This window comes from Podarcis bocagei (assembly GCF_964188305.1).
Source record: "Podarcis bocagei genome assembly, chromosome: W".
Classification (NCBI taxonomy): domain Eukaryota; kingdom Metazoa; phylum Chordata; class Lepidosauria; order Squamata; family Lacertidae; genus Podarcis; species Podarcis bocagei.
In genome coordinates this window covers 36,406,614-36,469,984 of record NC_138131.1, presented here as the reverse complement: position 1 = coordinate 36,469,984, position 63,371 = coordinate 36,406,614, and the positions used below count along the sequence as shown (strand labels likewise).

Here is a 63,371-nt window from a genome sequence, read left to right as displayed (position 1 = left end):
CAAGAAAGAAGATTCCACCTAAACATTAGGAAGAACTTCCTGACAGTAAGAGCTGTTTGACAGTGGAATTTGCTGCCAAGGAGTGTGGTGGAGTCTCCTACTTTGGAGGTCTTTAAGCAGAGGCTTGACAACCATATGTCAGGAGTGCTCTGATGGTGTTTCCTGCTTGGCAGGGGGTTGGACTCGATGGCCCTTGTGGTCTATTCCAGCTGTATGATTCTATGATTCTACTTTAAATTTAACCATTACAGGTGGGTTTTTTTAAAAAAATTAATCCTGCTAATGTATTAACCTGTGTGCACTGCTTTTGTCAATATGCAATAAACGTTTCCCATTCTTTTTTATATTAAAACCGGAGGCATTTTTTCAGCTGCAATGGGCCTCCGGTGTCCTGTTAGTACCATTAGTTGGTACCATTTCTCGTACAGTTGATATTCCTTGCATAGATAGATTAGATAGATGATAGATAGTTAGATTAGATTAGATTAGATAGATAGATTAGGTAGGTAGATTAGATAGATACATATATAAGAAAGGTTGGTAGATGGATAGATAGATTAGTTAGATTGATTGATTGAGTAGGTAGATAGATTCAGGCATGGCCAAACCTGGCCCTCCAGCTGTTTTGGGACTACAACTCACATTGTCCCTGACCACTGGTCCTGTTAGGTAGGGATGATGGGGGTTGGAGGGCCAAGTTGGGCCACACCTGGATTAGATGGTAGGTAGGTAGATAGATTTGATAGATAGGGTAGGTAGATAGATAGATAAGATAGGTAGGCAAGTAGATAGATAATAAGATAAAGTCGGTAGATCGATAAGGTAGGAAGGTAGGTAGGAGGCAGCCTAGGTCAAAGTTGACCCACTTATTTAAAAGTAACCATGCTGTTATACAGTGGTACCTCTGGATGCGAACGGGATCCGTTCCGGGGCCCCGTTCGCATCCTGAAGCGAACATGCTCCAAGAGTATTAAAAGAACTGGCAGATGTGATCTCAGAACCACTGGCAGTCATCTTTGAGAATTCCTGGAGAACAGGCGAAGTCCCGGCAGACTGGAGGAGGGCAAATGTTGTCCCTATTTTCAAAAAGGGGAAAAGAGAGGACCCAAATAATTACCGCCCAGTCAGTCTGACATCAATAGCAGGGAAGATTCTGGAGCAGATCATTAAGCAAACAGTCTGTGAGCACCTAGAAAGGAATGCTGTGATCACCAATAGTCAGCATGGATTTCTGAAAAATAAGTCATGTCAGACTAACCTGATCTCGTTTTTTGACAGAATTACAAGCCTGGTAGATGAAGGGAACGCAGTGGATGTAGCCTACCTTGATTTCAGCAAGGCATTTGACAAGGTGCCCCATGATATTCTTGTAAAGAAGCTGGTAAAATGCGGTCTTGACTATGCTACCACTCAGTGGATTTGTAACTGGCTGACTGACCGAACCCAAAGGGTGCTCATCAATGGTTCCTCTTCATCCTGGAGAAGAGTGACTAGTGGGGTGCCACAGGGTTCTGTCTTGGGCCCGGTCTTATTCAACATCTTTATCAACGACTTGGATGATGGACTCAAGGGCATCCTGATCAAATTTGCAGATGACACCAAACTGGGAGGGGTGGCTAACACCCCAGAGGACAGGATCACACTTCAAAACGACCTTGATAGATTAGAGAACTGGGCAAAAACAAAGAAGATGAATTTTAACAGGGAGAAATGTAAAGTATTGCACTTGGGCAAAAAAAATGAGAGGCACAAATACAAGATGGGTGACACCTGGCTTGAGAGCAGTACATGCGAAAAGGATCTAGGAGTCTTGGTTGACCACAAACTTGACATGAGCCAACAGTGTGACACGGCAGCTAAAAAAGCCAATGCAATTCTGGGCTGCATCAATAGGAGTATAGCATCTAGATCAAGGGAAGTAATAGCGCCACTGTATTCTGCTCTGGTCAGACCACACCTGGAGTACTGTGTCCAGTTCTGGGCACCACAATTCAAGAAGGACACTGACAAACTGGAACGTGTCCAGAGGAGGGCAACCAAAATGGTCAAGGGCCTGGAAACGATGCCTTATGAGGAACGGCTAAGGGAGCTGGGCATGTTTAGCCTGGAGAAGAGGAGGTTAAGGGGTGATATGATAGCCATGTTCAAATATATAAAAGGATGTCACATAGAGGAGGGAGAAAGGTTGTTTTCTGCTGCTCCGGAGAAGCGGACACGGAGCAATGGATCCAAACTACAAGAAAGAAGATTCCACCTAAACATTAGGAAGAACTTCCTGACAGTAAGAGCTGTTCGACAGTGGAATTTGCTGCCAAGGAGTGTGGTGGAGTCTCCTACTTTGGAGGTCTTTAAGCAGAGGCTTGACAACCATATGTCAGGAGTGCTCTGATGGTGTTTCCTGCTTGGCAGGGGGTTGGACTCGATGGCCCTTGTGGTCTCTTCCAACTCTATGATTCTATGATTCTATTCTATGATTCTATGCTCGGGTCACAATTTGCTGCTTCCGTAGATGCGTGTGGCATCATTTTGAGTGTCTGCACGTGCGCAAGCTGCAGAACCCGGAAGTAACGGGCTCTGTTACTTCTAGGTCGCCACGGAGCACAACCCGAAAATGCTTAACCCGCAGCTACTTCAACCTGAGGTATGACTGTATTAGTAACAAAAATCTATTATCTTAAATATTTTCAGGCGGTGACCCTGGACCCCAACTTCCTGGATGCTTACATTAATCTGGGGAACGTCTTGAAGGAGGCGCGTATATTTGACAGGTAAGCAAATAGGCATAGAGCTTATATTCTCTTTTTTATATAAATGTTTTTTATTGGTTTTGCGTATAATCACATTACGTCTTATATTCTCAGTTTAGTGGTTGCACCCATACCCAAACTAACTCCCATTGTTGCCTAGAGGGTTGATTTTATTTAAAGCAAATTGATTTAAATCCCAAATCCATAAGACTTGATTTAAATCCCCCTTTTACCGGAAGGTTCAGCCTTGCTGGCATCCTCTTAATATTGACAATCGGAGGCAGGTTTCCTTTTTGGAATCCTAACTTCAGAGTCTTTTCTACAGTTATATCAAAATGATTTGGTTCTGCTATATACAGCCCGATTGTGACGAAATGATGGTGAGTTTTAATAAGTGAACACTTTTTATTTGAACAACTTTTCTGCTGTACTTGATTGGAAGGAGAAAAGAAACATTTGCGTGGACAGGCGGAGTCCCCAGATCCTGCACGGTCCCCCCGTCATGTGAATAACGACTCAAGACAACGTGCTATGGGATTAAATTGGCCACAACTTTATTAAATTTCAAATGTGGGTAGACCTTGGCTCAGGCATTGGGCGTTCTCCCTCCCCGGTCCCCAGCCGGGGACCTAGGGAGCATCAGGGTTATCCAGTGTGTGGGGGGGGATGGGCCGGCTCTGGAGAACATATGTTCAAGCAGAGATGGCCGCCCCCGTAACGCCGCCGCAGGAGGGAGCAATGACGACCTTTCGGTGTACGGCCAAAGCCTCCCTCCAGAAAACCCCTTTAACGGGGAACCCTGGTATCGCCGCCGCAAGAGGAAGATGGACAAAAGGATTCCGCCCAAGGCCTGATACCGCCAAAGTTGTGACGTTTTGCTACGGGAAAGGCGAAACCTGCCAATGCAGGGAAATTCCTTTCCGGCCCTTTAACAGCGACCTTAACGTAGCAGCGCCCGCATACCTGTGAAGAAAAGTTAACCTGCAAAACCTGTGAAGAAAAGTTAACCTGCAAAATAAGACCTTAACTGAGGGTGGGTAGGGTGGGAGAAGCTCTGGAGCCAAGTGTGGATTCCTAGGTAAGATCCTCCCTCTATTGTGTGGGCAGGTAATCCCTCCCCTACCTGGCCTGGTCTCCTTGGCAACGCTTCCCCCAGGTGGGATTGGACAACTGACTGAGGTAGGTGGAGACCTCCAGGTATCTCACCTGAGGGAAGGCAAAGCCAAGCCTATGCTGTTGGAGCCGCTCCAGATCTAGGGGCTGCACGTGTCCACGCAAAGGGCGCCCCCCATTTTAAGCGGGGAGCGGTCATTCCTTCATAACAATTTAAGCAATTTATTTCACTAAAACAGTAACATGGTAGCATATGTATCCATGTTGCTTAACTGATGTGCTGAAACATTTTTTCCCCAAGAAAAACTTGGACTGAGTTTTCGCACACATGAAAAACTTAAAACAAATAATTCTTCCCCGAATTATTTATTTATTTATTTATTTCTACCCCGCTCTCACTGGCCAGGGCCGGGCTCAGGGCGGCTAACACCAAATATAAATTACAATAAAATAGAATAGAAAAAAACCCCAGTTAATTAAAATACAGCTTAAAATGCAGCCTCATCAAGACTACAAAGGGAGGAAACATCAGCTATTCACCCAAGCCAGCTATCCATGCTGGTGCTACATGGGCCAGCAAAAAAAGCCACGGGAAAATTTATATACCAAATCCCATATAGGGTGTCAGAGTGAGTCTAAGCATAGAGCGAGTTAAAATAATCAAGCCTGGAGGTGACCATCGCATGGATCACTGGCCAGATCAGGGCGAGAAAGGTAAGGAACCAATTCCTTAATACGGCGGAGGTGGAAAAATGCCACCTTTGCTGTGGCTGCAACCTGTGCCTCCATGGAAAGAGAGGCATCGAAGGTTACACCCAAGCTCTTGACAGAAGGCTCTGGCACTAATTGCGCCCCCACAAGAGATGGGAGTTGGCCCCCCAACCCCATGTTGTCCTGACCCAGCCAGAGGACCTCTGTCTTCGAAGGATTTAACTTCAACTGGCTCCCACGCAGCCACCCAGCCACGGCTTCCAAGCATCTGGTCAGTGTGTCTGGGGCCGAGTCCATTGACAGATAAAGTTGGGTGTCATCAGCATATTGACGACAACTCAGCCCTAAACTCCAGACAATCTGGGCAAGGGGGCGCATAAAGATATTGAAAAGCATCTGGGAAAGGATTGTGCCCTGCGGCACTCCACACAACAAGGAGTGCCGCAGCGACAACTCCCTCCCTAGCGCCACCCTCTGTCCCCGACCTGAGATAAAGGAGCACAGCCATTGTCTGACTGTGCCCTGAATCCCCACGTTGGCAAGGCGGTGGTCCAAAAGTTTGTGATCGACCATGTCGAAGGCCGCTAACAAATCTAAAAGAATCAGCAGTCCCGGCCCGCCTCGATCCTCTTAATCGTCCTCCCAAAGCATTTTATTTTTTAAAAAACAGATTTTTATCCACCCTGGTGACAATGAAACTGAACCAGTCCTTGATCTCATTTCAGAGCCGTTGCAGCCTACCTACGGGCCCTGAGCCTGAGTCCCAACCACGCTGTTGTCCACGGCAACCTGGCATGTGTGTATTACGAACAGGGGCTGATCGATCTGGCAATCGATACCTACAAGAGGGCCATTGAGCTCCAGCCCCACTTCCCTGACGCCTACTGCAACCTGGCCAACGCGCTGAAAGAGAAAGGCAGCGTAAGAAACTGGTCCCTTTTGCCTTGGGGTGGGGGGAACATCTATATAAAAGATGTTTTATAGATGGTACTTAACACCTGCCAAAATAGCTAAAATGTATAAAACAAAAAAACTGTGCTGGAGGTGCAGTAAAGAAGAAGGGACACTTATACATTTCTGGTGGGCCTGTGAAAAAAAAATACAGAAACTTTCCTATTAGGCAGTGGTGTCCAAACTTTTTTCAAAGAGGGCCAGATTTGATGAAGTGAAGGGCCATAAGGGCCGACCAAAGTTGTTTACTTTTTTTAAGGATTGAAGTTGTTGAGCTCTTTTCTTAGGGTTTAAATTGTTGAACTTTTTTTAGGATTGAAGTTGTTTAGCTTTTTCTTAGGCTTTTACACCATGCTGAATTGGCCAGATTAACAGAGACAATTAGGGCACAACCCAGACAAGAATTCCAAAAGGAATGGGGAAAATGCAGAGAATACTTTACCAAACAGTGCCCCAAAATATACACTTGGACTTGTTTCAATTAATTTCTACAGGAGACTTTGTGGTTTAAGTCATAATTAGGAAAAATTGTAATAATCCCATACAAAAGAAATAGTATACAAGAGGTAAATAAGGCGGCCATTTAACAGAATAAAGTCTTTTATTTTTATGTTATGTTTTCTTTGTGTAAGGGGATAGGAGTTTAATTTTGATAATTAGTCAATGGTGGTGGGTCTGTTTGTATGTATGAGTTGTTGTGGACTATGTTATAAATAAAATAAAAATTAAAAAAAGAAAATGAAACCGGTCCCTTTTGCTTTCTGTATGTCAGAGGGTTTGCTGAAAAAAGCCTTCCGGATGATGGTGACCTCGAAATTGGGCTCTTTGGGGGGGGGGGATTTGGGGTACAGAACCTAGAAGAAGTCCTCTTTTATTTTTTCCTTTGTCATATCGTCACATACAACTTTGCTCATACCAAGCGTCGACTCCCCTCCCCCCTCCCCCGCTCCCACTCCCTGGCTTTCTTAAGCAGTCACGATCCTCTTAGCATTTCTATATCACCCTTTAAAAATTGTCCAGTAGCACCTGATGATGATGATGATGATAATAATAATAATAATAATAATAATAATAATAATAATAATAATATTTATACCCCGCCTATCTGGCTGGGTTTCCCCAGCCACTCTTGGCGACAAAATATTAAAATACAATAGTCCGTCAAACATTAAAAGCTTCCCTAAACAGGGCTTGCTAAACTTGGCTTCTTCTTGGTATAATTTTTTGTATGCAGGTCCACTTCTTCAGATACAAAAGCTTCTACCAAGACCAAACTGAGTTGGTCTGCAATGTGCTACTGGACAATTTATATATTTTTTATATATTTCAACTGCGTTAGACCACCACAGCTGCCTACCTGAACATATATCGCCCTATTTACCTTCTTACTCTACTTAAAACAATTTACTTTAGCATTTGTAAATCACTTTCAAAAATTAGCCTCTGGTTTTTTTAATAACAGTATATTTAAAGATCTTTTTCAATTCTTTGTAAATCATATCCCAGTAGACTTTGACTTTAGTGCACATCCACCACCTATGGACGAAATTCCCTTCCTTCTCCTTGCATTTCTAGCGTGCCTTATCTTGAGTTATATATATTTTAGCAAGTTTAGTCGGCGTCAAATACCACCTATACGTCACCTTCATTAAATTTTTAATTAGTGCTGTACATTCAATAAATTGTTTTTGCCCATAATCTTTCCCACTTATCTAATTCAATGTTATGACCAAAATCTTGAGCCCATTTAATCATAACCGACTTAACTTCTTCATCCTTTGTATGCCATTCTTATACGTTTTTGGCAATGATTTTCTTTTACTATCTAGCAACTCTGTCTCTTAATTTTGATTTAGTATGACCAAAACCATTTCCCTTACTGTCTTCCTTAAATACATCTTGCAAAAGACGGTAAGTGTGCGGGAAAGAGAGTTTGAATCGGATTAGTCTGCTCTTGTATTTATGATCCCCTAAACCAAGCATGTCCAAAGTCCACTTTGGGGGCCTTCCACCCATCTCTCCTAGATCTCAAAATGCATTGGTTTTGTCATATTTCCTGCTATCCTGCCAAAGAATTTAAATTTTCCCAATGTTCTTTTAGACCAGGCATGTCCAAAGTCCAGTTCAGGGGCCTAATCTGGCCCTCTGGTCGATTTAATCCGGCCCTCGTGGCGGTTTATTTACTAGGGCAAAACTTCCCCCCAAAAAGCTCAAGAACTTTAATCCTAAAAAAAGGTCAGCACCTCTGGGGTCAAATCCTTAAAAAAGGCTCAACAATTGTGGGGTTTTACTGTTAATATGCTTCTTCTTAATTGCATTTCACTATTAATATACTTCTTAATTGTATTTCAGTTCAACAATGACTTTGATAAAATACATCTTTTGTGACGTGCAGAAGGCTTGAGTTACCTATGAGGTGCAACAGTTACCATATAGCATATATTCAATATAAAAAACAGCAACAATTGGTTGTTGACAAAGGACAGCTGGCATATATATATAAAAGATATTAACTGATATGCATGCCATTCCAGATATAGCTATATAATCTCTACTGTTGGTAAGAGAAGAACTTTGGAGCAGGCATTTTCAAAAAAAGAGTTTTTTATGAACCGCTCTAATACCAAGTTACCGTCAGGAGCTGAGGGGCCGTATCAAACCTCAATCCAGCCATCACATCACAGAGCAGCCTTTTGGGCTCCTGTGAAAGACATACTAATATTCGTGTAAAAACTCTGTTTTGTGTTTCGAAGGTTGCCGAAGCCGAGGAATGCTACAATACAGCTCTCCGTTTATGTCCGACTCACGCGGATTCTCTTAATAACCTGGCGAACATCAAGCGAGAACAAGGGAATATCGAGAAGGCTGTCCGCCTCTACCGGAAAGCTCTTGAGGTACGTGCGTGGAGAATTACAACAATTAAATTGACATATAAGGGTTAGGCATGCGTACCCTGGACTCCTAGTCTGGGTCTTTTTAAAAATCGCCGATCAAATTTTTCTTGATCAATAACGGAAATAATGGTGAAGAAGTGAAAGTGAAGTAGCATTTTGAGGCTCGACAAAGCATGGTCCGATAAGTCCCTTTTGGAAGGAAGAGGGTCTGTCCCCCTTTTTATATTCCTAGGCCTCCTGGAATGACCAAAAATCTGCTTTTTCATCAGAAGAACAATGCAAGGTGTTAAGGAACGGTACAGAAATTGAAATAAAAGCTGGGCACATGCTGTTCTCTGTGTCGGCTGAGCTTGACCCCTGACAGTCTTATTTTCTAACAGTATTTCCTATGCGTACGAAAAAGGCAGTTCATAGGCCCATTATTATTATTATTATTATTATTATTATTATTATTATTATTATTATTATTATTATTATTATCATTACCACAAATCATTCCAAACGGTGATTTATTTTGCAGCCAGCCCCTGCCACATTTGAGCATCAAAGAGGGGCTCTTTAAAATACGGCATTGGTCATTTGACAGTCTGATCTCCCAACAGTATTTCCTATGCATGCTAAAAAGGCAGTCCATAGGTTCCTCCTCCTCCTTAATTTTTGCAAGTCAATCCAAATGAGGATTTATTTCACGCCCACAACCTTTGAGCCTCAAAGAGCGGCCTCCGTCTCTTTAGAATGCTTCTCAGGGAAACTAAGAGTGAGCTTCTTCCCCGCAGGTCTTCCCGGAGTTTGCAGCTGCGCATTCAAATTTAGCCAGTGTTTTGCAACAGCAGGGGAAGCTCCAGGAGGCCCTCATGCACTACAAGGAGGCCATCAGGTGAGCTTCCAAAGCCATGGGGAAAATAGATTGAAAGAGCTCCTCCTTACTGTATTTTAATCTTTTGCTGGAAGCCGCCCAGAGTGGCTGGGTATAAATAATAAATTATTGTTGTTGTTAATAATAATTATTATTACTCCTCATGCGCTGGTCTGGTGCCTGTGGGAAAGCTCTCCTCTTGTGGATAAAGCACTTTCTCTTTTTCTTTTAGGTTTTTTATTTTTTATTTTTATTTTTATTTTATTTTTTGTCCCTTGAAGGACAGCCAAATTTAAATAACAATTCGACACACAGCTGCGAGGCATTTGCGAGCTTTTTTGCGGAGAAGGTCTTGTTGCTCCGCCATGACCTCCCTGCCAATTTGGATACAATAAAGGAACTGGAGGCCCCTCGACTGTCCTCGGGTCCAGTATTGGACCACTTTGACCGGATATCCCCAGCCGATGTGGACAGACTCCTCCGAGCTGGAAAGCCCACCACCTGTCCTCTTGACCCGTGCCCGTCCTGGCTGATTAGAGCGTGTCCAGACGAGGTGCGGGCCCCCCTGGGGGATATCATCAATTTGTCCCTTGGCACTGGGATATTCCCAGGGGAACTGAAGGAGGCAGTGGTGTGTCTGCTCTTAAAGAAAACATCATTAGATCCTTTAGATCTATCCAATTACCGCCCGGTTTCGAATCTTCCATTCCTGGGTAAGGTGATTGAGAGAGCGGTTGCTGAACAGCTTGGTAGGTTTCTGGATGAAACATCTGCTCTCGATCCATTCCAGTCCGGCTTCCGCGCTGGTCATGGGACCGAGACGGCTCTGGTCGCCCTAACAGATGATCTCCGCAGGCAGCTGGATCGAGGCGGGTCGGGGCTGCTGATTCTTCTAGACCTGTCAGCAGCCTTCGACATGGTCGATCACGAACTTCTGGACCACCGCCTTGCCGACGTGGGGATCCAGGGCACAGTCCTTCAATGGCTGCGCTCGTTTCTCTCCGGTCGGGGACAGAGGGTGGCGCTTGGGGGGGAATTGTCATCGCGCCACTCCTTGGTGTGTGGAGTGCCTCAGAGTGCGATACTCTCCCCGATGCTTTTTAACATCTTTATGCGCCCCCTCGCCCAGCTTGTCCGGAGTTTTGGGCTGGGTTGCCATCAGTATGCCGATGACACCCAACTCTATCTGTTGATGGATGGCCATCCTTACTCGGCCCCAGATACACTGACCAGATGTCTGGAAGCTGTGGCTGGATGGTTACGCGGGAGCCGGTTGAAGTTAAATCCTTCGAAGACAGAGGTCCTCTGGCTGGGACGGAGCGATATGGGATTGAGGGGGCAACTCCCATCTCTTGCATGGGTGCAATTAGTGCCAGCATCGTCCGTTAAGAGTTTGGGTGTAATCTTCGACACCTCCCTTTCCATGGAGGCGCAGATTACAGCTATAACAAAGGCGGCATTTTTTCATCTCCGCCAAGCTAAGCAGTTGGCTCCTTATCTCTCTCACCCTGACCTAGCCACTGTGATCCACGCGACGGTCACCTCCAGACTGGATTATTGTAACTCGCTCTACGTGGGGCTGCCCTTGAGACTGACCCAGAAACTCCAGCAGGTGCAGAATGCCGCGGCGAGACTCCTTACGGGGTCTTCGCTGCGAGATCATATCCATCCGGTGCTGTACCAGCTGCACTGGCTCCCGGTGGAGTACAGGATCAGGTTTAAGGTGCTGGTTTTAACCTTTAAAGCCCTATACGGCCTAGGACCCTCGTACCTATGGGACTGCCTCTCCTGGTATGTCCCACAGAGAAATTTACGGTCTGCAAATAAAAACACCCTAAAGATCCCAGGTCACAGAGAGGTTAGGTTGGCCTCAACTAGAGCCAGGGCCTTCTCGGCTGCGGCTCCAATCTGGTGGAACGCTCTGTCACAAGAGACTAGGGCCCTGTGGGACCTGACATCCTTCCGTAGGGCCTGCAAGACAGAGCTGTTCCACCAGGCCTTTGGTCAGGGCGCAGACTGACTCCCTCCTCTGGCAACCTGCACAGAATTTTGCTTGATGGTTGCCATTAATTTGATTTTAATTTGATTTAATTAATTTTATAATGAATGTTTTAAAATGTTGGACTATTTTGATTGTTGTTAGCCGCCCTGAGCCCGGCTTCGGCTGGGGAGGGCAGGATATAAATAAAATTTATTATTATTATTATTATTATTATTATTATTATTATTATTATTATTATTATTCAGTTTTTTATTTTATCATTTTATTTCCATACACTCCAAACATTTTCAATATATACAATACTGGGATTATACAAACCCCTTGGACTCTCCCCCACCCCCCGTTTCCATATTTTGCCATCTTTTCTTGCATGTAATTACAATGATTCGTTCTATTCCATTTCCTTATTTGCTACTTTGGCTTCATCAATGTTATATCAATCCTGCCTGTGGAAAACCATCTAATTCGATTTTAATTTGATCCCGATTTGTTTTTAGGAGGTAATTTAATTATTGTTTGATTTTATACTAATGTTATATATTTGATGTTAGCTGCCCTAAGACCGGTTTCGGCCAGGGAGGGCGGGATACAATTATTATTATTATTATTATTATTATTATTATTATTATTATTTCTAAATATGTATCTTTAAGGTATTCAATAAATTTTTCCCATTCTTGTTTAATTTTTTTTATATATATAAATAGTTTTTATTAAGTTTTAGCATTTTATATTCAACACAAACATCATTCTTGCAGACAGCATAGATGAATCCCAATCTCCCCCAGCTTCCCTCTTCTGGTTTTTTAAATATTTACTTCTCCTGCCTATCTCATTCTCCCTTAATTTTGCCATCTTTGAACTAACGATGGTTATATCCTTAAGGTTTTTGCACCATGCTTTTTCACATTTCATCTTCATTATTTTCCCCATTTTGTCCTTTTAACTTTTTTCTTTGCTTAAATTTCCTATCATCTTGATGTCTGATCTTCACAGTCATTTTGATAATCCACTCTTCTTTTGTTGGGACCTTCTCTTCCTTCCACATCCGGGCTAAGAACATTCTGGCATAAATAGAATACAATGTCTTTTTAGGTCTCTTGGTATTTCTTCACCCGTTAAACCTATTAGAAAGGCTTCTGGTTTTTACACAAATGTTCTCTCCCCCCCCCCAGTTAATTATACAGTGGTACCTTGGTTCTCAAACTGAATGTGTTCCAAAACCAAGGTGCACTTTCCCATAGAAAGTCATGCAAAACGGATTAATCCGTACCAGACTTTGAAAAACAATCCCTAAAACAGCCATTTAACATGAATTTTACTATCTAACGAGACCACTGATCCCTAAAATGAAAGCAGTCATCCATGTACTGTACTCTAAAATAAATACAACAGTCTTGTAAATGATAAAAATGAAAATTATTTTTTTTCCTCACCTGCACTGATGATAGTCATTGTTCGGATGGGGACCGGGGCTTCTATCCGTTTCTGCAATCACTCAATCAATCAATCAATCAATCAATCAATCAGTAACTAAACTGGGATCCGCACAGTCGCAAAAACAAATGAACCAAAAAAGCCTCCGAAACAAAAACACCACATAAATTGCAAAAACCAAAGCACCAAACTTAATCTGTTCCCGAAGTCTGTTTGATTGGTGCAGGCGCCCCAGAAAGAATAGCTGACAGCCAAATTTGATGTTTGGCTTCCGAAAAACGCCTGGAAACTGGAACACTTTTTCTGGGTTTTCGGCATTTGGGAACCAAAGCGTTTGAGTAGTAGTAATAATAATAATAATAATTTGTTTTTGTTTGTATCCCACCCTCGCCGGCCAAGGCTGGGCTCAGAGCAGCTAACATCATAAAAACAACACAACGAGCCTAAAAGCAGACATCAAGTAATTCAAATAAAAATTAATTCAGACAAGTTAAAATCCGGGCAGGTGGCAATTATTAGGGTGGAATTGAGAGTGATTAATAATTGCCAGAATTGAGGAGCATGGAATTTCCCAAAAGGAAAGTGCTGCTTGTCCGTATGAAGAGGATGCCACAATGCTGAACCTTTCTGTATAAAAAACCTTCTGTATAAAGAAACCTGTATAAAAAACATTTGAGAACCAAGGTCTCACTGTCTCACATGACCACTAGGGTGGTTCATAAAAAACACTTTTTTGAAGATGCCTGCTCCCAAGGTCTTATCTTACTACACTAGGGATTATATAGCTATATCTGAAATTTTGTGCATATCAGTTAATATCTCAACCCTCCATGAAAATAGCTGTTTTCTTGGACGTTTTCCTATTTTGTGAAGGCTTTGGAGAAGGCATTTTTTAAAAAAGTTTTTTTTTAATGAACTGCCCTAAAGACCACCGTATAGGATAGAAAGAGCCTTCTTGACCCTTACATTTCCAGCGTAACTTCAGAGTATTTTTGTACCAAAATGGCACTTTTTCTCTCGCCCTCCATGTCAGAATCAGCCCCACTTTTGCAGACGCCTATTCCAACATGGGGAACACCTTGAAGGAAATGCAAGACGTCCAGGGAGCTCTGCAATGCTACACAAGAGCAATCCAGATAAATCCTGCGTTTGCCGATGCCCACAGCAACCTCGCTTCCATCCATAAGGTAAGCTTTGTGTCTCTGCTAAATCTATTTTTTAAAAAAAACTGGGGGGGGGGCAGCAGGGGAATCTTAGTTTTTACAAAAGGAAAACAACTGGCAAAAGCCGTCCCAAACCGAGATGGGGCACAAAAAGAAAAAGGGGAGAATTGGAATTTATGCTGGAAGTGTGAGGAGGCAGAGGGCACGCCGATACGTTTATGGTGGGGCTACAGAAACGTTAAAAAAATTCATGAGGAAATAAAAAAGATGATCAGAATTAATTTAGAGGGGAAAACCAGAGGCATATTTACTGAGTATAAGAGGTAAAGAAATACCACAAGATGGGAAGATATTATTCTTATACGCGACAGCTGCAGCAAGGCTACTCCTTGCACAAAACTGGAACAGGAAATATATACCCACAAAGGATGACTGGATAAAGAAACTAATTGAATTTATAGAACTGGCAAGGTCAAGTGCAGTAATAAGGTACCAATCAAACTGGAAAATAAAAATATAATGGAAATGGTTTGAAGATTATGTGTTCAAGTACTGTTCAAAAACTAACATGTTGATATGTTTGGTTTAATGTTTGTAAATCTGGTTTATAATAATAATAAATAGTAAGTTAAAAGAGTTAAGAAATATAAATTTAGATAAAAATTGCAATGTGAATGTGAGTGAAGGAAGTCACGTGGGTATTTGGGTAAATGCTGAGTTGTGTATAGGGTTAGATGTGGGGAATCCATATATGTAATGTATAGTGTTGAAAATGTACGGCAACTAGCATGTAAAATGAAATCAAAAATAAATAAATAAATAAATAGGGGGGAAATAAAAATGGCAATGTGAAATATTATATAGGAGGGTGAGGGGCGGTGGAGGGAAGCCACAAGGGTGGTTTTAATGTCTGAAATTTTGGGTGGTAGGGTAATACGAATTTTGTTTTGTGTCTATGTGTTTGTTTGTAAATAATTTTTTTAAAAGGAAAATGAAAAAATTGCTATTTTTACTTTGAAATAAAAATGTGGGGGGGGGGAGGTCTTATATGGGTGATTGGGTGGGTGAATGGCTCATTTTCTTAAATTTGAGCCCCCCCAAATAGAGGGTGGCTTATATAGACGGAAAGTATGGTGGAGTTCCACACCCAAAAATCTCATTGTGACTTCCAATCACCCCTACGTCACATTTCCGATGGCGCCCTTTTGCTCGTCTCTCCTAGATCTCAAAATGCATTGGTTTTGTCATATTTCCTGCTGTCCTTTGTCAATCCACACCTGCCAAAGAATTTAAATTTTCCCAACATTTTTTTTTAGACCACACATGTCCAGCGTGTGGCCAGGGAGCGTAACCTGGTTTACTTACTGGGGCAACCCCCCCCCCAAATGCTCAACAACTTCAATCCTAAAAAGAGCTCAACAACCTTGGGGTTAAATCCTAAAACAGCTCAACAAATTTGCCCCGCCCTCATGTCAAATCTGGCCCTCTTTGGGAAAATTTGGGCACCCCTGTAAATTTAGACAATACAGTCCTATCTCGGGTTAAATATGCTTCAGGATGAATATTTTTGGGTTGCGCTCCGCAGTGACCCAGAAGTAACGGAGCACGTTACTTGCGGGTTTCGCCGCATGCACAGACCCTCAAAATGATGTCATGCGCAGAAGCGGCGAATTGCGACGTGCAGATGCGGGTTGCATTCGCTTCAGGATGCGAACGGGGCTCCGGAACGGATCCCATTCACATCCAGAGGTACCACTGTACTCTGCAAGTGTCCTGTTCTCTATGAAATGTTTCTTCCAAAACCTCTCGTAATTCTGCCTGTATTATAATCTTGCTAATTCTGCGTATTTTAGCCTTTTTGCTAGCTACGCCAACTTAGTAGGGATGGGATTCTCCTTTCCATCCTTTGTCTGTTAAGATTCTCGCTGCGGCTATTGTAGACACTGTGACTTGCCATTGTTTTATAACCATTTATTGTAACATTTATTCTATGATCAATTACAATAATCATTCATTGTAATATTCATTTATTGTACGATTAATTACAATTTATTGTAATTGTTAAGAGTAGGTTTCTATTGAATTTTTACATGCTGATACTCAATATTATTCTATAGCATGGGGAGGCAAACTACGGCCCCATGGCCTTCTCAATCTAGCCGGGAGTCGGCATGTTTTGACACGAGTATAATGTGTCCTTTTATTTAAAATGCACCTCTGGGTTATTTGTGGGACATAGGAATGCGTTCCTTTTTCCCCCTCCCCAAAATCTAGTCTGGCCCCCACAAGGTCTAAGGGACAGTGGACGGCCCCCTGCTGAAAAAGTTTGCCGACCCCTGTTCTATTCCAATGATTGTTGAATGTTACTTTATAAGTCTACCAGGTGTGGATCATCGTGCCTTCTGTCTGTTCTTCATCTTTGGTTTTGATGGTTGAGAAAAAAAGCTAGTGGCAATTGCTGAAATATCCCTCCCTTTCTAGGATTCCGGAAACATCCCAGAGGCAATTGCTTCGTATCGCACCGCCTTGAAACTGAAGCCGGATTTTCCTGACGCTTACTGCAACCTGGCGCACTGTTTGCAGGTGAGGCAGAGTTTTAAGGGCCAACACTCCCAGGGTTTCCGGCATTTGGGAACCGAGGCGTTTGAGTCCCAAGGTACCACGGTAATGGTAAAAGCGTCACCTAATTCAGGAATTGTCCAATGTCACTTTAGAGACCAACTCAGTTTGTTCTGTGTCTAAGCTTTCATGTGCAGGCAGACTTATTCAGATACACTGAAGCGGAAGTCCCCACACCCTGATATTTAGAGGGAGGGTGGGGCGGGGTATTTCTCTGAACGGTAGTAGGACTCAATCGGTATGGTCAACCTGTGGACGACTGTGTCTCATTACATATCCTAAAACTATTTCAGGTCATCTGTGTACCATCCCTTGTTTTTTCAGTCATTCACAGTTGCCAGCAGGTGGACCATACCCATTGACTCCTACTACCCTTCGGAGAAAAACCCCAACTCACCCTCCCACTATATATCAGGGTCTGGGGGCTTCTCCTTACTCTTATATAGCAGGGTCTGGGGACTTCTCCCTCTGTATATCAGGGTCTGGGGACTTCCGCTTCAGTGTATCTGAAGAAGTGTGCATGCACACAAAAGCTTATATCAGGCACCCCCAACCTGCGCCCCCCCCCCCCGATGTTTTGGCCTACAACTCCCATGATCCCTAGCTAACAGGACCAGTGGTCGGGGATGATGGGAATTGTAGTCTAAAACATCTGCATAACAGCATGCTGTATCCACTGTCTCACGGCTTCCGAAAGGCTATTGCCGAGAGACATGGGAACCTTTGCCTGGACAAGGTGGGTCTATGCTGTGAAGAGGTGTGCGCCGCTCCGTTCCGTCAGAGTTTGAATGCTTTCATGTTGGCTTTGGATATATAATAATATATAATAATTTATTATTTCTACCCTGCCCATCTGTCTGGGTATCCTCAGCCACTCTGGGTGGCTGCCAACCAAATATTAAAAACACAAGACAGCATTAAATATTTAAAAACTTCCCTAAACAGGGCTGCCTTCAGATGTCTTTTAAAAGTGAGATAATTGCTTATTTCTTTGACATCTGATGGAAGGGCGTTCCACAGGGCGGCCGTCACCACGAGAAGGCCCTCTGCCTGCTTCCCTGTAACTTGGCTTCTTGCAGGGAGGGAAGCGCCAGAAGGCCCTCGGGAGAGGGACCCCGGTGTCCGGGGTGGAGATGCTCCTTCAGGTCTACTGGGCCGAGGCCATTGAGGGCTTTCAAGGTCAGCACCGACACTATGAATTGTGCTTGGAAACGTACTGGGAGCCAAAGCAGATCTCTTGGGACCGGTGGTATGTGGTCTCAGTCAGACTGGATTTAAATCCTTTATTTTACAGAAAGGTTTGATCTTGCTGGCATCCTCTTAATATTGACAACCAGAGGAAAGTTTCATCTGCTGGGCTGTTTAGGGCTTTCAAGGTCAGCACCAACACTTTGAATTGTGCCCGGAAACGTACTGGGAGTCAATGCGGGTCTTTCAAGACTGGTGTTATGTGGTCTCTGCGGCTGTTCACGGCCCCCAGTCTGGCTACCACATTCTGGATTAATTGCAGTAAGGTAGCCCCACATAGAGCGCATTGCAGTCGTCCAAGCTGGAGATAACAAGAGCATGCGCCACTCTGGCAAGAGAGTCCGTGGGCAGGGAGGGTCTTATCCTGCATCCCAAATAGAGCTGCCCTGGACACAGAACAGACCTGTGCCTCCATGGGTCCAAAATGACCCCCAGACTGTGCAGCTGGTCCTTCAGGGGCACAGTTGCCCCGTTCAGGACCAGGGAGTCCCCCCCACCCGCCCACACACCACAGAACTTCAGTCTTGTCAGGATTCAACCTCAACCAGTTAGCTGCCATCCATCCTCCAACCGCCTCGAGGCATCCGCGCAGGAACTCCACCGCCTTTGCCGGCTCTGATTTGAAAGAGAGGTAGAGCTCTCTATCAGGCTTCCTCAACCTTGGCCCTCCTGATGCTTTTGGCCTACAGCTCCATGGTCCCTAGCTAGCAGGTCTAGTGGTCAGGGATGATGGGCACTGTAGTTTGAAAACTGCTGGAGGGCCAAGGTTTAGGAAGCCTGCTCTGTATTGGCGCCAATGGCTGTTAAGCGAAAAAATTCCAGGGTGAGTGACTCCTTGACAGCCTAGCTCACCGGGGCACTTGTCCCCCATGGGTCCATGCTGTCAGTAAAAGGAGGAAGTCCCAGCCCGGTAATTTGGAGCAAAACAGTGGTCAGTAGACCATGATTCTTACTGTTGCACCACAGGTCTGCCCAGGAGTAAGAACCCCGAGCATGGGGCAATGTCAACTTTTAAAACTTCCTTCTTCCCCCCAGAATACACTTCAAGCAGCATCGTTGATACATCATCACTACATCACTAGCACATCACAAATGAGGAGGGGTATACAAGGGTTATGCATTCACTATGAGGTCCCTTTATCAGACCCCTTAAATCTCCATCACTGAAAGAACAATAAAACTCTTGACACGTCCTTTCCCACTGGACTTGTCTGGAGATGGGCATTCAGAACACCTGCCTTGCTAAACTGCCTTGGCAGATGTCTATGGTTGCCCCCTTGGTCCCTCCCTCGGTGGGGTGCCATGTATGTGCTCTCAGGCTTGGGGAATTCTGGCGGGATGCCCTGTTCCTGCTGCCTACATGACTTCCTGCTTCTTGGCTCATGGAGGGAGGTGGAGCCCAAATTCGTTCAAATGGCGGAATGAGGAGAGTCGGTTAAAGCATAGATTTTCTGCGTGTCTTTCTTGGGCTGTCAAGTCAAAGGTATGTATATTTGTAACATTGGAACAACTTCAAAGATGTGGCCTCATGTCCCCCACCCCCATGTCATTTCCGTAACCCGGCTTTCTTGAATCCCCTTGCTAGATCAACGTGCTCCACAAGCCGCCTTACGAGCACCCCAAGGACCTGAAAGGCAGTGAGGGCCGGCTCCGCGTTGACTACCTGAGCTCTGACTTTGGGAACCACCCCACCTCCCATCTCATGCAGTGAATCCCAGGCATGCACAATTCGGACAAATTTGAGGTGAGGTGCACAAGAGGGCAGCTGTGTGAGTAGCTCAGGCGGCAGAGCGCTGAGACTCTGAATCTTGGGGTCATGGGTACGAGCCCCACGTTGGGCCAAACGAATGAATACAGCCTAGGACCGCCTCTCCATGGAGGATCTAACAGTCTGCAAATAAAAAAATGTTAGAGGTCCTGGGCTTCAGGGAGATTAGGCTGGCCTCGACCAGGGCCAGGGCCTTTTCAGCCTTGGCCCCGGCCTGGTGGAACTCTCTGCCACAAGAGATCAGGACCCTGTGGGATCTGACATCTTTCTGCAGGGCCTGTAAGATGGAGTTGTTCCGCCGGGCCTTTGGTTCAACCTGACTCCCCTTCTCTTTTTGTGTAAGGACTAGTATGAAAGAGGCCTCCCAGTGTTCTCACAGGCCCATATAAGAGTTGGGCCTGATGAGCGTTTACTGTTCCCAACCCTAATCCTGCGGAAAGCCATCTAATTGGATTTGAATTTGATCCTGGCTTGTTTTCAGGAGGTAATTTCGTTATTGCTTGATTTTATACCAGTGTTACATATTTGGTGTTAGCCTCCCTGAGCCCGGTTTCGGACGGGGAGGGCAGGATACAAATAAAAGTTTATTATTATTATTATTATTATTATTATTATTATTATTATTATTATTATTATTATTATTATCATTATCCTCTTAATTTGCATCAGCCCTTGGTTGTAGCAATAAAACAACGAGATGATCTGCAAGGAATAGAAATGAAAAATCAATGATATCAAATACATTTGAGGGTTTTGAATCGAGAGTGGACCTTATTCTGACTGCCCCAGCTCAAAACCCGGCCGCCTTTGCCGTCACCTGCTCCTCTTGATCTGCCAAGAGAGGACTCTGGGGTAGTGGTTGGGCAACCCGGAACAGGCAATAAAGGAGGGGTAATCATCTCACGACAAACCTAGACAGCATCTTAAAAAGCAGAGACACCACCTTGCCAACAAGGTCAGTATAGTAAAAGCTATGTTTTCCCAGTAGTGATGTATGGAAGTGAGAGCTGGACCATAAAGAAGGCTGATCGCCGAAGAATTGATGCTTTTGAATTATGATGCTGGAGGAGACTCTTGAGAGTCCCATGGACTGCAAGAAGATCAAACCTATCCATTCTGAAGGAAATCAGCCCAGAGTGCTCACTGGAAGGACACATCCTGAAGCTGAGGCTCCAAGACTTTGGCCACCTCATGAGAAGAGAATCATAGAATCATAGAGTTGGAATAGACCACAAGGGCCATCGAGTCCAACCCCCTGCCAAGCAGGAAACACCATCAGAGCACTCCTGACATATGGTTGTCAAGCCTCTGCTTAAAGACCTCCAAAGTAGGAGACTCCACCACACTCCTTGGCAGCAAATTCCACTGTCAAACAGCTCTTACTGTCAGGAAGTTCTTCCTAATGTTTAGGTGGAATCTTCTTTCTTGTAGTTTGGATCCATTGCTCCATGTCCGCTTCTCTGGAGCAGCAGAAAACAACCTTTCTCCCTCCTCTATGTGACATCCTTTTATATATTTGAACATGGCTATCATATCACCCCTTAACCTCCTCTTCTCCAGGCTAAACATGCCCAGCTCCCTTAGCCGTTCCTCATAAGGCATCGTTTCCAGGCCTTTGACCATTTTGGTTGCCCTCCTCTGGACACGTTCCAGTTTGTCAGTGTCCTTCTTGAATTGTGGTGCCCAGAACTGGACACAATACTCTAGGTGAGGTCTGACCAGAGCAGAATACAGTGGCACTATTACTTCCCTTGATCTAGATGCTATACTCCTATTGATGCAGCCCAGAATTGCATTGGCTTTTTTAGCTGCTGCGTCACACTGTTGGCTCATGTCAAGTATATGGTCAACCAAGACTCCTAGATCCTTTTCACATGTACTGCTCTCAAGCCAGGTGTCCCCCATCTTGTTTTTGTGCCTCTCATTTTTTTTGCCCAAGTGTAATACTTTACATTTCTCCCTGTTAAAATTCATCTTGTTTGTTTTTGCCCAGTTCTCTAATCTGTCAAGGTCGTTTTGAAGTGTGATCCTGTCCTCTGGGGTGTTAGCCACCCCTCCCACTTTGGTGTCATCTGCAAATTTGATCAGGATGCCCTTGAATCCATCATCCAAGTCGTTGATAAAGATGTTGAATAAGACCGGGCCCAAGACAGAACCCTGTGGCACCCCACTAGTCGCTCTTCTCCAGGATGAAGAGGAACCATTGATGAGAACCCTTTGGGTTCGGTCAGTCAGCCAGTTACAAATCCACTGAGTGGTAGCATAGTCAAGACCGCATTTTACCAGCTTCTTTACAAGAATATCATGGGGCACCTTGTCAAATGCCTTGCTGAAATCAAGGTAGGCTACATCCACTGCGTTCCCTTCATCTACCAGGCTTGTAATTCTGTCAAAAAAGGAGATCAGGTTAGTCTGACATGACTTATTTTTCAGAAATCCATGCTGACTATTGGTATCACAGCATTCCTTTCTAGGTGCTCACAGACTGTTTGCTTAATGATCTGCTCCAGAATCTTCCCTGGTATTGATGTCAGACTGACTGGGCGATAATTATTTGGGTCCTCTCTTTTCCCCTTTTTGAAAATGGGGACAACATTTGCCCTCCTCCAGTCTGCCGGGACTTTGCCTGTTCTCCAGGAATTCTCAAAGATGACTGCCAGTGGTTCTGAGATCACATCTGCCAGTTCTTTTAATACTCTTGGATGCAGTTCATCTGGCCCTGGAGACTTGAATACATCTAAACTAGCCAAGTATTCTTGTACTATCTCCTTAGTTATTCTGGGCTGTGTTTCCTCTGCTGAATCATTTGCTCCAAATTCTTCAGGTCGGGCATTGTTTTCTTTATCGGAGAAGACTGAGGCAAAGAAGGCATTGAGGAGTTCAGCCCTTTCTGTGTCCCCTGTTTGCATTTCACCATCTTCTCCTCTGAGTGACCCCACTGTTTCTTTGTTCTTCCTTTTGCTACGAACATACCCATAAAAGCCTTTTTTGTTGCTTTTAACCTCTCTAGCCAGCCTGAGTTCATTCTGTGCTTTAGCTTTTCTGACTTTGTGTCTACACGTGCTGGCTATTTGTTTGAATTCCTCTTTGGTGGTTTCCCCCCTTTTCCAGTTTTTGTACACATCCTTTTTTAATCTTAACTCAGTTAAAAGTTCTTTAGATAGCCACCCTGGCTTCTTTAGGCACCTTCCATGTTTCCGTCTCATTGGTATTGCCTGACGTTGTGCTTTTACTATCTCCCTCTTAACAAACTCCCAGCCATCATGAACTCCCTTTCCTTTTAGTATTACTGTCCATGGGATCTCACCCAGCATTTCCTGGATTTCCTGGAAAAGACCCTGGTGTTGGGAAAGATGGAGGGCACAAGGAGAAGGGGACAACAGAGGACGAGATGGTGGGAAAGTGTTCTCGAAGCTACCAGCATGAGTTGGACCAAACTGCGGGAGGCAGTGGAAGACAGAAGTGCCTGGCATGCTCTGGTCCAGGGGGTCACGAAGAGTTGGACACGACTAAACAACAACACAATCATCTCCTCAAGGCTTTTTATAAAGCACATGCACTACTGATTTGGTGCTACATGGGACATGAGCGTTTCCCATGTGGAATATGTCGGAATCGTCCCTCGAGTCCAGTCCAGGGCGAGACATTTGATCTTGCAAGGTTCAAAGCTGTCGGCATTTTGGGATTGCTTGGTGATGCAGATCAGGTGCTGGAGAGTCGAAATGGGACGGTGGGAAATTTCCTGATGGCAGTCAAGTTGTTCTGACACTTGAGATCATTTAGGCACTGACAGATTAGACCAGGCATCCCCAGCCGTCGGCCCTTCAGATGTTTTGGACTACAATTCCCATCATCCCTGACCACTGGTCCTGTGAGGTAGGGATCATGGGAGTTGTAGGACAAAAACATCTGGAGGGCCGCAGGTTGGGAATGCCTGGATTAGACTGTTTGCTTGACTAAAACCCAAAGTCAGTATCTGTTGTGGGGATAAGCCACAAGAGGGAAGCTCTTTGGCAAAGATTCCCACATTGCAGGGGGTAAGCCTAGATGAGCCTCGTGGCCCTTTCAAACTCCCTAGTTCTATGATTATATATTAGCAATTGCTTCATCATTGAGGAAAGCTGTGATGGTTCATGCGCTTCGTAAATTCTGGCCTTTTCCTGCGATGTTTGGGAAAGATGGGCTTTGTCTACTGTTTATCGGCCTGTGTTTTGCTGCGCCTCACGTGCTTCCTGCTCAAGTGACCCTCAAATGTATTTTATACAATGGACTTTTTATTTCCATTCTTGATTGATATTTATTACGGCCATTGGCCCGTCACACGACAGTTTCCCACCAACATATATATACTTAAACCTCCAAATTTAAAACAGCTAAAAACTTACAAGAACAGACAAGAACCAAAGCAAAATAAGCAAAAGACCCAACAACATACATTACAATAAATTTGCAACATAGACATCGTCTTCTGCTCATAAATTAATAAAAGACATCAGTGGTGATATCACCTAGTTACATCCTAAAACATATATCATGGTTTAAAAGGGTCATCCGAGCCACACAGGAGTCCGTTTTTCTTCTTTAGGGATAGGACGCTGATCAAGAATCTGGCAACCGTGAGTGATCTTAGGGGATCTTCATCATTTAGTAGATATCTCAGTTTGGCTTCATTCCAATCATCGGCGATTCCCTTTAGATATGGATCAAGAAACTTGCTCCTGGCCGATGAGTGAGAAGCACAATCAAAGATTATGTGATGCAACGATTCCGGTGCCCCACAATTACAATCACATAAGAGCGATATCTGTCCATTGGAAAATCTATTTCTCAGCACGTTCGATGGGAAGGCGCTGAATCTTGCCTTTATAAAGGCATATCTATGAGTCGAAGAAGTTAAGGAATTCAAATAGTTTGGGAGCCTTAAGAGGGGTAATAAACCAAGGTTTTGAGGTGAGCAGGTACCATTGCCCAACACCATTTTCTGCTGCAAATCCATCTTCTCTAGTTTACAGGTTACTGTTCTTTTAGCTGGAACTATGTCCTGCTCTAGTAATTTAGATGGGGAGATTCCCATTGCCGTAATTTTCAGTTGTAAATTTTTTACCCATGGGCTCTGGAAATCATCTCTCCACATACATTGTATCAAATACAAGTTTGGGAGATTGTGCCATAGAGATAACCAGTGACAGAGTATGTGCTTCCACAGGGCGTTTTCCAGGGATACAATATTAAGTTCCATGTGTAACGCTGTATTACTTACACAGTTGGGCAGTTTCAATATCCCTCTTAAAAACTGATTTTGAATAACCTGTAGGTGAGATAGGTTGACAAAAGTCCCCCAAGTTGAGATGGCATAAGCAATTGTCGGGATCACCTTGGCCTTGAACACTTTCAACGCCGATGGGATGTGGAGGGCTCCATCGGTGAAGAAGAATCGCAAGATCGCCAAGGAGATAGCTTTGGCTCTGTTTGTAACATAAGCTACATGGGCCTTCCATCTAAGGTTATGTTGTAACCAAACTCCCAAGTATTGGAATCTATAAACTGGTTCGATGACTCTCCCATCAATTCTCCAATTATGGAGTTTCCGGCTCTTTGAGAAAACTAGGATCTTAGATTTTCCATAATTAATTGTAAGGGAATTTGTGTTACAATATGATCCAAAAAATTTTAAGGCCCTCCTGAGACCTACTCTAGAAAAGGAGAGGATGACTGCGTCATCCGCATATAGTAACAGAGGGCAACGATAAAGTGCTAGGCGGGGTGCGTGAATCCTTTCTTGAGCCTCTGTTAGGGGAGTCCTCATGTCGCTTATGAATAAATTAAACAGGAATGGAGCCAATATACAGCCCTGTCGGACACCTCTGTTAATGGGAATTGAATTGGTGAGATCGCCCTCCGGAGTGAGTCTCACTCTGGCCACTGAGTTCTCATGGAGTTTAATTATTAGCCAGAGAAGCCTTCTGTCGATGCCCCAGCGGGTGAGTTTTTCCCAGAGGATGTTCCTGGGGATACTATCGAATGCTGCCTTTAGATCAATGAATGCCACACAGAGTTGGCCACCCTTTGGGGTGGAATATTTCCAGGCAAGATGCTGTAAAATTAGAATATGATTAATTGTTGACTGTTTTGGGCGAAATCCAGCTTGTTCGGGCCCAATTAATTTTTTCTCTTCGGCCCATTGGGTAAGTCTGTTCAACAGGAAGCGGGCATACAGTTTCCCCACTATTGAGAGCAGACTGATATTTCTATAATTTCCTGGGTCGTCTGGTGAGCCCTTTTTGTGGATTGGAACGATAATAGCGTCCTTCCATACTTCCGGGATCATTCCAGAGTTGTTAACGGCATCAAAAATGGTCGCCAGGACTTAAGCCCACCAGTCCGCATGGTATTTTATAGCTTCTGCCGGGATCAGGTCTGGCCCAGGCGCTTTCCCTGTTTTGAGTTTAACGATCAAATCATGGATGTCCTCCGGATCAGTGGGGGGCCAGAGGGGAAGCTGTTCTTGAAATTCATCTCTTGTGTTAGCAGTACAGTCAGTTGTGGCAAAATAATTTTTTAAGTATGATTCCCAAACCGGGGCAGGAATAATAGTTAAAGGGTATCTTTTAGTTCTTTGATTTACCAGGAGCCAAAATTGTCTGGAGTTCCGTAATGATGAGGCTTCTATGATTGCCCGCCATTGATTCACTTGCCATTCCTGTCTAGCTCCCTTTTGAATTTGCTTGTAGGCCGATTTTGCTTGGAAATATTCTTTTGGCAGGACCGTTGCTTTATATTCTTTGTAGATGTTACCAAGAAGTTGTCTAGCCTGTTTACAAGCACTATTGAACCACAATGCACCTATCTTCCTTTGTGTTCGATTTATTTTATGCGTCGGAACAGAGAAGAAGGACGATAGATCTTCTGACAGATTCGAGAATAGTCTTAGAGTTTGGTCATAATCGTAGTAGTCCTCAATTAAGCCTGAATATGCTTGTTTTAGCCCTTGTTGGAAATATGCTGAGTATTTTGGGGCCTGTAATTCGGACCATTTAACACTTTTGATTTGCAATACTGAGTTCGTAATCAGATGTGTTGGGTGCCTGTCTCCATCTGGGGTCCAGTCTATAGTCATTGTGGCGACCAACGGTAGGTGGTCGCTCAGTTGAATATTTTCAACTTTAAAATGGGAAAATTTGGGGAAAATGTCATGAGATACTAACATATAATCCAGGACACTGTTTGCAGAGGAGCTTATGTGTGTAAAATCACCCGGTACGTCTGGCGGGCAGTTCCCGTTTAGAATCACTAAGTTTAGACGTAGTACCAATTGGTAAAGAAGGGTTCCTGCTTCATTTACCCTTTTGTCTTTGGAAAGTCTTTGAGTATGGAGGGCGAGGTCATTAATGAATTCTGGAGTTATCCACCATTTGGCTTTGATTAAAGACTCCCAGTTTGTTGCAATGCGAGCATTGAAGTCCCCTGCTATAACATTGGGTATATTGGGGTATTTGGAGAGACAAAGAGTAAGATGTTCCTCCAAAATTCCCCATTTATTGTATAAGTCTGCAGTGTTGCCTCCAGGAGGAAGATAGACATTTGTTATAACAAGTTCAAAATTTTTCCCCGTAATCAGGGCTGTAATTGCAAAGGTGGAAGCATTTACAAGCGTGAGTTTTGCCTGTATTTTCAAGGAAATTGCTATAACTAATCCTCCACTAGGCCGGCCTCCTTTAGTAGACGGGCATGCCGGTAATGATGTAACATCAAAACCATTAATATCTACTCTCCCCTCTTCCCATGTTTCTTGTAAAAGAATTACTTGGTGTAAGTTTATTAGTTTTACAAGGTCCGGGTCAGATTTTTTCCCCTTCCAACCTGCTATGTTCCAGCTTAAAAAGGAGAACGGGGGGGGGGGGGGGGGAGAGATTTGACTGGGGTTTGGGTAGTCACAATGGAGAAGGGGGGAACGCTGATCTTGGGTTGTCAGATTTAAAGAAGTCAGTAATTTTCCTTTGACTAATAGTAGATGACTTCTCTCCTTTTGACGCAGGTGTGCCACTTGAGCTGTTTATAATTATGCTCTGCTCGCTCGGTCCTATAGGGGTAGTGTCCTGGTTTGGTCTGATCTCCTCTCTGAAATCCCTTGTTTTATCAGAGAGCTTATCACCTAGGGGGGCAGAGATTAGGTCGGTACAAGTTTTAGCTATTATTAGATTTTCCTTCCATGGGTATATCATCTTATTTATATGGCCCAAGGGGTCTTCTGTCCAGTCCGTATCGTTAACAGATTGAACTTCTAGATCATCAGCTAGGGATTCTCCGTCCGATAATGATGACTCCAGGTCAGGCATTGAGGAATGTGTCAAAATTTTGTTTACATTTTGCTGTTCTTTAGTAGATATATCCATTCCGGTTGGTACAGGATGAGCTGGTTCCAAATTAACTAATGAAGGTGGCGGGACGATTGTCTGTATCGTTGCCTTGGATTTTATAGACCTATTTTGGGGCTGTGGGCTAAATTGGAGAAGGTCCACCGAGCCTTCAATGGCCCTGTTTGTTTGAATTTCTTTGTTTCCTATTTTACTTTTGGCCTGAAACATCTTCTCTCTTAATTTGTCTAATTTATTTATTATTTTTTCTTTTTCTTGTGATTGTAATTCATCAAATGAATTCATAAGGGCGCTTTCACCACTGGATATTCTGGAACTACCCAAATTCATTCCTAGTTGTGGGCTGCAGACGATCTCCTCCGTTCTCTGTGGGGAGAGCAAGATCTCTTTGTCTGGCGATTTTATAGAGCTTGTTTCTGAATCTAATGTCTCTTTCCCTTTTTCCACAAGTAGTGGATTTACTATGCTGTCCGCAAAAACCCTTGTGGGTATGATTTTTGTTTTTATGAATTTCCATTTTTCTCTTATTATTAATAAGGGTAATCTCAGCGAATGGAAGGCTAAAATAACTTTGTAAGGGCCATTTGATTGAGTTAGCGGAAGTAAAGCACGAAGATCGATATGAACTGTGCTTATTCTCAGGATTTTACTTAGGGCAATTTTAGCTCCTTCTAAGCTTGACCAGTCCCATATCTCTGACCTTATCGTTAGGCACACCTTCTTTGGTTGCAGTGTTAGATTTTGCTTACACATGAGATTGTTTAGTTTGTATTTTCTCATCCCCTTTGCCCCAGATTTTGGTGGGGCTATCCGTGGAGGTCCCCTCTGGTAGTTATTTTTGAGGGCAATTTTGGCATCCATATCCATCACTTTTTCAGTTAGCTTGGAAATTGAGCACGTCAGAAAGTCTATCTTTTTAAATATACAGTCCAGTGTCCTAATGACTAATTGTAAATGGGAGGACTCATTTCCCAGCTGGTTCTCTTTATCCTGGATCTTTTTTCCATCCACGTCGGACCCACCTTTAATGGGAGTGCTCGTTAGATTACAAGTGTGTAAGATGGTATTTTGGGGCTTGGGAATGGCTACATCCAAGTCACTTAGTGGAAGAAATCTATTGTGTGTAGTAACTGCTGCTTGAGGATTTGACTGGACTCTTCTTCCCTTAGCTTGTAGCTTGGGGCTAGGGAGAAGCAGTAATTCCTCTGCTTCTCTGAGGCGTTTCCTCTTGCCCATAGCCACAGTAGATATGAACTAAATAATATAAATAATACAGGAGAGAAGAAGGGAACTTCCTACCACAGTCAGTGATTTAGCTGTGCAGCTGAGTATTTAACTCCAGGGATTTCTCCACAGTTCGTTGAAGAGCTATAATAAGAGTAAAATTCCGATAGAGATTTACTCCTGTTGAGGGCTCTAGTAAATCTTCTCCAGCTCAGCCCTCTTCACGGTTAATTATACAAGTCAAGGGCTCTCAATTTAAATCTTTATCCGGTCCCCCGTCCCTCCCCTATTCGGTCTCTGGGGTAAGTGAAGGCAGGCTTTACTTAAAACAGAAGGGTCTCACCGCTTTGCGAACTTCCAGGCTTTTGTTTTGTTTAATTGGAACTTCTGTCTCCTTTCTTCTCACCTCTCTCTGCCGTAGACTTCTTCTTCGCCTCTCAAAGTGTAATTTCAGCAACCCGAAGCCTCACAGCCTCACAGCTTTCCACACTAGCTGGTAGGATGACGAAGTGCAGCTGGAGAAAGCGGCTCGGGAGGGAGGCTGGGTCCTCAAGCCCGTCGGGTTCAGCTGCTTGTCCAGGCACCTGAGGACTCCTATGGTCTCCTCTGGTCCTCCCCTGGCCTGGCTTCAAAACTTCGGCTTGGCTTCTTTCCCTTCCCCAAGTATTGAGACTCCGCTCAGACCCTGTCTCCAGGCTACAGCTACAGCAGCGGTGATCCAGTGCCCGGGAGTAATTTTAACCAACGCTTGCCTTCTAGTTCCTTGTGTAGCCGGTGATTCAGTGTCCTTCCAACAAGGGAGACAAATTGCTGTGTCACTTGTAGGTTTAAATGCCTTAGCTAGCAATTAAAACAGGTAAAAAGAAATTAATAAAACTGTTAAAAACTAATAAAAAACTGCACGACTAGCATGGAGCTTAGAGCAGGGCTGCCCTTGCCGGCGCCATCTTGGAAGCTCTCCCCCCACCTCTCGGGCGTGGAATTGGCATTTCTCCAGTTTGACCCACAGCTGATGCTCCTGCAGCCTTTTCAGCACTTTCTTGACATCTTTCAGATGCTGCTCCTCGTTCTCTGAGTAGATAAGTACGTCGTCCAGGAAGGCCACACAATTCTTGTACAGCAGGGACCCCAACACGTGGTTCATGAAAGCTTGAAATGTGCTGGAACCCGATTGTAATCCGAAGGGCATCACGAGGTACTCAAAGGCCCCCAGAGGGGTGAACATCGTGGTTTTCCATTCATCCCCCTCCCTCATCCTTATCAAATTGTACGCCCCTTGAAGGTCCAACTTGGTAAAAACCTTCCCTTTCCTTACCCTGGCCAAAATGTCATCAATTCTGGGCATAGGGAAGGTCACTGGTTCCGATACCCGGTTGACCGACCTATAATCTACGACCAAGCGGGGCTCCTTGGAGTCTCTTTTGTCCACAAAGAACACTGGACTGCCCCCCACTGCCCTTGATTCTCGTATAAAGCCCCTCTTCAGGTTCTTGTCAATGAACTTCCGCAACTCCTGCATCTCCCTGTCTGACATGGCGTACAGCTTACCCACTGGTAACTGAGCCCCTGGGAGTAGGTTGATCTGACAGTCAAAGGCCCTGTGAGGGGGTAGTCTATCCGCCTCTTTCTCACTGAAAACTTCTTCCAGGTCTGCATACTGAGGTGGTACTTATGGCAACGGAGAGGCCAAAGTTGCCATGAGTTCCAAGAAAAACAAACATGGAGTCCAGCACGCTTCCCTTTGCGCAGCTCTGCTGTCTGTCCGTGCTGATCCAAAAATCCTTCCTGCCTCTCCCTCTTGCCGGTAGCAGAGATAAACACAGCGGTGAAGCAATTGCAGTAATAAATTCAGACACAAAGGCGTTCCTTATCTTCTTAGCCTTTAATCATGAAGTTTAACAGCATAACTTCAAACCTGGTGAAAGCTCACCCATCTTGCGTCCTCTCTCCGCAAAAGCGAAACCAGACTGAAACTCTCAGAGTCAATCCACTCCCATAAGAGTTTCTAACCACGCCTCAGGTAAGAGACGTCACACAGAACTCCTTAACCCTGTGAGTTCTGAAACCAATAACACCCCCTCTCGTCTCGAACCCTGAGGGAAACTGTGAACCCCTATTTACAGACCTCTTTGAGTTCAACTCACCTCCCATTGCCTTTTGCCTCCCACTGGCATCTATCCCAGGCAATTGTTGAATCCCTTCCACACTCCCAGAATCACACTGTGCGAAACCAACCCACGCACTGGTGACCTGAAACCTCTCAGGTGGAATCCCCTTTGTGGTCCGAGTTGACCGCCGGAGTACAACCTCGGGCGCTCCTCCTGACCCACTGGGGTCAGCAAGTGTGTCTCCAGCAAGCTCAGAAGACTCCCCCTCTGACTTGCTGCGTCTTCGGGCCTCCTGCACATGGCTAACAGGAGATGAAGGCTCGCTCTTGGGTTCCATCTTAACCTGTGGAGAAACCCACCCCTGTGCTTGACCATCATCAGCAACCTGGTCTTCAGCAACAGGCTCCGCCTTTGCCTCTCCTTCCTCCCTTTCTTCCTCCCCCTCAGAATCGGACAGACATTCTGAGAGAAAATCAGAACCAACCTTAGGCCGTGACCAACCACCCTGCTCAAAGAACTCAGCATGCTTGCTGACCAGCAGCTTGGTCTGATCACCCTCTGGGTATGCAAACTTCCACCCATTTGTCGCAAGATCATACCCACAGAAGATCATGTCCTGGCACCTAGGACCACCCTCCTTCCGTTGCGCTGTTGGTATCGGCACTGAAGCCCTAGAACCAAACGAACGGAAGAAATGCACCTCTTGTGCAACAGAAAATACGGTGTGTCACCTACATCGTGATTGTAGGACCTGTTAAAAACAAAGCTGGCAAACTTCCAAGCCTCACTCCAAAAGCTCTGAGGCAGCCCAGAGTCACACAGCAAAACCCTGACAGCTTCAGCCAGTGTTTCACTCCTGTGCTCTGCCACGCCTCTCTCTTGAGGAGACTTTGCACCCGTCACCTGGTGACGAATTCCCTTTTCCTTGAAGAATTCCTTCAGAGCAGACCCAGTGAACTGTGACCCACGGTCGCTCCTGAACTCTTGCACCTTGGTGGAGAACCTTAGTTCCACCTCCGCAACCCAATCCTGGATCAGTTGCACTGCCTCCTTCTGTGACCTGAGAGAGAAACACCATAAATTCTGAGAAAAATCATCTGCCATTGTTAGCAGAAACCTGGCCCCACCCAGACTCTCACACTTCATGGGTCCTGTAAGGTCTGTGTGAACCAACTCAAAAGGTTTTGTGGTTACCCTCTTTACCCCGGGAAACCTGCACCTTTGAACCTTGCTGCATGCCCTGCACACTAGGGATCCCTCACATGGTGTGATTTTACAACCTTTGGTGCAGCCGGGCAACCTTTTAACATCTTCCGAACAAGCATGAGACATTCTCTTGTGCCATACATGAACACATGAATCATGACTGGGAACACTAGCACACTGCGCCTGTGCTTTTCCTGCATTCCCCCCACCCTCCAGAGGTGTCTCCAGAACAAAGAGATTGTCCTTGCCTTCCACGTTGACAAGCAGCTTCCCCCCTCTGGAAATAGAACAGGTGTTATTTTCAAAACAAATTTTGTACCCTTCTTTTACAAGAGCTGGTACAGATAACAGACAACAATACATTCCCAGCACAACGTAGATCTCCAGCTGCGCCTGCAAAAAAGGAACATACACGTCAACAATGTCAGAAACTTGCTTTTGGGAACCGTTTGCAAACTGCACAATTTTCCCATCCAAAACAGCCCTGCAGTCCCGCAGCCCCCCAGCAGGTGTCTCTCCAATCAGGTGATGACTCGCTCCACTGTCGATTATAAACTTCACAGCTGTGTCCCTGCTGGAATTGTTCTGTAGTGTTGCCTTGCCAACAAACGTCCCGCTGCACCCCCTGTCCGTGGCAGCGTCCGAAACCGCAACTTCTCTCGTTGCTCCGAAGACTGGACTTATCTCAGAGTTCCCAGACAACTCTGCAGCCGTTATCTCCCTCTGCAGCAGATGGCTGACCTTGACGCATCTAGCTCTGTCCTGTTTCCCAGGCTTCGACTTACGACGCAAACAACTCTTGGCAGCCTTTGGAAAAAGAGGCTTTTCTGTGCTTTTACCGCTCACCGCCCCCCCACTGCTCACAGGGCTCCCAGGACGCTTTCCTGCACCCCCAGTGGTGGGTAAAGGGCCCCCAGCAGCTTGCCTCTCTCCAAGCTCCTCACACAGACATGTTGCATCACCTGCGCAGCTTTGAGACCCTGCGAAACTGGCAGCAACAGCAGCAGTGGCAATAGTCCCTTCGTCCCCCTCAGGGGTCCCACAGCCTTTCCCAGCTGTGCACCGGCTTCCACGAAGGTGGTCAGTGCCCTCTTGCCTCTCCTGTTCCGATGCAGCCATCTCCCGGCCCTTGCTTCCGCCCCCAGCTTTGCACACTTCCTGTAGAGCTAGCCAAGCGACTGCAGGTTTCCTTGCATCCAGAACTATAGGCCTTAAATCAGCACTTACATTCTCAGCCAGAAAAGCCAGAACACGCTCCTCAGCTTCACGTTGGCTTGCAACAGCCCCAGCTGACGAAGACATCGGCTTCACCAATTCCCAGAGCTTGGCTCCAACTAAGGACAACTCTGCTAAATAACTCCACTCCAACCACGTTTTAGTGGTTAACTTCTCACATGGCAGCTTAAGCTCAAAGCCATGTTCCTGGGACTGAGCCATCTCCTTCTCCCCCGGGGTAAGCTTACTCACGACTGGTATCAGCTTCCTCCGGCCTCTGGCAGATCGGCTTCTCCTCCCAGCGAGCTCCTTCCAGCCTCAGAGAAACAGCTCCAGAGCTCCAGCTGGACCCAGCAACTCTCCTGCTGGCTTCCCCCCCACACACGTGGGACGTTCCTGCAATGCTTCAAAGCGTTGGCAAGCACCCATAACCTATGGCAACGGAGAGGCCAAAGTTGCCATGAGTTCCAAGAAAAACAAACATGGAGTCCAGCACGCTTCCCTTTGCGCAGCTCTGCTGTCTGTCCGTGCTGATCCAAAAATCCTTCCTGCCTCTCCCTCTTGCCGGTAGCAGAGATAAACACAGCGGTGAAGCAATTGCAGTAATAAATTCAGACACAAAGGCGTTCCTTATCTTCTTAGCCTTTAATCATGAAGTTTAACAGCATAACTTCAAACCTGGTGAAAGCTCACCCATCTTGCGTCCTCTCTCCGCAAAAGCGAAACCAGACTGAAACTCTCAGAGTCAATCCACTCCCATAAGAGTTTCTAACCACGCCTCAGGTAAGAGACGTCACACAGAACTCCTTAACCCTGTGAGTTCTGAAACCAATAACAGTACTCTCACCTTTTCTCCCACCGCTATCCCTGCCACCCTGGCTACTGCCATCCTCGGGGCTTCCCCTTCGTGGCAGTGCTCTACGCAGTGAGCTGACCCAAAGGTGACTGTCCGCTGGTGCCACCCCACTACTGGATCGTGCAGTGCCAGCCAGCTCATTCCCAGTATGATTGGTGGCCCTGCTAATGTGGCAACGTGAAAGGCAATTGTCTCAGTGTGTCTGGAGACCCTCGTTTTCATGGGAGGGGTCTAGTGGGTCACTCCCCCCCAAGAGTTCTCTCCCATCAATGGTTGTTACTTGCAGGGGGTGTTCGAGAGGCACCACCTGGAGTTGGTGTTCTAGTGCAAAATCCCTGCTAAAGAAGTTGCAAGAGCTGCCAGAATCCAGCAATGCCTTTACCTTAATAGGGTGTCCGTTGGGGAGTTCTAACACCACCTCTATGGCTATTGCTGCCCGGGGGGGGGGTCTGGTTTGGGCACCTTCACTGGTTGCTCGCCTGGCTGCTGTGCCCGCTCTCCTGCAGCCAAGCCTTGCCGTTTCCCTGCTCCTGCTCTCCCCCCGCGGCCCCCACCATTCCTTACCACGCTTTTCTCTGAGGGCAGACTCTGGCAAAATGTCCCGGCTGTAGGCAGAGAAAACACTTCCTGGTCGTTTTCCCCTCTTTCTTGCGAACCTCGCCGGAGTTTGAAACCCCGCGCACGCGCACTCCTCCAATTTCCATTGGTTCCGCGGGCAGCACGGGCGGTGCAGGTGGCCCAGGCACGTCTGGAATGCGATTGTCATGCCAACGCTCCACTCTCCCTTCCCGCCTTTCCAGAGCGCACGCCTCTTGGCGTACTCCCACAGCAAGCGCCATTTTAGTCAGCTGGTCCATCGATTGCGGGCGGGGCGAGCGGGAAAGTTCATCTTTTACCCAAGAGGCTAAGCCTTCCTCAAATAGCATTTGCACTGGTTCTGAACCCAGTTCCCACCCGAGTTTGTGGATTAGCATTGCAAATCGTGACCAGTACTCTCTCACTGATTGGTTCCCTTGTTTGCACCCCATCAGCTGCTGGCGTGTCACGCTTTGCTCCACATCACTTGAGAACATATGGTACATGGCACTAAAAAATTTCCTCAAGTTCTTTAAGGCGGCATTCTCCGATGCCATTAAGGGCCTAATCCATTCTCTGGCCCCACCTTCCAGGTGCCCTATCACAAAAGCGACCCTCCCCCCATCGTCTGCAAAGTCCTCATACTGCAGGTCCAGCGCATATTGCACATCTGTCTTAAAAGCATTATAGTCTCTGGGGTTGCCTGAAAACTTCTGCACTAGTCCCGGTACCTTCCTTGCGATGGGGTTGGGCTTCCCCTGGGCATCCTGAGTCCGCCTTTCATCCAGCCGCGCCGCTACTATAGCCAGTTGCTGCTCCAACTCTCTGTTTCTCTCTTCGAGCGTTGGTTCCTTCCTGGCCCCCTCTCCGGCGCCTGCTCCTCCAGCTTGACTCATGACACTGCCTCTGCTGCTCTCCGCACAAGCAACAAGGGACTGACGGATTGCTGTAATGGGAATTGGGGTTGCTTGTGCGTAAACTGCAAGCTGCTGCAAGCTAGTCGTATAGCTAAAACTTTCCCTGGTTTGACAGCCCTTGAAACGCGACTGTCTTAGTCACTGGCAGAATCCGTCAGTGGGTGTGACCTAAATTTCTTCCAACATAAAAGTTGCTTGACTCCAAGTCTCCTCCTAGATTCTCTGCGTGGAAGCCTTCTGCGCAGCGTGGGCGTGCCAAGCAGAGGTCCTGTGCTCTCTCCGCTGATTTCACTGGAAGCGTTATATGTCAGGGATGTGTATACCTGTGAAGAGATCCAAGATTTAGAACCTCAAAGCCAAAGTGAGAGCATTTGGGTCAAAATTAAGGGAGAGAAACATAACAGAGACCTCATTGTGGGAGTTTAGTATAGATCCCCAAGCCAAACGGAGGACATAGATGATGCCTTCCTGGAACAGATGGCCAAGCATGCAAAAGGAAGGGAGATAGTAGTAATGGGGGACTTCAGTTACCCAGATATTTGTTGGATTTCAAACCCAGCCAAGAGCATAAGGTCAAACAGATTCCTCACTGGCCTTGCAGACAACTTCATTGTCCAGAAAGTGGGAGAAGCAACAAGAGGAACAGCCATTTTAGATCTGGTCCTAACCAATGTTGATGACCTGGTTAGTGGGGTAGAAGTGGAAGGATCATTAGGCGCGAGTGATCATGCTCTTCTGAAGTTTACTATACAGCGGAAAGGAGCAGCCAAGCATACTAGGACTCAATTTCTTGACTTTAAGAAAGCCGACTTCATAAAACTTAGGGAAGTGCTGGGTGAGATCCCATGGACAGTAATACTAAAAGGAAAGGGAGTTCATGATGGCTGGGAGTTTGTTAAGAGGGAGATAGTAAAAGCACAACGTCAGGCAATACCAATGAGATGGAAACATGGAAGGTGACCTAAAGAAGCCAGGGTGGCTATCTAAAGAACTTTTAACTGAGTTAAGATTAAAAAAGGATGTGTACAAAAAATGGAAAAGGGGGGAAACCACCAAAGAGGAATTCAAACAAATAGCCAGCACGTGTAGACACAAAGTCAGAAAAGCTAAAGCACAGAATGAACTCAGGCTTGCTAGAGAGGTTAAAAGCAAGAACAAAGGCTTTTATGGGTATGTTCGTAGCAAAAGGAAGAACAAAGAAACAGTGGGGTCACTCAGAGGAGAAGATGGTGACACAGAAAGGGCTGAACTCCTCAATGCCTTCTTTGCCTCAGTCTTCTCCGATAAAGAAAACAATGCCCGACCTGAAGAATTTGGAGCAAATGATTCAGCAAAGGAAACACAGCCCAGAATAACTAAGGAGATAGTACAAGAATACTTGGCTAGTTTAGATGTATTCAAGTCTCCAGGGCCAGATGAACTTCATCCAAGAGTATTAAAAGAACTGGCAGATGCGATCTCAGAACCACTGGCAGTCATCTTTGAGAATTCCTGGAGAACAGGCGAAGTCCCGGCAGACTGGAGGAGGGCAAATGTTGTCCCTATTTTCAAAAAGGGGAAACGAGAGGACCCAAATAATTACAGCCCAGTCAGTCTGACATCAATACCAGGGAAGATTATGGAGCAGATCATTAAGCAAACAGTCTGTGAGCACCTAGAAAGGAAAGCTGTGATCACCAATAGTCAGCATGGATTTCTGAAAAATAAGTCATGTCAGACTAACCTGATCTCGTTTTTTGACAGAATTACAAACCTGGTAGATGAAGGGAACGCAGTGGATGTAGCCTACCTTGATTTCAGCAAGGCATTTGACAAGGTGCCCCATGATATTCTTATAAAGAAGCTGGTAAAATGCGGTCTTGACTATGCTACCGCTCAGTGGATTTTTAACTGGCTGACTGACCGAAACCAAAGGGTGCTCATCAATGCTTCCTCTTCATCCTGGAGAAGAGTGACTAGTGGGGTGCCACAGGGTTCTGTCTTGGGCCCGGTCTTATTCAACATCTTTATCAACAACTTGGATGATGGATTCAAGGGCATCCTGATCAAATTTGCAGATGACACCAAAGTGGGAGGGGTGGCTAACACCCCAGAGGACAGGATCACACTTCAAAACGACCTTGACAGATTAGAGAACTGGGCCAAAACAAACAAGATGAATTTTAACAGGGAGAAATGTAAAGTATTGCACTTGGGCCAAAAAAATGAGAGGCACAAATACAAGATGGGGGACACCTGGCTTGAGAGCAGTACATGTGAAAAGGATCTAGGAGTCTTGGTTGACCACAAACTTGACATGAGCCAACAGTGTGACGCGGCAGCTAAAAAAGCCAATGCAATTCTGGGCTGCATCAATAGGAGTATAGCATCTAGATCAAGGGAAGTAATAGTGCCACTGTATTCTGCTCTGGTCAGACCTCACCTGGAGTACTGTGTCCAGTTCTGGGCACCACAGTACAAGAAGGACACTGACAAACTGGAACGTGTCCAGAGGAGGGCAACCAAAATGGTCAAAGGCCTGGAAACGATGCCTTATGAGGAACGGCTAAGGGAGCTGGGCATGTTTAGCTTGGAGAAGAGGAGGTTAAGGGGTTATATGATAGCCATGTTCAAATATAGAAAAGGATGTCATATAGAGGAGAGAGAAAGGTTGTTTTCTGCTGCTCCAGAGAAGCGGACACGGAGCAATGGATCCAAACTACAAGAAAGAAGATTCCACCTAAACATTAGGAAGAACTTCCTGACAGTGAGAGCTGTTCGACAGTGGAATTTGCTGCCAAGGAGTGTGGTGGAGTCTCCTACTTTGGAGGTCTTTAAGCAGAGGCTTGACAACCATATGTCAGGAGTGCTCTGATGGTGTTTCCTGCTTGGCAGGGGGTTGGACTTGATGTCCCTTGTGGTCTCTTCCAATTCTATGATTCTATGATTCTATGATTCAAAGATGATAAAGCTCTGATTGGGCTTTTTTCAAATTGGTGTTTTTGGGTTTAGAATGCACATTCAACCAAAAATCGCAGGTGACATGTTTGTTACCAGCCCAAATCAAGCATAGGTGTTTTGGTTCCATCTCAATAGTAAAAGGACGAATAAGCTTCGATTGCTCTTTCGGTGTTCATTCACCCACAAATAGCAAAGCGGTGCAATAAGCCTAAACAAAGCCAAACAGGTTGTTTTGTTTTCCAACTACATAGAAAAAAGAATTTTGGATTGCGTTTACTTCATTTCGTGTTTTTTGCTTTTAATGCACATTGACACAGAAATCGCAAAGTGTGTGTAATGAGACCAAAATAACACAACACCATCTTTTCGCTTCCATATGCATAGAGAGAAGACATATAAGCTTTGATTGGGCTTTTTTCAATTCGCATGGTGTTATTTGGGTGTGCGCCAGAATCACCCCAAACCAATGGAAAAAGGTATTTTGGGTTCCATCTACATAAAAAGAAGATGATAAAGCTCTGATTGGGCTTATTTCAAATTGGTGTTTTTGTTTGTTTTTTATGTTTTTTTAAAAGATATTTTATTAAATTTTCACAGTAAAAGACAAAAAAAGTACGAAATCACACAAAACAAAAAACAATACGATACAAAAATACAGACATAAAACATACAACATAGTTAAACCAAACTTCCATAACCCTCTTTCTTGACCCCCCTCGCCTCTCCCTTTCCTGTGTTCCCATTTACCAAATCATGTTCAGCAATGCTTCACCTTCTCTCAGAATTTGTTTTAAATTAAACATTTCAGCTATTATGTCTCCAATTTTACCCTTTGTTATCAAATATTTAGATATTTAAACTTGACATAATATTATTCAAATTTCATCTTTGTTCTTATAGTTCAGTTATTTTCATATTTTGTTCAACTAGGTTACTAATGCCATGTTGTCTTTATATCCTGCATCATTCTAACATTCATACATTTTACAGTACTTTTGCAAATAGTCCTTAAATTTTTTCCAGTCCTCTTCCACTGTCTCTTCTCCCAGGTCTCGCATTCTGCCAGTCATTTCTGCCAATTCCACGTAGTCAATCAGTTGCATCTGCCATTCTTCCAGAGTGGGCAAATCTTCTATCTTCCAGTACTTTGCGATGAGTATTCTTGCTGCTGTTGTCGCATACATAAATAAAATTCTGTCCTTCTTTAGCACCCTCTGGCCAACAATGCCCAAAAGGAAGGCCTCTGGTTTCTTAGGGAAGGTATATTTAAATACCTTTTTTAGTTCATTATTGTCCCAGCTCACAAAGGACCAACGCCAGTCCGTTGTTATATACAAAAGTCTTTATTGAAGTTCAGTTTGTCTTTCACATCAGGAGCGTGCAGCTCTACGTCTGAGACTCTAGACCGCCGAAGCTCCGTCTGAGTCTCCTCCCTCCAGACACCAGTTTAAGACCCTAGCCTTGCTCCACCTCTTCCTTTGCTCTTTCCTCCTCTGGCTCCGCCTGTCAGCTGGGGTCTCGCCCTTCCTAGACTCTTCTGACGCTGAGTCCCCTGAGTCTTCCCCCTGCCTCCGGCGGGCTTTAGGACCTGGTTCCCCATCCGGGTTTTCTGCTGTCCCGCGCGCCTGTACATTCGAACTTGGCGCGCGCGCCCAGCCGGCAACCCTCCTCCTGACCGTTACACTGCTCCTGTCACTGCTTCCCCCTTCGGGGAGGCCAGCTGGACCTGACCTCCCCTCTGTTCCCCCACTCTCCGACAGAGGCGTGGTTAGTCCCGACTCTTCTTCTCTCCCTGCTGGAGGAGATGCTGCCCCTGACACCTGGGACTCTTCCCCCCCACTATGCTCTGGTGGGGAAGCTGGTCCTGATCTCCAGCTGCTGCTTTGGGAGTCCCCGCTGGCCCCTTGTTTCTGGTGTGTCTCCCCTGGGACCCCCCCTTGCCCCCTACGCTGCCCTCAGATCCTTCCCCTTTGCTCTCCATCTCCTCTCTCCCCTGTACCTCTGCTCCTGAGCCCCTGACATCCATCCCGCCCTCGAAGCCCCCCTTCCCCCCTTCCCCTCTTCTGGGGCGGGTTCCGGGTGCTCCAGTGCTGTGGGGGTGAGTGCGGGATACAGTTCCTTCCCCTGGCGTGCAGCCGACCAGTTGGATCCAGCCAGCCCGTAATGGGCTCGCCGACGTCGATCTCCTCTGCTTCCATCTCTCTGCATTCGTGTTCGAACCCAAGGTCCTCCCCCAACACGTCCATGTCCGTCTCTCCCCCTGTTACCTCGGGTGATGCTGCGTGCCAGGGCCCCCTTAGCAGTTCCCTGCTCCACCCCACCTCCGGTTGAGTGTCCCACCAATAAGAGCGGTCCGTGGCAGACCCCAAGAGTGATCCCTCCGGGGAGCTTGTGTCTGGCGCCGTTTCCTCAGCAGATGAGAACCCCTGGAACGTGCTGGTTGAAAGTGTGGGTGTGAAAATCTGCCGCCATAGGTCTGTGCGGGAAGAGTGCATGGAACTCGTCTTTGAGGTAGTGCTCCTCCAAGGCATAGTCCGGCACCCACCTGTTGGCGCTGGCCGGGGTACCTTCCCTGGCAAGGAGATATTCAACTCCCTCTTTCCCCCATCTTGAGTCTAAAATCTCCGTGACCTCGTTGAGTGGTGCCGCCCTCGGTGACCCCTCCCCCGTTGGCGACTTTCTAAGTGGGCGAGGTGCGGTCCCTGGCGCCTGAAACCTGTGGGGTTCCTTGTAGGGTGTGAGGACTGACCTATGAAATACCGGGTGCATTCTGGAGCCCTCCGGGAGTGTCAACCGGAAGGCCACTGGGTTGATTTGTGCCTCGACTTGGTAAGGCCCTAACTGCTTGTGTTTGAGCTTCTTCTTAGCTAACGTTCTGGCCGGCACTGCCTGGGCCGCTAACCAGACCCAGTCCCCCACCTGGATGTCTTCCCCGACTCTCCTGTGCCTGTCTGCCTGCACTTTGTAGGCGTGTTTTGCTAGTTCCAAGGTCCTTCGGAGTTGCTCGTGGACCTCCTGTAACTCTGCTGCCAAGTGCTCTGCTCCCCGTGGCTCCCCCCCCTTCGTCTCTAACCCCGGGAAGGTTCTGGGATGCCGCCCATTGTTGGCGAAGAACGGTGTCACCCCTGTAGATCCGTGCTACGTGTTGTTGTAGGCAAACTCGGCCAGCGGTAGGTAGTCCACCCAGGTCGAGGGCTGTTGATTCGCGTAGCATCGCAGGTACTGCTGCATGATGGCGTTGACCCACTCCGCTTGTCCGTTGGTCTGCGGGTGTCGTGCCGACGCTAAGTTGATCTTGACGTTCAGGATGCCCAGCAGCTTCTGCCAGAAGCTCGAGACGAATTGGCGACCCCGGTCAGACAGGATGGACCGTGGTAAGCCGTGAACTTTGAACACGTGTTCTATGAACAGTTTGGCAGTCTGTTCCACTGTGGCCACCTTCGCGCAAGGAATGAAGTGCGCCATCTTGGTGAACAGGTCTACGACCACGAGTACCGCTGTTTTGCCTCGCGAGCTGGGCAGATCTGTGACAAAGTCCAGGGCCACTTTCTCCCACGGTTCGAGCGGCGTCTGTAGCGGTTCCAGCAGTCCCGCCGGCTTCTTGTGCACTGGTTTGGCCCTTTGGCATGTGTCACACCTAGAGACGTAATCCGCGACTTCTCCCCTCATCTGGGGCCACCAAAAGTCTCTGGCCACCAATTCCGCCGTCTTGTCCTTGCCGAAGTGCCCAGCACTGGGCGCGTCGTGTAACTGCTGCAGGACTTTAGCTCGGAGGTCGTCCCCAGGCACGTAGAGAGCTCCTTTGCGGGTGAGCAGTCCGTCGCGTATCTGGAACTCGTCGTCCTTCGCTGTGCCTCTTCGCACCTCCTCCATCTTGGATTGTGCGAAGGCATCCGTCTGCAGTGCGCGACGCACTGCGTCCAGGTCCACGGTGGCTGAAGCGCATGCCCACGCTTTCGGTGCGAAAATGTCTTTGGCCGCCACCAGTGCCGCTTCCTCGAGATACTGCGGTTTCCTGGATAGTGCATCTGCCATGACGTTGTTGTCTCCCGGGATGTATTCTATCCGGAAGTCGAAATCCGCAAAGAACTCCGCCCAGCGGATGTGTCTCTGGTTCAGGAACCGCGCCGTGCGCCAGTACTCCAGGTTCCTATGGTCCGTGCAGACCTGCACAGTGTGTCTGGCTCCGATGCGGAAGTGCCGCCACGTCTTGAAGGCTGCATGAATGGCTAGCAACTCCCTGTCCCAGATGGTGTAGTTCTGTTCCGACTTGCTGAGTTTCCTGGAGTAGAATGCGCAGGGCCTCCAGTTCCCTTGCGGATCTTGCTGCAACAGGACCGCCCCCACCGCTCTGTCTGATGCGTCAGTCTCAACCCTCATTGGTTTGCCGGGGTTTACGTGTAGCAGCTGTTCTTCGGACGCGAAGAGATGCTTGAGTCTCCGAAAAGACTGTTCCGCCTGGTCCGTCCAGGTGAACTTCTTCTTCTTGGAGCTGAGGGTGTCCGTGATAGCCGCCGTCTCCTTCGCGAACCCCTTGATGAACTTGCGGTAAAAGTTGGCGAAGCCGACGAACTTCTGGACCTCCTTCCGATTGCGCGTGCTCTTCCAGTCCAACACTGAGCGGACCTTGGCACTGTCCATGGCGAGTCCCTTGTCGGACAGCTTGTAGCCCAGGAAATCCACCTCCGTCACGTCGAACTGGCACTTCTCCAGTTTGGCGTAAAGTCTGTGCTCCCGTAGTCTCTGCAGGACCTCCTTGACGTCTCCCTCGTGAGCCTCCTGCGATTCCGAGAAGATCAGGATGTCGTCTAGGAAGCATACGCACTTCTTGTAGAGGAGGCCCGCTAACACGTGGTGCATGAAGGCTTGGAAACAATGGGAGCCATTTTGCAGACCAAACGGCATAACTCTATATTCATAGGTGCCTAAAGGCGTAAACATGGCCGTCTTCCACTCATCGCCCTCCCGCATGCGTATAAGGTTGTACGCCCCTCGTAGATCCAACTTGGTGAAGATCCGTCCCTTCCTCACCGTCGCAAGCAGGTCGTCGATCTTGGGCATGGGGAATGCTGTGGGCTTTGTCCTGGAATTTATGATCCTGGAATCAACTACGATTCTCCGTTGGGGCGTGTCTTTCTTCTTCACGAAAAACAGGGGACTGCCCCCCACTGCTTTGGATTCAAGTTGTGATCTATGAACTCCCTGAGTTCTTGCAGTTCGTCCTCAGACATGGAATATAGTTTTCCAGTCGGCAGTGTCGCCCCCGGTAGGAGGTCAATCGTGCAGTCGTAGGGCAGGTGGGGAGGCAGCTTGTCCGCTTCCTTCTCGCAGAAGACCTCCAAAATTGCCTTGTACTTGTTGGGCACCGCCTGCACCATGCCTAGGTGTAGCTGCTGTTCATCTTCCTGTCCCTCCTCTTCCTGGCCGGTTCGGATGCAGTGTTCTGCGCAGTAGGAGGAGCAGAAGGTCAATTGCCGCTGGTACCATGCTAATGCCGGGCTGTGCCTATCCAGCCAACTCATGCCCAACACTATGGGCGTGTCCGACAGGTGGGTGACATTGAAGCTGATGACTTCGCAGTGATTTCCAATTTGCAGTACCATAGGCGGCGTTTGCTGTACCACCTGTCCACCCAGTAGCTCCCTGCCATCGACCGTGACAACGTTTAGGGGCATCGTGGCTGGTAGGAGCGCTATGCGATGTCGCCTGATGAAGTCCACCCCCACAAAGTCTGCATTACTACCAGAGTCAATGGTAATAGGGACTTCCAGGGTGAATCCATTTGGCAGCTGGAGTGATGTGGTGAGTTGCACCACTGGTTTGGGTGGGAGGGGGTCTGTGGGCTGCAAAATCTCTGGGGACTGCTTCACTGACTCGCCTGGCTGGGCCCCAGTGCCTCTGCCTCCAGCCAGGCTTCGTCGTTTCCCTGCAGCTGTTCCCCCTGCTGAACTGCTCCTCTTACTGTTGCTGAGGCTGCAGTGTGCTTCTGGATCCTCTGGGGACACTCTTTGGCCATGTGCTGTGCACTGTCGCAGATGTAACACTTCCTGCTCCCTCTAGGAGCCTTCGTCTTGACTGCTCCTGGTGTTTGGGCTCTGGTCGCTGTCTGAGCCTTGGCACCACCGATCTCCATCGGCTCTTCTCCCTCCCCCAGTGGAGGCGTGGAGTGCGCGTGCCCTGTTTCTCTGGGTATGAAGGGAGGTGTTTTGGCCGGTGTGCGTGCCAGACGACCCTCATCCCTGCCCCAAGGGCGTTCTTCCAGGCGTACCCCTATCGTCAGCGCTCTCTGGACGACTTCTCTGGTAGTGGTAGGTCTCTCCCCCCTCGCCAGCTCATCTTTCACGGGTCCATTTAGCCCCTCCCAGAACAGATCCCTCACGGCATCAGAGTCCTTCTCCCAGCCCAGCACATTTACCAACGCAAAAAAGCGGGAGTGATATTGTCTCACCATGGCTTTGCCCTGCTGCAGCCCGTGCGTTTCCCTCCTGGCCACATCCACATCTACCGTTGATTTAAAACAAGCGTCCATAGCCTCGATAAATGCGTTTGAATCCTGGAGGGCGGGATCATTTTCGCGCCTGTCAGGGCTGCCTCAAGTCCCAGCTCACAAAGGACCAACGCCAGTCTCTCTTTATATACAGAAACGTTTATTGCAGTTCATTTTTCGTTTCACAGCCGAGGCGCGCAGCCCCACGTCCGTAACGCTAGACTGCTGAAGTCCCCTCTGAATCAGTCCCTCCCCTGCACCAGTTTAAGATGCTTGCTTTGCTCCACCTCCTCCTGTCTTTCCTTTTCCGCAGGGTCTTTCTGCCCGCTGGAGTTTCGCCCCTCCTGGATTCCTCTGACACTGAATCCCCAGATGGCTCTCCCTCCCTCCTGCGGGCTTTGGGACCTGGCTCCTCCCCCAGGCTCTCCGTTTCCCCTCGCGCTTGCACATTTGAACTTGGCGCGCGCGCCTAGCTTCCAACCTTTCTCCTGATCGTTACATCACTCTCTCACTGCTCCCCTCCCCTTCCGGGAGGATAGCTTGTTCTGACCTCCCCTCCGTTCCTGCCGACGGAGCTGCTTCCCCTGACACACTGGAACCTCCCCCCCTTCGCTACGCTCTGGAGGGGAAGCCGGTCCCGATCTCCAGCTGCTGCTTCGGGATTCCCTATTTGCTCCTTCCCCCTGATGAGTCCCCCCTGGGGCTCCTCTTGTCTTGGCTACAGGCGCCCCTCCTGGGAATCCCCCGATTCGCTGGAAAGGCTCATGGAATCCCTCGGGCCACCGTCCTCCTCTTCCTCACTGTCCTCGGACTCTTCCCAATAGTCCTCCCTCTCCTGCCTCCCATGTGCCTCTGCTCCTGAACCCCTGACATCCATCCCCCCTCGAAGCCCCCCTTCCCCCCTCCCGCTGCTCGGGTGCTGGTTCCGGGTGCTCCATTGCCGTGGGGGGTAATGCTGGAAACAGTTCATTTCCCCCGGTCTGCCGCCCCCCAACTGGATCCGGCCAGTCCTTGATGACCTCGTCTACGTCGATCTCCTCTGCTTCCAATTCAGTGTATGTGTGCTCGAACCCGGGCTCCTCCCCCAACACGTCCATGTCCGCCTCTCCCCCTGTTACCTCGGGCGATGCTGTTTGCCAAGGCCACCTTAGCCACCTCCTGCTCCACCCCACTTCTGGCTGATCGTCCCACCAGTAAGAGCGGTCCGTGTCCACCCCCGAGCACGATCCCCCCCTGGAGACTTCCAGTCGGCGCCAGCGTTTAATGGCGGTCCTTTCTCCGAGCTCCGGAGAAGGACTGCTCCGTGAGTTCGGGTCTGACCCGCTACGGCAAGCGGGGGACCCCTAAAATCACAGGCGCAGAAGCCTGTGAACAAGGAGACTCGGTGGGAACCAGAAGCGCCCCCCTTTACTGCGAAAGAGCCTTTTTAAAGGCTCCGGAACGGCATCGGGAGTGAGCGTGGTGCTGAGAGTCGCAACCCAGCCCGCGGAGTGAAGCCGCGTTGCCATGAACGGAGAGCGCCGATTCCTTCCTGTAAATTGAAATTCGACTGAAAAACCCGTGAGTAGGACTGAAAGATTATTTGGGACTTTAAAACTAAAATTTAAAATTCAGCCGGAAACGGGAAAGGCAAAAAATAAGGAAGTCTGCCTTCCCCCAACTGCATGACAGACTAAGCAACGAAAACACAAAGCTGCATCTGAAGGAAAATAATCTTATGACTGCTTAACCTTGGCATTGGACATGATCTCCTCTCTAGCAGGCAGGGGCAGAGGGGAGAAAAAGTGACTTTATAACCTGCATGACTTTTTAAAAGAGAAAAGTTTTCCGCTGCCTTAATCCCCTGAGACGGACTGTCAAAATAAGATACCAGGAACTGTATTTAGAACTTGATACAACTTGTTACAAAGTTATACTGTGGAAGCTCTGCTTGTTACAGTGTTGGGACTTTGCTGCAACAACTCTTTGGATAGTGTGGACAGAGTAATTATATAGAAAAAGTGTTGCAGCACTTATATTGAGGAATCCTGGTCTCTTTGTTCTTTGTTCTTTGTTTCCTTCACTTGGACATTTTGGTTTGCTCCCTCTAGAGGGTTGAGAAGTAACAGTTGCAGAGCAACGGATTAAGACAGTGGGATTTTCCATCAGGAAACTGCTCCTGTGAGAACGTCCTTGGGACATGAGCGGCCCAGCAGATGAGATAACTACCAGAGCTAAAGCAAAACAACAACAACAAAAGAAAAGAGGCTCAATATCAAGCCTAACACCGACAGGAGCAGCTGGGCAAGAAAAAGTGACAGCTGTTTCAATGGATTCAATGACACAGGCGTTACTCAAGTTAAATCAATCTTTAGAAGCTTTGACAAAGCAGAGTACAGAAAATTCACAAAAATTCACAGAATTAACAGCAAGGTTGGACTTGAATACGAAAAGTGTGACATCTAACACAGAATCTATAAATAAGCTGATTGAAGAAAACTCTGCAACACGTAAAATCGCAGAGGACGCCAGACATATTGCTGAAGAGACACAGGAAAAACTAGAACCAATCTCCAGAAAAGTGTATGAACATGATGCGACCTTGTCTTTGCTGGAATTACAGAGAAAGGAGAGAAACCTGAAATTAAGACTAGTTCCCGAAAGTGAAGGGGACAGCCTTGTGGAGTTCCTCACACAAGAGTTTTCTGACTTTTGGCAGGAAGAATTGCAGGAGGAAGAATTTAAGATAACAACAGCATTCAGATTGGGCAGGAGACAGAACAGAAAGACTCCGAGGGATTGCCTGATTACTTTTAGATCCAAGGAAGAAAGGGACAAAATATTAAAACTACATTACCAAAAGGCCTTGGAAATTGAAAACTCTCATATACAAATCTTCAAGGACATCCCTAAATATATTCTTGAGGTGAGAACCTTCTATAAAGATCTGGTCTACCTGCTGAAAAGGAACAACATACTTTTTAGGTGGGAGTTCCCACAAGGACTGTCCTTTAACTACAAGGGAAAGAAGGTGAAAATAAAAACAATTCAAGACAAAGAGAAGTTTTTGGAGAAAAACCACGAGGATTTGCAGAAGGGAACGGTAGACCCAATTCCAGAGGTAAAAGGGGCGGTAGATATCTTGAATCTATCGTTTGGACTTAAACCACCATCAGAGGAAGAGCAGCAACTTGGAGCGGTAGGAGGAGTAAATGACAAATAACAAGATGGCCCTGCAATTCCTTAGCTGGAATTGTAATGGGCTGAACATGCCCACGAAAAGACGTCAAGTTTTTCATATTCTGAAAAGAGAAAAATTGGATTTGATTTGATTACAAGAAACCCATGTGACAAGGGTACACAGGAAATTACTTATAAATAAAAGACTAGGACAAGAATTCATCTCATCAGATAAAGTTAAGAAAAGAGGAGTGGTGATTTATGCAAAAGAGAAATTGGCCCCAAGAATGATGTTTAAAGATGAACAAGGAAGATATTTGGCAATTGAAATACAAATACAAGGAGAAAAACTGTTAATTGTTAGAATTTATGCACCAAATGAAGGGAAGGCGGAATTTTTTAAGAAGCTGCATGGAACTCTGATGGACTATTTGGACTATAATGTAGTAATCATGGGAGATATGAATGGTGTGGTTTCTACAAATATGGACAAGGCACAAAGACAGACAATCTCTAAGGAAGGGAGACTTCCGAAGACCTTCTTTGAAATGACTGAAAATATGGACTTGATAGATATTTGGAGAACAAGGAAGCCACTCGAAAGAGAGGGAACTTTCTTTTCTCAAGCAATGATGACCTGGACCAGAATCGATCAAATCTGGATTACTAGTGGGCTGGCTCCAAAGATCAAGAATATAGAAATCTGCCCCAAGACTTGCTCTGACCATAACGCCGTGAAGATGGAAATGAAATTTATAACAACTGGTCAATTTAGATGGAGGATGAATGACACCCTGTTTCGAGATGAGGAGATCCACAGAAAGGCCCAAAAAACCTTAAAGGACTATTTTGAATTAAACCTAAAAACTGATGTAGAAAAAAGAGTGATCTGGGACGCAAGTAAAGCTGTGATGCGAGGATTCCTAATCCAACAAAATTCAGTAAAAAAGAGAAAGCAAAATGAGAAGAAGGAAAAGATCCTGGAAAAGATAAAAGAAGGAGAGAAGAAATTGAGATCAAAACCAAAGTCCCAGGAGATTTTGAGAGAGATCAAGTTATACCAGACACAATATATGGAACTGATGAACCAAGAGATTGAATGGAAGATAAAGCAAATGAGACAAAAGACATTCGAATCTGCAGATAAATGTGGTAAGCTTCTGGCTTGGCAATTGAAGAAAAGACAGAAACTAAATACAGTTACAAACCTAGAAGTGGATGGAAAGAATATATCCAAACCCAATGAGATTAGAAACTGTTTTTTGAGCTACTTTAAAAAATTATATTCACAAGGACCGCAGAAGGAAGAGGATATAGATGAATTCCTTAAAAAATATGGACTACAAAAAAATCTCTCATCAAAGCAAGGTGGATCTAAACCAGAGAATAACAGAACAAGAGATAGAGGGTGCCATTCAGAACATGCAACTGGGCAAATCTCCAGGACCAGATGGACTGACTTCCAGATACTATAAAGCTTTGAAGGAGTGGTTGGTACAACCGTTAAAGGAAGTCTGTAACGAGATTCTAGAGGGGGAAAAGGCGCCAGAATCGTGGAAAGAAGCTTATATTACACTCATACCAAAGACAGAGACTGAAAAGACTCAGCTTAAGAACTACCGCCCAATATCATTACTCAATGTGGATTACAAAATCTTTGCAGACATTTTGGCAAAAAGATTGAAAGGAGTGTTGATGGAGAAGATTCACAAGGACCAAGCAGGCTTTCTCCCAAAAAGGCACTTATCGGACAATGTAAGGAATATAATAGACATTCTGGAATTGCTAGAGGTGAACATAAACACTAAAGCAGTGCTGATCTTTGTGGATGCGGAGAAAGCCTTCGACACTATTTCTTGGAGTTTTATGAAAAAGAATCTTCATGGGATGGGGGTAGGCCAAGGATTTGAGAATGGTATGGGTGCGATATATTCTGAACAAAAAGCTAAGTTGATTGTAAATAATGTGATAACTGAAGAATTTAAGATAGAAAAAGGGACACGACAAGGGTGCCCAATTTCCCCATTGCTTTTTATATCAGTCCTGGAGGTTTTGCTAAATATGATTAGAGATGACCAGCAGGTTAAAGATGTACAGGTCGGAGCAAAACATTATAAGTTAAGAGCCTTTGCAGATGATTTGGTACTTACTTTACAAGAGCCAGATACTAGTACAAAGAGGGTGTTGGAGATAATTCAAGAATTTGGTCAGGTGGCCGGATTCAAACTGAACAAACAAAAGACTAAAGTTTTGGAGAAAAATTTAACAGGTATGGAGAGGGAGAAATTCCAGAATGAAACAGGTTTGACAGTGGTTAAGAAGGTGAAATACCTAGGGGTTCATCTGACATCTAAAAATCTGAATTTGTATAAAGACAATTATGAAAAATGTTGGTCAGAAATCAAAAAAGATCTAGAAATATGGTCAAATTTGAAACTGTCAATGTTAGGCCGAATTGCAGTTATTAAGATGAATGTATTGCCTAGAATGTTATTCTTGTTTCAAACTTTGCAGGTTCTTGACAAGATGGACTGTTTCAAGAGGTGGCAGAAAGACATTTCAAAATTTGTCTGGCAGGGCAAAAAGCCCAGAATAAAATTTAAAATATTGACAGATGTAAAAGAAAGAGGGGGATTTGCCCTGCCGGATTTAAAATTGTATTATGAAGCAGCAGCGTTTTGCTGGCTGAAAGAGTGGATGCTCCTCGAGAATACAGATATCTTGGATTTAGAAGGTTTCAATAATGCATTTGGTTGGCATGCATACTTATGGTATGATAAAATTAAAGTGCATAGGGCCTTTAAAAACCAGATTGTCAGAAAAGCATTATATAATGTCTGGATAAGATATAAAGACTTGCTGGAAAACAAAACCCCTAGATGGTTGTCACCCTTGGAGGCTAAGGCATTGAAAAAGCTCAATATGGAGGCCGAATGGCCAAAGTATTGGGAAATCTTGGAACAAGACGGAGATAAATTGAAGTTACAGAGTCATGAGAAATTGAAACCCAAAGTACGAGATTGGCTCCATTATTATCAAATAATGGAGGTGTACAAACAAGATAGGAAAATTGGCTTCCAGGTGGAGAAATCAAAATTAGAAGCTGAATTGTTAGAACCCAATACTAAGAACTTATCAAGAATGTATAATTTGCTGCTGAAATGGAATACACAAGATGAAACAGTTAAATCAGCTATGATTAAGTGGGCACAGGACATTGGCCATAATATTATGTTTGCTGACTGGGAATGGTTGTGGAACACCGGGATAAAATTTACGGCATGTAATGCTTTAAAGGAAAATATTATGAAAATGATCTATAGGTGGTACATGACCCCAGTCAAGCTAGCAAAGATTTATCATTTGCCTGATAACAAGTGCTGGAAATGTAAAGAATCTGAAGGTACTTTCTACCACCTTTGGTGGACGTGCCCAAAGATTAAGGCCTTCTGGGAAATGATATATAATGAAATGAAAAAAGTACTTAAATGTACATTCCCTAAGAAACCAGAGGCCTTTCTCTTGGGCATTGTCGGCCAATTGGTGTTAAAGAAAGATAGAATTTTCTTTATGTATGCTACAACAGCAGCAAGAATACTTATCGCAAAGTATTGGAAGACACAAGATCTACCCACCTTGGAAGAATGGCAGATGAAAGTGATGGACTATATGACATTGGCTGAGATGACTGGCAGAATCCGTGATCAGAGGAAAGAGACGGCGGAAGAGGATTGGAAGAAATTTAAAATTTATCTTAAGAACTATTATAAAATTGATGAATGCTAAAATGTCGAGGTGTTGAGAAAGAAAAAGGGATTACAGTGACATAAGAATAAGTTGAAGAAAAGACTATGAGGACACATATTTGATAAAATTATTTAGAAGCTGCTGAAATAATCTTGGAAATTGGGATGCAGAAAGGGGAGGTATGGGGGAGTCTGAGAAATGAGGGTAATGAAAAAAAGGTTAGGAAATTATACATGTTTGTTTGTCCTTTTATTTGTTTGTATTGTTTAAAAAATGCTGTAAAACCAATAAAAAATTTATATATATATAAAAAAAGAGCACAATCCCCTTGGAGGGCTCGATTCCGGCGGCGTCTCCTCTGCGGAGGAGAACCCCTGGAACGTGCTGGCGGAAAGTGTGGGCGTAAAAAGCCAGCTGTCGAAATAATCCGCTGGCATGGGCCTGTGTGGGAAGAGTGCATGGAACTCGTCTTTGAGAAGCGGTTCCTCCAGAGCATAATCCGGCACCCAACTGTTGGCGCTGGCCGGGGTACCCTCCCTGGCGAGGAGATATTCTACTCCCTCCTCCCCCCATCTCGAGTCCAGAATCTCCGTGACCTCGTTGAATGTCGTGGCCCTCAGTGACTTCCCCCCCTCTGGTGACTTTCTGCGTGGGTCTGGTGCTGTCCCTGGCTCCTGAAACCTGTGTGGGGCCTTGTAGGGTGTGAGCACCGACCTATGAAAGACCGGGTGCATTCTGGAACCTTCTGGGAGAGTCAACCAAAAAGCTACAGGATTGATCCTGGCCTCAACTTGGTATGGCCCTAGCTGTTTGTGTCCTAGCTTCTTCTTAGCTAACGACTTGGCCGGCACTGCCTGGGCCGCTAACCATACCCAGTCCCCCACCTGGATGTCTTCCCCTGCCCTCCTGTGCCTGTCTGCCTGCTCCTTGTAGGCGTGTTTAGCTAGCTCCAAGTGCCGTCGGAGTTCCTCGTGGACCTCCTGCAATTCTGCTGCTAAGTGCTCAGCTCCCTGCGGCTCCCCCTGCGCCGTCGTCTCCAACCCCGGGAAGGTTCTGGGATGTCGCCCATTGTTGGCGCAGAACGGTGTCACCCCCGTTGACGCGTGCTTCGTGTTGTTGTAGGCAAACTCGGCCAGCGGTAGGTAGTCCACCCAAGTCGCAGGCTGTTGATTGCCGTAACATCGCAGGTACTGCTGCATGATGGCGTTGACCCTCTCCGCTTGGCCGTTGGTCTGCGGATGCCTCGCCGACGCTAAGTTGATCTTGACGTTCAGGATACCCAGGAACTTCTGCCAGAAACTGGAAATGAATTGGCGGCCCCGGTCGGACAGGATGGACCGTGGCAAGCCGTGAACCCTGAACACGTGGTCTATGAACAGCTTGGCGGTCTGTTCCGCTGTGGCCACCTTCGTGCAAGGAATGAAATGCGCCATCTTGGTGAACAGGTCTACAACCACAGTAACAAAGTCCAGCACCACCCTCTCCCACGGCTGTAGTGGCGTCTCCAGCGGTTCCAGTAGTCCCGCTGGCTTCTTGTGCACTGGTTTGGATCTCTGGCAAGTGTCACACCTGGCGACGTAATCCGCGACCTCTCCTCGCATCTGGGGCCACCAAAAGTCCCTGGCTACTAAGTCCGCCGTCTTCTCCTTGCCGAAGTGACCCGCGCTGGGTGCGTCGTGCAACTGCTGCAGGACCTTCGCGCGGAGATCGTCCCCCGGCACGTAGAGAGCACCTTTGCGGGTTAGCAGGCCGTCGCGTATCTGGAAATCGCCGTCCTTTGCTGTGCCCCTCCGCAGTTCCTCCATCTTGGATTGCGCGAACGGATCCGTCTGCAGCGCGCGACGCACCGCGTACAGGTCCACGGCGGCTGAAGCACATGCCCATGCCTGCGGTGCGAAAATGTGCTTGGCCGCCACTGGTGCCGCTTCCTCGAGATACTGGGGTTTCCTGGAGAGCGCATCTGCTATGACATTGTTGTCTCCTGGGATGTACTCTATCCTGAAGTCGAAATCCGCAAAGAACTCCGCCCAGCGTATGTGCCTCTGGCTCTGGAGCTTCGCCGTGCGCCAATACTCTAGGTTCTTATGGTCCGTGCGGACCTGCACAGTGTGTCTGGCTCCGATGAGGAAGTGCCTCCACGCCTTGAATGCTGCATGAATGGCCAGCAACTCCCTGTCCCAGATGGTGTAGTTCTGCTCCGACTTGCTGAGCTTTCTGGAGTAGAACGCGCAAGGCCTCCAGTTCCCTTGCGGATCTTGCTGCAAGAGGACCGCCCCCACCGCTCTGTCCGATGCGACAGTCTCAACCCGCATGGGCCTGCTGGGATTCACGTGTAGCAGCTGTTCTTCGGACACGAAGAGGCTCTTAAGTCTCCGAAAGGACTGCTCCGCCTGGTCCGTCCAAATGAACTTTTTCTTCTTGGAACTGAGGGTGTCCGTGATAGCCGCCGTCTCTTTCGCGAAACCTTTGATGAACTTGCGGTAAAAGTTGGCGAAGCCGACGAACCTCTGGACTTCCTTCCGATTGTGTGGGCTCTTCCAGTCCAACACCGCGCGGACCTTGGCGCTGTCCATGGCGAGTCCCTTGTCGGACAGCCTGTAGCCCAGAAAATCCACCTCCGTCACGTCGAACTGGCACTTCTCCAGTTTGGCGTAGAGTCTGTGCTCCCTTAGCCTCTGCAGGACCTCCTTTACGTCACTCTCGTGAGCCTCCGGCGATTCCGAGAAGATCAGGATGTCGTCGAGGAAGCATACGCACTTCTTGTAAAGGAGTCCCGCTAGCACGTGGTGCATGAATGCTTGGAAACAGTGGGAGCCATTTTGGAGGCCAAACGGCATAACTTTGTATTCATAGGTGCCCAACGGCGTAAACATGGCCGTCTTCCACTCATCACCCTCCCTCATGCGTATGAGATTGTACGCGCCGCGCAGATCCAGCTTGGTGAAGATCTTCCCCTTTCGCACCGTCGCGAGCAAGTCGTCAATCTTAGGCATGGGAAATGCCTTGGGCTTTGTCATCGAGTTTATGGCCCTAAAGTCTACGATGAGCCTTTTGGGGGGCGTGTCCTTCTTCACGAAAAACACAGGACTGCCCCCCACTGCCTTGGATTCTTGGATGAATCCCCGCTTCAAATTGTGCTCTATGAACTCCCTGAGCTCCTGCATCTCGTCCTCGGACATGGAATACAGCTTCGCAGTCGGCAGCGTCGCTCCTGGCAAGAGGTCAATTGCGCAGTCGTAGGGCCGGTGGGGGGGGCAACTGGTCAGCTTCGTTTTCGCAGAAGACCTCCAAAAACCCCCTGTACTTGTGGGGCACCGACTGCACCATGCCCAGGTGCAGCTGCTGCCCTTCCTCCTGGCCCTCCGCTTCCTGGCCGGACTGGATGCAGTGCTGTGCGCAGTAGGATGAACCAAAGGTGAGTTGTCGCTGGTACCACGCTAATGACGGGCTGTGTCTATCCAGCCAACTCATGCCCAACACTATAGGCGTGTCTGACAGGCGGGTGACGTTGAAACTGATGACCTCGCGGTGATTCCCAATCTGCATCACCATGGGTGGTGTCTGTTGTACCACCTGCCCGCCCAGCAGCTTCCTGCCATCGACTGTGACAACGTTTAAGGGCAGCGTGGCTGGTAGAAGCGCTATGCGATGTTCCTTGATGAACTGCACCCCCATGAAGTCTGCGTTGCTACCGGAGTCAATGCTAACAGGGACTTCCAGGGTGAGTCCATTAGGTAACTGGAGAGTTGCAGTGAGTTGCACCACTGGCTTGGGTGGTAGGGGGTCTGTAGGCTGCAAAATCGCTGGGGACTGCTTTACTGACTTGCCTGGCTGAGCCCCAGCATCTCTGCTTCCAGCCAGGCACTGTCATTTCCCTGAAACTGCTCTCCGTGGTGAGCTGCCTCTGTTACTGTTGCTAAGGCTGAAGTGTGCTTCTGGAGCCTCTGGGGACACTCTTTGGCCATGTGTTGCGCACTGTCACAGATGTAGCACTTCCTGCTCCCTCTAGGAGGCTTAGTCTTGACTGCTCCGGGCGCTGGGGCTCCGGCTGCTGTCTGAGCCTTGGCACCACCAAGCTCCATCGGTTCCTCCCCCTCCCTCAGCGGAGGCAAGGGATGCGTACGTCCCAGGTCCCTGGGAAGAAAAGGAGACGCTCTAGCCGGTGCACGCACCTGGCGACCCTCATCACTGTGCCAAGGGCGTTCTTCGTGGCGCACTCCTATCGTGAGCGCTCTCTGCACGACGTCTGCGAGGGTTTGAGGTCTGTCCCCCCTTGCCAACTCATCCTTTACGGAGCCATTGAGTCCCTCCCAGAACAAATCTCTCACTGCCACGGAGTCCTTTTCCCAGCCCAGCACATTCAGCAATGCAAAAAAGCGCGAATGGTACTGTCGTACTGTAGCCTTGCCTTGCCTCAATCCATGCATCTCGCGCCTTGCCACATCAATGTCCACGGTAGATTGGAAACAAGCGTCCATGGCCGCGATAAATGCGTCAGAATCCCTGCGGGCAGGACCATCTTCGCGCCATAAATTGCGTAGACAGGCTTTAGCTTCCCCATGCAAGTGGGATACAATGAAGCCTACTCTCTCCTCCTCATCTCTAAAATCCTTCCGAAGCAAATGCAGCGCATATAAGACGTCAGCTCTGAAACTGGGATAATGCTTCAGGTTCCCATCGAAGTGGGCTACTAAACTGCCCCCCTGCCAGCCGAGTCCAATTCCCTCTGACCTGGGCCCCGGGAACCCTTCTTTGCATGCACGCTCCCACCTGGCTTGCAGATCCTGGCATCGCGCTTCTGCTTCCTCTCCTGTCTTTTTGGAGATCAGTACTGCCGTGGAAAGCTCCGCTACTGCATTTCGCAGTTCTGTTAGTTGCTCCTCCGCAGTCATCTCTGCCAACCTTCGTGAGCTTGCAAAAAAAAATTTTTTACGTACAGAGATGGGACTTACTGTCAGGGCTGCCTCAGGTCCCAGCTCACAAAGGACCAACGCCAGTCTCTCTTTATATACAGAAATTTTATTGCAGTTCATTTTTCGTTTCACAGCCGAGGCACGCAGCCCCACGTCCGTAACGCTAGACCGCTGAAGTCCCCTCTGAATCAGTCCCTCCCCTGCACCAGTTTAAGATGCTTGCTTTGCTCCACCTCCTCCTGTCTTTCCTTTTCCACAGGGTCTTTCTGCCCGCTGGAGTTTCACCCCTCCTGGATTCCTCTGACGCTGAATCCACAGATGGCTCTCCTGCGGGCTTTGGGACCTGGCTCCTCCCCCGGGCTCTCCGTTTCCCCGCGCGCTTGCACATTTGAACTTGGCGCGCGCGCCCAGCTTCCAACCTTTCTCCTGATCGTTACATCACTCCTCTCACTGCTCCCCTCCCCTTCCGGGAGGATAGCTTGTTCTGACCTCCCCTCCGTTCCTGCCGACGGAGCTGCTTCCCCCTTTTTTTATTATAATTTTTTTTATTGGTTTTACAATTTTTTTAAAAACAATACAAACATATACAAAGACATACAAACACGTATAGTTTCATAATCTTTTTTTCATAAACCTTGTTTCTCAGACTCCCCCATACCTCCCCTTTCTGCATCCCGATGTCCAAAATTTTTAGCAACTTCTAATTATTTCTCTCAAGCCTCTGTCCTCTTAATCTTTCCTTCAGTCTAATCTTATATCACTGTAACCCTTTCTTTCTCAAAACCTCGACATTCTAACATTCATCAAGTTTATAATAGTCCTTAAGATAGATTTTAAATTTCTTCCATTCTTCTTCCGCCGTCTCCTTTCCCTGGTCACGGATTCTGCCAGTCATCTCAGCCAATGTCATGTAGTCCATCACTTTCATCTGCCATTCTTCCAGGGTGGGTAGATCTTGTGTCTTCCAATACTTTGCGATAAGTATTCTTGCTGCTGTTGTAGCATACATAAAGAAAGTTCTATCTTTCTTTGACACCAATTGGCCGACAATGCCCAAGAGAAAGGCCTCTGGTTTCTTAGGGAAAGTACATTTAAGTACCTTTTTCATTTCATTATATATCATTTCCCAGAAAGCCTTAATCTTCGGGCATGTCCACCAAAGGTGATAGAAAGTACCTTCAGTTTCTTTACATTTCCAACACTTGTTATCAGGCAAATGGTAGATTTTTGCTAGCTTGACTGGGGTCATGTACCACCTATAGATCATTTTCATAATGTTTTCCTTTAAGGCATTACATGCCGTAAATTTAATACCGGTGTTCCACAACCATTCCCAGTCAGCAAACATAATGTTATGACCAATGTCCTGTGCCCACTTAATCATAGCTGATTTAACTGTTTCATCTTGTGTATTCCATTTCAGCAGCAAATTATGCATTCTTGACAAATTCTTGGTATTGGGTTCTAACAGTTCAGTCTCTAATTTTGATTTTTCCACCTGGAAGCCAATTTTCCTGTCCTGTTTGTAAACCTCCATTATTTGGTAATATTGGAGCCAATCTCGTACTTTAGGTTTCAATTTCTCATGACTTTGTAATTTCAATTTATCTCCATCCTGTTCCAAAATTTCCCAATACTTTGGCCATCCGACCTCCATATTAAGTTTCTTCAGTGCCTTAGCCTCCAAGGGTGACAACCATCTAGGGGTTTTTTCCCCCAACAAATCTTTATATCTTATCCAAACATTAAACAACGCTTTTCTGACAATGTGATTTTTAAAGGCCTTATGCACTTTGATTTTATCATACCATAGATATGCATGCCAACCAAATGTATTATTAAAGCCTTCTAAATCCAAGATATCTGTATTCTCGAGGAGCATCCACTCTTTCAGCCAGCAAAACGCTGCTGCTTCATAGTACAGTTTTAAGTCCGGCAGGGCAAATCCCCCTCTTTCTTTTGCATCTGTAAGTATTTTAAATTTTATTCTGGGCTTTTTGCCCTGCCAGACAAATCTCACTATGTCTTTCTGCCACCTCTTGAAACAGTCCATCTTGTCAAGAATCTGCAAAGTTTGAAACAAAAATAGCATTCTAGGCAATACATTCATCTTAATAACTGCAATTCGGCCTAACATTGACAATTTTAGATTTGACCATATTTCTAGATCTTTTTTTAATTTCTGACCAACATTTTTCATAGTTGTCCTTATACAAGTTCAATTTTTTAGATGTCAAATGAACCCCTAGGTATGTCACCTTCTTAACCACTGTCAAACCTGTCTCTTCTTGAAATTTCTCCTTCTCCATGACTGTCAAATTTTTTTCTAAGACTTTAGTTTTTTGTTTGTTCAGTTTAAGTCCGGCTACCTGGCCAAATTGTTGAATTATCTCCAACACTCTTTTCGTACTAGTGTTTGGCTCTTGTAAGGTCAATACTAAGTCATCTGCGAATGCCCTTAACTTGTAATGTTTAGCTCCGACCTGTACACCTTTAACCTGCTGGTCATTTCTAATCATATTCAGCAACACCTCCAGAACAGAAATGAAAAGCAATGGAGAAATTGGGCACCCCTGTCGTGTTCCTTTTTCTATCTTAAGTTCCTCCGTTATCACATTATTTACAATCAGCTTAGCTTTTTGTTCAGAATATATTGCACCCATACCATTCTCAAAACCTTGGCCTACCCCCATCCCATGAAGATTCTTTTTCATAAAACTCCAAGAAATATTGTCAAAGGCTTTCTCCGCGTCCACAAAAATCAGCACTGCTTTAGTGTTTATGTTCACCTCTAGCAATTCCAGAATGTCTATTATATTCCTTACATTGTCCGATAAGTGCCTTTTTGGGAGAAAGCCTGCTTGGTCCTTATGAATCTTCTCCATCAACACTCTTTTAAGTCTTTTTGCCAAAATGTCTGCAAAAATTTTATAATCCACATTAAGTAATGATATTGGGCGGTAGTTCTTAAGTTGAGTCTTTTCAGTCTCTGTCTTTGGTATGAGTGAAATATACGCTTCTTTCCACGATTCTGGTGCCTTTTCCCCCTCTGAAATCTCGTTGCAGACTTCCTTTAACGGTTGAACCAACCACTCCTTCAAAGATTTATAGTATCTGGAAGTCAGTCCATCTGGCCCTGGAGACTTGCCCAATTGCATGTCTTGAATGGCACCCTCTATCTCTTGTTCTGTTATTCTCTGGTTTAAATCCACCTTGCTTTGATGAGAGATTTTTTGTAATCCATATTTTTTAAGGAATTTATCTATGTCCTCTTCATTTTGTGGTCCTTGAGAATAAAGTTTTTTGAAATAACTCAGAAAACAGTTTCTAATCTCATTGGGTTTAGATATGTTCTTTCCATCCACTTCTAGGCTTGTAACTGTATTTAGTTTCTGCCTTTTCTTCAATTGCCATGCCAGAAGTTTGCCACATTTATCTGCCGATTCGAATGTTTTTTGTTTCATTTGCTTTATCTTCCATTCAATCTCTTGATTCATCAATTCCATATATTGTGTTTGATATAACTTAATCTCTCTCAAAATCTTCTGGGACTTTGGTTTTGATCTTAATTTTTTCTCTCCTTCTTTTATCTTTTCCAAAATCTTTTCCTTCTTCTCATTCTGCTTTCTCTTTTTTATTGAATTTTGTTGAATCAAGAATCCTCGCATCACAGCTTTACTTGCGTCCCAGATCACTCTTTTTTCCACATCGGCCTTTAGATTTATTTCAAAATAGTCCTTTAAAGTTTTTTGGGCCTTCATGTGGATCTCCTTATCTCGAAACAGGGTGTCATTCATCCTCCATCTAAATTGACCAGTTGTTGTAAGTTTCATTTCCATCTTCACGGCGTTATGGTCGGAGCAAGTTTTTGGGCAGATTTCAACCCTCCTAATCTTTGGAGCCATCCCACTAGTGATCCAAATTTGATCAATTCTGGTCCAGGTCATCATTGCTTGAGAGAAAAAAGTTCCCTCTCTCTCAAGAGGGTTCCTTGTTCTCCATATGTCTATTAGGTCCATATTTTCCGTCATTTCAAAGAAGGTCTTCGGAAGTCTCCCTTCCTTGGAGATTGTCAGTCTTTGTGCCTTGTCCATATTTGTAGAAACTACACCGTTCATGTCTCCCATAATTATCATATTGTAATCCAAATAGTCCATCAGAGTTTCATGAAGTTTCTTGAAGAATTCCGCCTTGCCTTCATTTGGTGCATAAATTCCAACTATTAAGAATTTTTCTCCTTGTATTTCAACTGCCAGATATCTTCCTTGTTCATCTTTAAACATCATTTTTGGAACCCATTTCTCTTTTACATAGATCACGACTCCTCTTTTCTTAACTTTATCCGATGAAATGAATTCTTGTCCTAATCTTTTATTTATGAGTAGTTTCCTGTGTGCTCTGGTTACATGGGTTTCTTGTAAACAAATCAAGTCCAATTGTTCTCTTTTCAAAATATGAAACACTTGACGTCTCTTCAAAGGCATGTTCAGCCCATTACAAGTCCAGCTAAGGAATTGCAGAGCCGTCTTGTTATTTTTCTGTTACTCCTCCAACCGCTCCAAGTTGTTGCTCTTCCTCTGATGGTGATGGGTTAAGTCCAAACGATAGGTTCAGAATGTCTAGTGCTCTCCTTTGTTCTGCAATTGGATCCACAGTTCCCTTCTGTAAGTCCTCTTGGTTTCTTTCCAAGAATCTCTCTTTGTCTTGTATTGTCTTTATTTTCACCTTCTTTCCCTTATAGTCAAAAGACAGTCCTTGTGGGAACTCCCACCTGAAAGGGATGATGTTCTTCTTCAGCAAGTAAACCAAATCCTTATAGAATGTTCTCAACTCCAAGATATGTTTAGGGATGTCTTTAAAAATCTGTATGGATGAATTTTCAATTTGCAAGGCCTTTTGGTAGTGTAATTTTAATATTTTATCTCTTTCTTCCTTAGATCTAAGGGTAATCAAACAGTCCCTCGGGGTCTTTCTGTTCTGTCTTCTGCCCAGTCTAAATGCTGTTGTAATCTTAAATTCTTCCTCCTCCAAGTCTTCCCAGAAACCAGCAAACTCTTGTGTTAAAAACTCCACCAGGTTGTCTCCTTCGCTCTCGGGAATCAGTCTTAATTTCAGATTTCTTTCCTTTCTCTGTAATTCCCACAAAGCCAGAGTTACATCATGTTCATGAACCTTTTTAGCAATCGGTTCTAAGTTCTCTTGAGTCTCTCCAGCAATAGTTCTAGCTTCCTCTGCAATTTTACGTGTTGCAGAATTTTCTTGAACCAGCCTGTTTATAGATTCTGTATTCAAGTCCAATCTTGCTGTTAGTTCTGTTAATTTCTGTGTATTTTCTGTACTCTGCTTTGTCAAGGTCTCCAAAGATTGATTTATCTTGAGTAACGCTTGTGTCACTGACTCCATAGAGGCAGCTGTCACTTTTTCTTGTCCTGTTATTCCTGTAGGAGTTACGCCTGTAATTGAGCCTCTTTTCTTTTGTTGCTGTTGCTGGTGTTGTTGCTGGTGGAGCTGCTGTTGCTGGTGGAGCTGCTTCCTCTGACACACTGGAACCTCCCTCCCCCTCCGCTACGCTCTGGAGGGGAAGCCGGTCCCGATCTCCTGCTGCTGCTTCGGGATTCCCTATTTGCTCCTTCCCCCTGATGAGTCCCCCCTGGGGCTCCTCTTGTCTTGGCTACAGGCACCCCCTCCTGGGAATCCCCCGATTCGCTGGAAAGGCTCATGGAATCCCTCGGGCCACCGTCCTCCTCTTCCTCGCTGTCCTCGGACTCTTCCCAATAGTCCTCCCTCTCCTGCCTCCCATGTGCCTCTGCTCCTGAACCCCTGACAGCGCCATAAATTGCGCAGCCACGATTTAGCTTCCCCATGCAGATGAGTTATTATGAAGCCTACTTTCTCCTCCTCATCTCTAAAGTCTCCCCTTCGCTCTCCATCTCCTCTCTCCCCTGTACCTCTGCTCCTGAGCCCCTGACAATTATATTTCATTTCCCAGAAAGCCTTAACCCTTGGGCACGTCCACCATAGGTGAAAGAATTTTCCTTCAGTTTCTTTACAATTCCAACACTTATTGTCTGGCAAATGATATATTTTTGCAAGCTTGATTAGGGTCATGTACCACCTGTAAATCATTTTCATAATATTT

At 46.3% G+C, this 63,371-nt stretch overlaps 1 protein-coding gene across 1 annotated transcript; it reads left to right on the top strand.

The window, feature by feature from the left end:
* Nucleotides 1-2,643: 2,643 nt before the first annotated feature.
* On the top strand, nt 2,644-16,461 carry LOC308578185 (uncharacterized protein; the record flags this gene model as incomplete). Its single annotated transcript, XM_081178439.1, has 7 exons — nt 2,644-2,768; nt 5,297-5,492; nt 8,276-8,416; nt 9,193-9,293; nt 13,745-13,898; nt 16,356-16,411; nt 16,458-16,461. 7 exons carry the CDS (start codon nt 2,644-2,646, stop codon nt 16,459-16,461), a joined length of 777 nt encoding a protein of 258 aa, XP_081034565.1.
* Between the last annotated feature and the right edge of the window lie 46,910 nt (nt 16,462-63,371).